Raw genomic sequence first — 62,586 nt, 5'->3', positions numbered from 1 at the left:
ATGAACTCATTCATTATGGTTTTTTGGCTACACTAAACATTTCAACACAATATTCATAAAAGCTTTCATATCACAATTCTAGCTAAACATCCTAAAAACATAAGGTTTGTCATTATGGGGTTTTTATCATCAAAACTCATTGCATTAATCCCCAAATTTCTCCTTTTTAACTCATTAGGGTTCCTTTCTAAAAATCCCCAAATACACAAAATTCCCAAATTTCATAGTCAAGAACCCTAATTTCTTAATTCAATTATGTAGGAGAATTCTTACCTCTTGTAGACTGTAACACCCCACCTTACCACAACACAATATTGGTATATTCATAAGTCTTTGAAGTTTTTTGTTGGTTAGAAACTATGTATTGGTAATTTGAATGGAAAACTTAGATTAATGGTGTTATTTTTGTTTGACCCAACCCGATTAAGTGTATTGCATGGACATAATATAATACCTGGAACATAGCGATGACATAAAAAAAAAATTTTTTGGCCCCCACCGATGAAAACTTTAAGATCCACCACTGGTGGCAACTTGGTACATCGATCCCTTTTTTTTTATTCATGTAAGGTTGGAAGCGTTAATCTTTATTTGGTGGTGACATATGTGGAAAGCAAAAACTAGTAAACTTCACGACGACTCTAACGAGAGTAGCATGGATATGATATCTTTAACTCGATTGTGTCGACTTTTCTTTTTACATCACTGTGACAAGAAATGCAGATTGACTGGGGATGCTTGGATCGAGAATCTGCTAGTTTGTTGATTTCGATCTTTTTGTTATGGTCTTATCTTCGAACTTGTACTGGGTTGCAACAAAAACATTACGAAGTGAAAAGCGTTGGTTCGGCCTTTGTTGATGAGTTTTTTTCTTATGTCTATATTTATCCATAATTAGTATTATTTTTTTAACCATTTTACAACCTTTGCAGTTTAAGTTTCGAGTTAGGTACAGATTGTGTAAATATTTGTATTTCGAAAATGCAGACTTTGATCACTAGTATCTTACTAGTCAATTCACTTTATATTAATAGGATTAGTCGACAGTCATAAAGGCTGCCAATAATTTGTATAATTTTTTTTTTTTTATAGATTGTATTAAAAAACTTTCCTTTAATCTTATGACATAAGTATAACTGTGTTATGCACTTTAGTAACAACAAGACCATATTACTAAAATTAGCAAGATTCGTATTAATAACTAACTATTTCGAAACTTACAAAACCTAAACAGACCGATGTGCAATCAATTCAAGTTGTTTTATAGGTTTATCTCCTTCACAATTGGAAGCATAAGTATGTAACCACTAACCATTGATGTTCCAACTTTAGTAAAAGTTAAAGTTATATATAAATAAAAGGGTGAAAGGCTGCAGATTTTGGGCTAATAAAAGTTGGGGTTCAAAAAATTGTTTGGGCCATGTTAAATTCTGTATTCAATTCTTTTTCGTCCTATGAAAATGAAAGTGAATTACGACTTTTGGTTTGTGGTCCTTGCAAAAAGTTAATGCCATATTTTGCCATTTTGCTCAGATTAATCATTTGCAACAATTTCGAGAAACTCCTTTTAAGTTTTAATCAATCAATGAATATATGGTACAATCAATGAAAGTGAGCTAGGACTGTTGTTTGTCAAATATGTTAGCTAGTATGTAAAACAAGATTAACAAAACACAAGAAGTGCTTTCGATTTATTATTATGGACTAAAACCAAAGAATTAAAAGGTAAAGCAGATCATGTGCATCGCATACAAATAAAATTAAACAAATTTCTTGACAACCAATTTGTTTCCCGTGATTTTTATATATATTTTTTTTGCAATTTATACACAATATATATATGTAACACCAAAACCATTTTACAGTAGTTCAACACCAAAACAATACTTAAACAAGAAACCCGAACAAAACCATAATTCAATTTTACAGTAAGCTCAGTTATAAACTTATAATTACATTTTACTTGATGAAACTTTCATCCCTAACAAAATAAAAATGCGATTCTATCAGAGCCAAAAATTGCTTCAAATTTTCTTCCTTTGTTTTTTTTTTCCTAATTATCTATTTGTATTTAGAAAGTGACTTATAGATCTCATAAAGCCTTTACTTTTCTATTTCGAAGTACTTTTTATAGCTTGACGCCGACACTTTTATCCTCAAAACTAAAATTGATCTAACCTATCACTGGGCCTGGGTTTAAAACACATTGGGCCTGGGTTGGTAATTATTTTGGTCCATTACGTACATGGTTCATGGTTGTGTATCTATGATCTATCTATTTTTATGGATTACTTGCACTATGTATTTTGACACAACTTTATCAAAATAGTAATATCCAGATAGAACCAAGTTCATTGAAGGTAGTATGTTTTTGTTGATTCTAAGAATGAATCATGTGAAGTTGGTTATATTGTTGAAAAGGCTATCATGAAATGATTATTGGTTTAGGGTTCAATGCACATAAAAGATCACTTGCCAAATGTCAGTTTTCAAAAATTCGAACAAACCACAAAACTCGAACAAAAATTTTGTGGAAAATCTTAAAATTTATGACCAGCTAAATAGATCTTTCGTGGTAATATATTGTATATTGAGCATAACCGTTTGCAGCAATTTTTGTTTTTGTCCTACCAAATTAAAACGTAACTCCCAAGTACCAAGCTACCTTTATCAAAACTTTTGTGAGCTAACATCGTTCTAGATTCGAATTATGACATACTCGTATATCAATATTTTATTATTTTCGGCTCATCTCGTTTTTTCATTTTGCAATATGTTAAACTCACACGAGTCAAGCGGATTATAAGCTCAAGTTATAGAAATAAATAAAAAATATTTTTCAAGTTTTATTTGACAAAATATCTTGATACACCATGGTATAGAAGGATACGTTAACACGTGTTTGAATCATAATATTATGTAACTAGATTAAACTTGCACGTTTTGCTTGACTGACTGAGAACGTAAACTAAAATTAACTGATAATTACATTATTATTCATAGTTTATGATAGTATAAAAAATAGTCAATTTACAACTGATGCAAATAATAAAATTATAATTTATAAATATATATAATACTTGATAAATGTTATATAAATCGATTGTTTTTTAAACGTGTTTTCATTGGTATAATTTTCATCAAGTTTTATATAACAAAAATATATATATATTTAAGGTCAAAGTTTATAAATAAAGACTAGTATGTTAAACTCACACGAGTCAAGCGGATTATAAGCTCAAAGTTGTAGAAATAAATAAAAGTTATTTTTCAAGTTTTATAAAGACAAAATATCTTGATACACCATGGTATAGAAGGATACGTTAACACGTGTTTGCATCATAATATTATGTAATTTCAACGTATCATAAAGAGTCCAGATTTTTTTTTTTTCTTTTTGGCGTGACGAATCCTATTTAAAATCTTTTTTCTTATCTTACAATGTATATAAATGACAAGAGGTCAATGTTATATTAATTAAATATAATAATATAAATACTGGAAACGATTTACTTATAACAAACATACTAAATCATAACCAACCACGGTCCACAATCTATGATTTCAAAATATAGCAAACTGAACCGGCGATTAGTAGCTTGGCCGGACGGTATAAGACGGCTCAAACCTGTTTCTTGAAAAAACAAGGGTAAGCGTGTGGGTAATGTTGTTTCTTTTGTTCTACCTTTCCGGTATAAGTAGATTCGCCTTATTACTCCGTATAACGTAAGTGGTAAATAAGCCAATCTTTTAGAGACTGAAGCTTCAACACATTGTATCGCTAACTCATCGTCGTGGTAGTACCACTAAACTAACAAATAGAATAAAGACCGGCAAGCAGTAGCCATATGTGTAGACTAGGCAAATGGAACGATCTAAGCGATAACCCATAATGCATTTAAGCATTTATGTTTTGCAACTTCTCAGGAGAGAAAAAGCAAATCATAAACAGAACAGGCAAAAAAGTTGGGAGTGAGGTTTAACTTACACGTTGATGCATACTCAGAATCATGCCAACTATGTCATATTTGTTCAACTTCAATCGAATTAGTACATACAGCGAAAGGTGTATAAGTTTCAAACTACATGGGATAACATAAAGTATACTATGAAACATGTATAACCTTCAAAGCAAATAGGGGGGGAGGGTATGGCTGATCTATATAAGACCAGTAAGAGGACTAGAGGTTCCAGATAGGGGGGGAGGGTATGGCTAATCTATATAAGACCAGTAAGAGGACTAGAGGTTCTCTTGAGCTAGAAGATCTTGAAGAAACTTAAAGCTGTAGGAACTTCTACACTAAGACTCGGAAGGAGTACTTAGTAGCTCGGTAGGAGCTAACCAGCTCGGAAGGAGCTAACCATCAGAGCTAACCAGCTCTGATGGTGTATTATTATCTGGGTTCATAACTGGGTTTAGATACTTTCTGCAATACTTACTGAGATTTCCAAGCTCGTACCAAATCGCGACTTACTACGGCCACCTGCCTCACTGCGCACACAACAAGCTTTCTACCGACTCAATAAGAATCCGGCGTATCGGACCAGTCTGATAAAACCCTTGTAAGACTGTTTTTCTGATCCGAGAGATCAGCAACTAAGGCTGCAGACGCAGAGCATACTGTACCAATCTTAGAAAGGGATACCAGGAGCGATGTTAGGGCTCTGATACCAGATAGGGGTGGAGGTATGGCTGATCTATATAAGACCAGTAAGAGGACTAGAGGTTCTCTTGAGCTAGAAGATCTTGAAGAAACTTAAAGCTGTAGGAACTTCTACACTAAGACTCGGAAGGAGTACTTAGTAGCTCGGTAGGAGCTAACCAGCTCGGAAGGAGCTATGCAACACTAAGACTCGGAAGGAGTTCTTAATAGCTCGGAAGGAGCTTTGCAAGACTAAGGCTCAAAGGAGCTCTTAGGAACCAAGAGAGAATTATAGAACTAGAGAGAGAAGTATAGAAAGAAGTGTTTATTTCTTTTCTGGGATGATTTACATGAGATGGGGGAGGCTTCCTTTTATAGGTAAAAGAAAGGACTCCATGACAATAAACAATAATATAAAAATCTAGACATAAATATCTAGATGGAATATTTCTAGGATATTCTTTAATCACTTTAAGAGTGATTAAGACCTTATTTAATTATTAAACACACCAAAGACACATTTAACACTTAAAACACATTTAGAACCTTATTTAGACAATATTAAATAAACGACACACATTATTAAACTTCTTTCTGCAGATTAAGTATCTTGACGTCGGACTGCCATTGTTGACCTTTAAACTTCATCACTTGTTGTAGCTGGGACTTGGAAATAGTGCACTTTGGTGAATATTGGAAGCTTATTGAGATAATATGTATAGGCTTGATCCCATTCACGCACTTGCGAATGTTTATGAATATCTTTGGTCCCATTCAGAATCTTTGGGTCTTTTTATGCAACATCAAACTTGTTTGCTTCTGCCAACACCTTGCGGGTTCTTATCCATGATTCATAGTGATTTTGTCTGTAAAATGAATCTCCTGGAGTCATATCCATCCATCCTTGAATGAACTCATCTGGGCTGCATCGTTGGGTGGTCTTATGGTATTTAGGCTTGTAAAGAGTAAGGATACAGTGTTTCCTAGGGGCTCTTTGTAATGCATAAATCCATTCATCTATCGGGAGAAACAACTGTAGAAGACGGTAGATGTTGAGTTCATTTTTGTTCAATTCACCCAATTTGCAACTCACCAGGTAGGTTACAAGTTTTTGGGAGTTAAAGGCGAAGGCTGTGCAGAACTCTTCAGTGAAGTACCAAAGGAAACTTAAAGCTTCATCTGGCAGGGCATCCAGTTTTTTGATACGTAGAGTGCTTAAGTATGGGTGGTCTGGGTGGAAATGAAGGCCATATAAGGGTCTGCCACATGTTTTTATGGTGATGGTGAGAAAATTCTTCCAGGATAAGAGGGATGGGTCATTTATGTTGTTCTTCTTGACCACTTCTGTAATCTCTTCTGGGACGCCCTCTTCTTTTAGTTGCTGATGAAGCGGCTTGGTTGGTTTGGATGTACTCATTGTAGTTTGTGGATGGCGCTTCATGCCTTTGTACTTGCTATTATAACTATCATTATCAGGGTTATTCATGTACCTGTGCTGAACAGTAAATGTCCATTGGCTCTTCGAGAAGGGCGGCATCTTTTGTCCAATCAGGGGACTGTTGAGAGTATGGGCGTTTTGTCTGTTATCGCCTTTGGAAATCTTTGCAGGTGCAATCATGCCTTTGGGTCCATTATCAATCACCCGTAGGACCTCATTTGTGAGTTGTCTTCTGACAGATTCTCTCCACTTGTTTGGGGGGTCCCTTTTTTGGCTGTTTGCAATTTTGTTGTCAAGGAACAGTGATGCCTCTTGGGGAAAAGATAGGGGCGGGCGTTCTTCTTGTTTAACGAGCGCTAATTGTGCCATGTAGATAGGTCTAGGACCTATTTCTGAGTTGGTTGACTCGTCCGTGTCTGACTCGTCTTTGTTGTATCGGATTGAGCAGATCGTCTTTTCTCCAGGATTATCATCTAAGGAATACAAGGACTCTAGATCTGAAACATCAACTGGCTGAATCTTGTTGATTGCTTCAATCAATGCTTGGGTCTTCCTTTTTTCTTTGCAATCTCTAGCAAAATGTCCCTTTTTATTGCAGACATAACATCGATCAGTGTTTCTTCCTCTGTATTCTTTCTTGCTAAGGAATTTCCAATCCTTTTTGTCTTTCTTTTTCTCACTTGAGTAGTAATTACTAAACTTCTTTATGATAGGGGACCTCTTTGAAAGACGGGAGCAGCTACATGATGATTCATCTTTGCATTTGATTTTCAAATGCCTTTCATCACAAGCAGATCCAAGACTCTTTCCAGTTCTCTCAAATTCAACCAAAAATTTCTTTTGGTTACATAGCTTAGATAAAGCATTCTTTATGAGTTGGAAGAGTTCACCCAGGGTGACATTGGCGACTGTCTTGTTTTTTTCCAATGCTCTATATGCTTCATTTGCAAGAGATTCTGGGAAGGAGTTTAGAAAAACTTGTTTTAGGTTCACATCATCTATGCCGTTTAAGCAGTAGAACCTTTCTGACATTCTATTGTAGTGTTTCTCCAAGTCTCTTAGTTGGAACGAACAACACTTCATTTTTAGAAATTCTTCTCTGGCTCGGACAGTGTGTTGTGTCGGGTCTCCAATGAACTCTAATATAATAAAGTTCATAAAAACTTCTGCAGATTATGCAGAAAGTAGCTGATGGGCTCTGTAATCACCAAGATTCATATACCAGTCTCTGAGCCTGCCTTGGCATCTGGTTAAGAACCTTTTGATGACTATGTCTATGTTGTAATACTGGAGTTCAGCTGTACACCAAGTCAACATTTCAATACTTCTTTCTTTCCATTTTGATGGTGGAATGTCATCAAAAGTGAACTGTATTTTTGAATCGTTGCTCGGATGCCTGCGCATATTTTCAGCATTTTCATTTTGGGTTGTTTCAGACATAGCGTCATCTACTTCAGAGTAAAAAGCGTTCTTTTCTGTGGCTTCTTCTGGTTCTGCCATGAACAGATGTTCAAAAGCAGTTGTTGGTGGTAGGTCTTCATAAGAGCCATTATCAGAGCAAGAGTCTGTTTCATCATCAGCATCTGGCGAAATAACAGGAGCTATCATTTTCAGTGGTTTTTTATCTTCCCGGCATAAGTTATAAAGGAAAGATGAGATGGGGTTCTCTTTTCCCTTAGGCAAGGAAACTGGGGCCTTGGAAGAGGCTATCATCATGCTGTCATCAATCACTTGCTCTTTTATGTTGCTTGATGATGATGGCTGGTTGACATAGCTGGGAGGGTTCTGTGTCACGGAGGCCTTTCTGACTCTCTGTTTGATCTGGGTTTGTTTTTTTGACCATAGTTTCATTGATGGAGACGGCGTTGCAAACAGTGATGTTGACAACGGTTGCGGATCAAAAACTGGTCTGACAAATGGGGTAGTTGACATCCTCCATGGATCATCAGCAAGAGTCTCAATTCTTTGCTGTTTGTGTTGTCTTTCCAGATCAGTTAGTTGTGCTTTAAGGAACTTCATCTCTTCTTCTTTTTTGACAAGATGCTTAGGTCTATGGGAGAATGGAATATCCTTTACCATCTCAAAGAGTTCACCATGGACTTCAAGAATCTTGGACTTAAGATCATAAATGATCCCTTCTAAGCCTTGTACTCTTGTTAGTATTGCTTGCTATTCTTCTGAGGCTGTTTGTTGTTGGGTAATTATCGTTTGAAGGGCCTTGTTCTGAGCAACCGCATCTTCACTTTGCCAGTTTAGTGTGGCTTCAGCAGGAGAGATGTTGTTTGTGACACCATTGGGACCAACAATATTTGGTGTTTGGACTTTCCAGCTGTGTTTGGTTTTCTGTTGGGGATTTTCAAAAGAGGATAATGGGGGGAATTCTGTTTGGTACTCTGAGGACGTTGAGGATGGGGTAATGACGAAACATTCTTTCCAAGTATAATCTGGTCGGATCTCGGGTTCTGTGGGTGATGAAGGTTTAGGTGGTAATTCTTCATATGATACAAAAAAGTCAAACTTTCCAGACGGTTCACCAAGAAGACCAACAGTAGGGTCTCCAGCTTCATACCTCTTCTTTAAAGACGTTTGTGATCCTTTTTTCTTTCTCTTGGGAATGTCTTCATCGTATTTTACTTGATCTGCCTCATCTAAGCATACCTTGCAGTTACACACATCATAAGGGAATTGTTTATCAGTACTGGGCACTTCGACCAGTTGGATCATATTTATCGAGGAAATACATCCCGTCGATCTTGAGTTGCAAACTTGGCTTCAACAAGACCATCATTATGTCGGACAAAATCTGGAGTTGTTGTAGTTTGGATCGGTGCCGCTTGATGGATCTGTTCATAATTAGTGATCCATTTTTCTGGGAGTAGCTTTAGGAGCTCTTCCCTGGATAACTTCTTAGGAACGTACGTGCATGTTGGTGTGGCGTTGGAATCCACATCTATGAGCAATGCATCACCAGAGTTGTCTTGGCCAGGTACCATGATATCCAAACAGTGGTTTTGGACTCTGTATGCAATCTGATAATGAAAAGTGGCTTGAAAGGTATTAACCTGTGGGGTTCCACCAATTTGAATTTGAGCTTTTAAGGCTGTCATCAATGATGGGTCATTAAGTGGCATATTGAAGTTGGGGTAAAAGGTCACGAAGACTGTTCCAGCATTCAAGGTTGTTTGGATTGTACCAATACATGCGTGTTGGTATTCTTTGAATCTAGTATCAACCAAAGCTATGCGGGAGAACGCTGGTAGACCTTTTCTACCGTGAAAGGTAAGCGCAAGCTTTACAGCACCGAAGTGGATGTGGGTGTAACCATGGTTAAGACTAATCCTTGGTAGATCTGGGGGTAGTTCTATGGTTACAAGGTGTTCAGAGGTTGTTGCAGGAAGTTGATGTGAACAGAAGTTAGATGTTTGAATTATCAATTATCTCTCTGGCACCTGAGTTTACCGATGGGTTAATGATGTTTCTAACTCTTGTTGTAAAGTTAGTATGTGGTTTAGAGAAAACGGTGTAAGGATTAACAACTGGGACTTTTGTGATTGGAATTCTTGAATCATTAGCTATGTATGAGACATCATACGGCTGATTATTTCTGTGAGAAAAGGAGCGGCGGAAACTAGAAAAAGAAGATGAGCGAGATAGGCGATTATCTGGGTTCATAACTGGGTTTAGATACTTTCTACAATACTTACTGAGATTTCCAAGCTCGTACCAAATCACGACTTACTACGGCCACCTGCCTCACTGTGCACACAACAAGCTTTCTACCGACTCAATAAGAATCTGGCGTATCGGACCAGTCTGATAAAACCCTTGTAAGACTGTTTTTCTGATGCGAGAGATCAGCAACTAAGGCTGCAAACACAGAGGATACTGTACCAATCTTAGAAAGGGATACCAGGAGCGATGTTAGGGCTCTGATACCAGATAGGGGACATTACATGCACCACAAAATGTTTACAAGTACAAGAAAAAAAACCATGTTGTATGAAAAATCACAAGCCATTGAAAGCGAAAAAGAAGCAGAACCTGTACTCACAAGCAGCAAATAAACAAAGAATGCCACTAACATACTAACGACCACAATCCGGTCTCCCAGATCCAAACTCAAAATCATATTCACAGGTAAAATACGACCGATATGTGTTGGGTTTTCTGTGATGTATTTAGAAAACAATCTTTAACAACAATGTATATGTAAAAGCTAGCTAATCATTCACATAAGAAAAGGACAAAAAGTGAAGAACAATCGTTTCTGTAATTACAATAAAGCTCGGGAACTTTTATGAAAACCTTGGTTTCGGCATGGGATAGTTGTGTTGATGTGAATGTTGATGTTGATGATGATGAGGCCCGAGTTTCTGAATCCAATGGCGAAGCCCCTTTTTATTATCTAACGAAGCCGGGTGTTGTAATAGGTTCAAGTTTCCATCACGAGCAACTGAACTTTCAAATTCTTCTAATACCTTCACGACTTGCCAGAATTCCGGCCTTTTTTCAGGATACGTAGACCAACATTGCTCTATTAATGCTCTCATTGCCGGTGGACAGTTAGCCGGAATAGGTGGTCTTAGATTCTGAAAAGCACCAACAAAACATATGGAATCATGGGTTTAGAGAAGACAAGATTTGGACATAAACGTCAAGAAACTTATGGTAGAAAGTAGAAACAAGTGGGCATATATAGCAGATGTTCGTTTATTGTGTCTTAAAATTGCTTCTCTGATGATTAATGGTTCTATTACATTTGATACAGATTTAACAAGCGATTAATACTGATTTCCCTACTAATGAAGGTAAAGATAGTGACCTAATTAATCATTCTTTTAACTTAACCTGATGCACTTTTTCCATTTCAAGACACATCTAATTTTCAGAATAGTCTTTTTTAGACATTTTATTTATTAATTTCTTAGTTGATCAAAACTAGTTACAACCAAACAAAACTAGTTACAACCAAAATCAAAGCTCCTCTGTTGTAACGGTTATTATTACAACAGATTATATGATTCTAAACATTTAAAGTCAAGCAATAAAGGTATAAAACACGTGAAAATTAAATGCAAAATATTACAATCTAGAGATGACAAACAATTGAGTCGATTTTGGTAATATTTTCTCTCTAGCTGGTTGAATGGGTTAAGTATATAAGATAGGTCAGAAGACATCCGAAATGTATTTAATGAAACCTTTTCAATCGTTTTATTTTCAATCGTTGTAATAGTATAGTTTTAGTAATCATAAAATATTGCTAAAAAAATTCAAACAAATGAAACCTAATTCGAGAAAGTGGCAAAAAGTACCCTCCTCACCCACAACCCAACTCTCCCGGCTCACCCCATTTCATTTTGAAACCCCTATTACAGATGAAACAGGTACAAATAGCATTTATAAAGCAATGAAACGAAAAAGCACTAACAAAAAACATATACCTTATGAACTACAGCAAATGCAGCTTGAATAGGGGTCATATCTTTGTACGGAATAGTCCCAGCCACCATCTCCCATAGAATCAGCCCAAATCCATATACGTCAACCTTCCGACCATATGATTTTCGTTTAATCATCTCAGGTGCCATCCAACGGTACGTTCCGGGATCGTCTGCCAAGAAATCACAATACGCCTCTTCGCAGCCAATCCCAAAATCAGCGATTTTGAGTTGGAAATCTTTGTTTAATAGAATATTTTCAGGCTTGAGGTCCCTATGAATAACGCCTTGCGAATGAATGTATTCCATTCCACGAGCAATATCTAAAGACATCTTAATAAGTGTCTCTAATGGGAGATATTCTTTCTCTTTTCCAGTATTATCCTCAAGTTTATGCAAGTATGCCCTCAATGAACCTTCAGAAAGGTACTCAGTAATAATACAGAAAACCGATGGTTGTCTCCAAGCCGCAACAAACTGCCGCACATAAAATATCAAAGAAAATTAAAAGTTAATTGACAAACCTACAAAAATATGTCATAATGAAGTGATGTTGCACCTTTGGAAAAATCAGAGATGAAAATTGAAAAGTAGCAAATATGTTAGAGCCAAAACGATGTCATTGGTCAACAACGTATGTAGCTCTCATATATTAGTTTTCTATTCCTAGCATGCAAATGCGCAACACAGCGGGACCAATCATTTCGTACTTAGTAAAAAATTATGATCAACGTGACTCATTGCATGTATGTTTAAATTTATTAATGGATGTGTTAAAGCATTAATATTTGTTTGAATTGAATGTTTTGAAGGTGAGTAATTGAGATTATAAGCTATCGGGTTTTTGAAAGATGTATAGTTGTGATGGATTAAGGAATGAATAAAACATTAATATTAACTTAACAAGCTTTTGGAGTACGGGGGTGTCTAGATATACGTTTTTACATTAATTAGTGCAACTAGGGGACTTGCACCAGAAAATCAGTTGCTTAAAGTTAATGATGGCGTGATAACTAACATATATTCTAATAATAATTTCATCGCTTATCTAAATCTGCCTATTTTGAATACAGAAAGATTCTTTATTCTGATCATCTAAGTAACTAGGGGAAAAATTTGATCAAAAGATAAAGTAAAATTACCTTATTACTTCTTACTTATTTTTAAGCCTTACCAAGAGACATTGCTCCAATATCATTTGTATATATTTATATCAAGGTCCTTCATATTGGTAAAAGTGTAAGTTCTTTGTGAAATAATCAAAACTAACCAAACACTCGAGCAACATGAGCACATTCAAACACCCGCTGATAACATCAAAACAAATATCCGTGAGACAACAAAAAAATAAGGATCGAAAGAAACATGTTTACCTTAATCACATTTTGATGGTGGAGACGACACAAAAGATTAACTTCTCTTGCAAACTGATTTTCGAGTCGAACTCCTAGTTCTTCATTATCGTCATCATCTGGAACCCTAATTATCTTTACAGCGACAGCTTCACCCTTGTAAATTCCATGGTAAAGTTGACTATTAGCACCATGAGCAAATCTATGGCCGAGAAAAAGCTGCGAACGATCAACCATGTGATCATCAATCGTTTCAATCGAAATAACTTTCCCTCCACCATGATCAAACAACTTTGACCACGAATAATCCCTTTTCATCTTCTTCTTATCAGTAATCTTCATCGAATTAAAGTGTTTAAGAGGACTATTACCATTAGGGGGAGACCTCATATCAACAGCCGTCATATTTCTTTGAAACATCTTTTTCCCTTTATACCCTTTCTCTGTTTCTACCCTTTGCGGATGTGGAGTCGAGAATCGTTTTGTGTTAGACCTTGCTTCCTTAAAGGTGTCAGGAACGGTGGTTTTGGGCGGTGGGGTTACCGTTCTATACTTATTTGTAACAGGATTTGCTTGGATTCTAGGACTACCAATGTCGGTTTTAGGCTCTACAATAGCTTTTGTAGGCCTAGTTTTTATACCCGAAAGTCGAATTGGTTCAACATCTGTTAAAAATGAGGCTAATCTTGCAGAATCCAATCTGTGACAAACCGTATGCGAAAATTTTGTTCTTCTGATCCAAGAATTAGCCTCATCATTCATCTTTTTACCCTCTAAATACAACTATCCTACTACGAATTCTATTCGGTTTTCAATTTCATCAAGAACACACCTTTATAAACAAGATAACTCCATAAACTCAAATAACCCCTGAATCATACATACCAACAAAATAATTCTTATAAAAAAACTTATAACTTAATTAAAAGCTTCAAAAGCAAAGTGGATTTTACCTATATATACAAGCAGATCTTGATAAAACACATCATGCCATCAAAAAATGAAGACTTTTTAAAATCAAAAGTCAAATACCACCTTCCTTCAAAGAGCCTGGAACAACCACCAAAAAATTATTAATGAATAAACAAACAATTTTAATCAATACAAATTAAATAAAGCTTATGATGTCATTTTAATTAAATATAAATATATCAAATAAACAGTCATGATTGACAAAGATGGATACAATTATTTGTACACAAAAACATTAAATTAATTACCAACAGAAACTATAAAAATAAAAACCTTACCTGAACAGTACTATAATTCTATGTCTTCAATATAATTTATCACCTAAAAATCCAAAATTATAAATTTTTTTAATAAAAGTAAAAAAAAACTTCTGGGTAATTAAATTAAATAAAAACCCATCTCAAAACATTGATTTTCTTGGTTTGGATATAAAAAGAAACAAAAAAAAAAAAGAAAGACAAAATGCAAGAACATAAAAACAAAGATATTTGTTTTCTTGGGGTGTTTTAATGTTTGTAATGTGAATGGAAAGAAAGAAATTTTAATTATAATAATAAACAAAAAAAAAGGAAAAGAAAAGGAACCCACAAAAAAAGATTTGATTTTTATTTAAATGATAATAATAAACAAAGGAGTGGTGGTATATTATACGGATCTTTTATATAATGGTGGTGGGGCCACCGTGGGGGTAGGCGGTGGACGGTGGTTGTTATGGTGGTAGTGGTGGTGGTGATAGGTGTGTGGGACCTGATAATTGTTTGTTTTGGTTTACAAAGTCAAAGAAAAGGAAATTATCAAAGTGATGGGTCTAATAATTCTTTAATTAAAGGGGGGAAAAAGGAGAATAATGTATGTATACAATTTAATTTAATATTTTATATTTTATATAATAGAGATAGAGACTTGTATATGTAGAATAAAAAAGAGGGAATGCGACCATCACAATCATAGAATTGGGGTACGGAACAACAAAAGTGTAAGCCAGGAAGAAAAAGCTATTCTAGTTGTATCTTGCTTTCATTCTTTGTTTTGCTTATTTTGTCATTTAACCCCTTTAATTACAAGAATGACAAAATAGGGCTTAAGTGTGTGAAATTTGTAGTTATCTTTTAAGATTATTCTTGAGGTTTTTACTATCATTTTTCACCACCACTTTTCATTAACCTTCACCTAAAGATTCAATAACCCATGATGTTCACTCTATATCTAATCAAAATAAATAAATAAAAAAAAATACATAAACAATACAGAATCTAAAATGGACTTTACATTTTACTCTTATTTAGTAAACATACTTACCTTTTTTAGTCTTCACTTATCTTATCACCTATCTTTTTAACCTTTACCTATTTCACCTTCTTTTTTCAAATGCTTCTTTCACCTACCTTCATAAATGATCTAATAATAGAGTTAAATGCAAAAATGATCTTTTTGGGTTAGTGAATTGTGCATGAGTGGTTCTTCGACAAGATTTTATTATCACATGAGGGGCGCATGTGCCATATAATGGATGCTAGATGAATCTGATAAATTAAGACTAAGGTCGTTTTTGGTTAGACACATATGAAATTAAAATTGAATTCCATTCTGTATCACGTTTGGTTGTCGAAAAAATGATGGAATTTCATTTTATTGGAATGTAAACACTCTTTCATTTAATGAAATCTCCATTTTTGGATTATAGGATGGAATTTGATTCCTTTCCTCTCATGAATTTTCAAAAAAAATATATATTCTATCAAATTTCTTTCTTTAACAATCTAATTTCTTTGATAGATTTTATTTTTACAATACATTTTGTGAATCAAATATACAATAAAGGTTTCAGAACTTATACACACTAAAAAGCTTGAAAAGAAACTACGCATGCAAAAATCATTAAACCAAATATACTATTCTTGCAATTAACTCTTTATTATATAAAAAGACAATGGTTTTGATTTCTAAGTTAAAATTTTTATACATTCTTTTATATAAATTTTAGAACTTTTAAATCAGCAAGTTTATTATCATGCTTAATAAATAAAAATATATTACTTAATCATAAATATTATAATAACAATTTCTCATTTCCATCCTCAAACTTTCCAATAACAATTTTATTTATTTGTGTGTTAGAGATTTAAAAGTCAGTCACCGTTACATTTTATCCCATATACAGATGAGAGGGGATTCCTTCAAGTTATCCTAACATAACTAGTCATCTTTGAATCTTGACTTTTAATTTTCATTCAAGGTTCAACATTTTCCCAACTTGCCTTAAATTGAGGAAATAACTTGAAGAAATCATTTCCCTATACTGATCGATATTTATGAAATTTATTGTTGTTAGATTCGATTTAGACCGACACTTTACAAAACAAGAAGCATATCCACCATCATGCATTAAACGAGTACATTTCGAGCACCACTTGAAGTCTTGAACCATCAAGTAATGTTACGTTCTAAATTTGCATTGAATTATATTGTATCTGATATTTCTGTTTGGTTATTAAAATGGTGTTTAATGGTCTGATAACAAGATATTTTCTCATGTATATGGTTTGCCCAAAATGGCAAAAATGTATATGGTTTGTCCGCTTTTTGAAGAGTTGTTAACGACCTTTTTAGTTAAAAATTTGGTTAGTTCTAAACGACAATTTGGTTTATTGATGCTCATTAATGAAGATATCGACATAAAAACATTTATGGTTACATGTCTAAGGTACAAGCTAATCAAAACCTGATGTGTTGAATAATGGACCAACAGAAAATTTCAAAACCTGCACCGACTTTTAAAGTTTGATATTTAATTCATTAATTGATATTAATTTTTTTTTTTTTTTTTTTTTTTTTTGCCAATTGTAGAAAATGCAATTTTGTATGTAGGGCAGTAGGGATGTACAATGAGGTTTTGATTTATTTTATTGTTATTTACTTTCTTTTCAGAATTATGTTAATTGCAAAAGAATTTTGTTAATCAATAGTAATAAACTTATTATAGTATCTTTAAAAAAAATATTGGTTTTTTTTTTCCAGAAAAATGATGACAATATAGCCTTTTATGATTTGATACAAGAAGAAAATCATTAAGGTCGCGTTTGGTTCGTAGATTCTGATGGACTTTGATGGAATTAGAATTTAATTCCATTTCTTAGTGCGTTTGATTGCTCAATGATGAAAGAATATAATTCCGTTGGAATGTCAACATTCCTTCATTTGATGGAATCTCCATTCCATGGGGATGAGGGAAGGAATCTCATTCCGTCTCTCACTTAAATCTTAAAAAAATAAAAAACATTCCGTCAAATTTCATTCCATCAGATTTCAATTCCTTCAACAAATTCCATTCCTTTTAAAAATATTCTTTTAACCAAACGCACCTTAAGTCTTTAAAGCTGCTTTCTATGGTTTATCTTAATGAAATTATGTTTTGATTTCATTTTAAAACTGATACTTTTTTAACAAAAACCGTTTTTACTAATACTTGATGTCCATTTACCCATCATATCCAATGGATATGGATGACATATAGTACTAAGCTTAAATGAGTATGTTTGTAGATGTAGATGCGGATATGACTCCATCCAATCCACATCTCTATTTCGGACTCAACTTAAACATAACTCAAATGAACAATAAGCTGTTTTACTAGTTTAAACATTATGTAATTAAATGCGTTTGTATAAGGAGATGATAAACTAACATAAATTTTATCAGTACACAACAAATATTGTATAGTATAATTGTACTAGTGCTCAGACCCGTCTAATGGACGGATAGTCTCAAAATATATTAATCAACGCTAAAATATTGATTCCAGTTTATTTTTATTTTTTTTTTCAACTTTAGTTAAATAAAAACCAATATCACAACTCAATACGAAAGATAAAGAAGAAACATATGAAAATTAACTCCATATAAATATTGATTTCGGTTTACTCTTTTTTCCCCAATTTTAGTAAAATGAAACCAATATCACAAAAAACTTATGAAAATTAACTTCATATAAATATTGATTCCAGCTTACCCATTTTTTTGTTCAACTTTAGTTAAATAAAAAATTTACATTTTTTTAATATCTAAACTTACTACAAACACAAACAATAACTTTAAACTAAACAATTTAGAGTTAAGCTCAACAAGGAGAAATGTTAGACTAAACAATTTAAAAGAAAAAACCATAATTAACCTATAATGGATAACAAAGTAAATTAAAAGAGATAATAATAACAATAACATAAAAATTAAATGTTAAATAATACTAATATATATATATATATATATATATATATAAAATTTAAAAGAATTTGTTTTTTAGAAAAATATTATCATAATGATTAGCTTCTTTACATGAGATATTATCTCAATTAGCCTCCAATATAGCTTTAGCATGAACAGTATATAAATCCATTGGTTTCGGCACACTGAAGATTTCATCATATTATTATTCAAGATTAAGGTTAAGATTTCTGAGGAGTTTGGTACGATAATGAAAAAGGGAAAAGTAATAAAAAAAAAATAGAGGATTAATTAGAAGAGAGAATTAGGCTTAAGGATGGAGATTAGGGTGTCAAAGTCTAACCCAACCATCTCTTTTAGTTATATTATTATATTATAGATTGTATAACTATATAATGCAATAATTATTATGGATAAATAAAATTAACTCTCATGATTTTATCATTTCCTTTTATTACAATAAGTCTAGGAGTTGACTCGTATCATCATATCGTAATTCAGTCGTTGTTATATACGAGTAACTTTTATATTTTTTGAAACCAATGTGTATTTATGAAATAAAATTGTGTTTTTGGATCTAATCTGTTAGTTTTATATCTTTAGGACTTTTTAGTCTCTATGTCTACACTATAGGGGTTGAATATGAACAAATCTATTAACTTAAGCGTGGTTGGTTGTGGAATCAAATACGGTAAAATGATACGGTACGCACGGATCTTATTGTGTCTTTGTACCTACATTATGTGTTGTATGGTGGGAAGACGACGGCAAGTAGGTTTCATTGATTCTTATTGTGAGGCGAATGTAGAGGATATAAGTGATTAATTAATTTGCTTAGTAAGATTCCACATTATCAAAGATAATTTTATGCTAGTAGGTGGGTTTTACGTATGCGGTGAGAGTTCAATCCTCATTAATTCATTTTATGAGAGGTTTTATCTTGAATGCCTATCCAATGAAAACGTAATAAGTTCTGGTAAATACAATCGACTAACTTCAATAGACTACCTCCTTTAATGGCAATTTGGCAAGAAGCGCCATCTATTTGACATATGTTTTATAAATATAAATAAATAATCTGGGTATGCACTACATCAAATTAATCAATTTTACACCCTTTATTATACACAAATTTAAAAAGTACGTAAAATATTATTGGATTGTTCACGCTTATAAATGTGTACAAAATGTTTACATCAATAAGTGCATAAAAATTTATAAGCTTTATATTTAAAAAAGGAAGTGATATTCATACAACATGTTTTAGCCATCTACAACAAAGATACAATATTTATTTCACAGTGTACAACTGTATTATGCATGAATAGTTGTAGATGGTTAAAGTGTGGTGTAGAAATATCACTTTCCATTTAAAAATGTGAAAAAGAATGTTCACACTAATAAGTGTGTACAAATTCTATATTTTATGCACTTATAAGTGTGCAGATCATTTCTTCGCATGTGATTTTTTCGCACTTGTATAAAAATCACCCGCAAAAAAAATGATTTTTATAGTGCGAAGATATCATCCGTGAAGAAATGATCTTTACATTTAATAAGCGCGCGCGTACAAATCTAATATTGTAAACACTTATTAGTGTGTAAAAATTTTCTTCGCACTTTTAATATGAAACTTGTAACTTTTTTTTACACTTTTTGTGTAAATTATATGTACACATTTTTAAGTGCGAACAACTTAGCAAATTTTTCATTTTTTTAAAAAGTGATGCGTATAAACGATAAATTTTTTGTAGTGAGGGCATGTTTTAAAAATTAAGCAACATGTTTTTATTTCAACGTCTTCTTATAAGTAATGCCATTTACCTTTTTATATATCCAATAATCCACATATGTTAGATGTGCATGTTACATGCATGTGGATATAGCTACTAGCTCCTATTTAGGCTTTGCTATATCTTTACATAAGACTAATAAAATTTTAAAAAATGTATATATAATATAACTAATGAGTACAGTAATATTAAACCGCCTGTTGACTTGTTGCTAACTAGGTACGAGCTCATATAATTTTATAATAAATAATTTAGCAATTAGAAAACAATTTCCCTTGAAGTACGAATATAGTTATTTGTGAAATTCTTGTAAGGTAAAATATAGCACGTGACGATTCCGGGGAATAGTTGTTACATCTATTAGTGAAAGGCGTCTATTAAGAAGACATTTACAAGAAAAAATGTCTTATCTTCTAAAATATTTACTATCATATTTACTTCAATTACATGTACATTATAATATAGCAAACGTCGCCACCACCACCAATAGTCGCCACAAGTCACCTTCACCGGCAAACCGCAGTTGTCACTACCGCCGCTGCAACCGGGGGATACTGTTGTTAGTATTAATGAAGTTCTTATAGACAACCCGTGTTGATACACAAGGTTTAACTGGCATGCTCCTTATTTTCTAATATGTCTTCACTACCACCTTTACATCAATTACATTTACATTAATATACAACACTCGATGTCATCGCCACCACAAATAGTCGTCGCCAAAGCCGCTCATTGTCGTCGCCATCAGACCACACTTGTTGTCGTCGCTGCAACACATGGATTCTGTGTTAGCATTATTGAAATGTATATCGACAACATGTGTTGATACACAAAGATCAAATCTAGTTATAAATTTAAACAAAAAGTCAAAAACTCATATGATATATAATTGAATAGTAAAAGTTTATTCGTAAAGTAAAAACTGCTTATGTATTATTACAATTATAAAATTATAAATTAATATTTTTGCGGTGAGTTCTTGTTGACGGTTTAGTTTATCAAAAATGTATAAAACTAATGAAACAAACCATAATATATTAAAATTTTTATGTTTCAAGTTATTTAAAGTTCTCTCTTTTTAATAAATTTGTATTGGAAAATGAAAGATGGATACAAATAAAGAATTTATGTAAAAAAAAAACATAAATTTGTATTGGAAAATGAAAGATGGATACAAATAAAGAATTTATGTCGAAAAAAAAATATAAATTTGTATTGGAAAATGAAAGATGGATACAAATACAGAATTTATGTCTAAAAAAAACAAATTATGATTATTTAGAGGGAATTAGGCAAAATATTATAAAAGACAAAAACTTTGTATGAATTTGGAACATGCCTATGAGATTTATTTGTGGTGAATTATTATTAACCGATATATGTCATAATATATTGTGGTAAGAAATTATTATTATATATGTCTTTTAAATATACATGTTTAGTGTAATCTAATGATATAAATAATAACATATTTTTTAATAGTTTTGTGAATATATAGACCAAATATCTATTGTTTATTATAAAAAACAAACAAAAATTCCATTGAATCAAGTGGTTTTTGTTTGACATTAAAAAAAAATTGTAGGTTTTAATCATGTTTTTTAAAAATAACATATCAAATAATGACATACCACAAAGACAAAATTAATTCGAATTTTTTGTATGTACATTTGCACATGCAGGATGAAAGTAATTCGAGCAAAACAATGCAGGATATATAATTTTTTTATAATTTAAGAATTTGATAAAACTATTTTAATTAAATTCTTACATTCTGTAATTTCATTCAAACCAAATACAATTTTTCTATGAAAAGTGTGACGGTAAGAATTTGTTACTTAAAGAAAGATTGACTTTCTTTGATATGGTATTACTGCCATATTTGTTGCGATATTAATTTGATATGATATATCCGTTTCTTACAATATCTATTTAATGTTTAATGTTTGTAAAAGGTAAATAAACATTAGGTTAGTTCAAGTGACTTGTGTTTGGAATTAGAAGATAAAAGGTCATGGGTTTTTTTTTTTTTTTGAAAAGCAAACTTTTATTCACATAAACCCCGGCAAATCGCCGGCGGTATAATTACACAAGCTATACAATATTAAATTTACATCAATTCTCCCACGTTATGCTACAATTCTTTGTACGATTCCTATACCACAAAAACCCAAATGACTTAATGTCTTGAATGATTCCGTTCTCGTTGCGATTGCCCCTTGCAAATTTGATCTTGTTCCTCGCTTTCCAGATACTCCAACAGCTTATCATTATAATTCCTTTTATCACTTCCTTTTCTTTCCTAGCTTTCCCTTTAATGTCATGAAATTCAATCAAGTCCTTAATCGAAAAAATGAAAAATGGAGGAGTCTTGCACCAATTACCAATGTGATGCCAAACCCTAAAGGTCATGGGTTCTAATCATGCCTACGTGGCATGATGATTTGTCAAATTCTAGTTGATGATTAACGTATGAACGCCATGTAGGAAAAAGATGACGTGGCAAGCAAAGAAACATGCCACATATGCGCTTTGAGATAGAGAATTATATATATATATATATATATATAGATAGAGATTTATAAATTAATTTGAGATAGGGAATTATATATATATATAGAGATAAAGATTTATAAATTAATTTATGTATATAGATGTTTTTAGTAATTAGTTAATGATCCATCCAATGCATTGAACATGAGAAGTAAATTTACAAAGCAAAAAGAGTGTCGGATTAATTATGTTTGTTTCATATATATTTTATTAGTGTAACTCCTGATAACCTGATGAAATCCTCTCAAGATAACGTATTTGCTATATAATCAAATTGTATTTTGTTGATTATATATCGAAGTAATAAACAACCTAATACTCGCTTGTGGTGTTATCTACGTGTGTACTCGCACAAAGTTTAGTATACTATCGAATGAAAAGGTTAACTTTTGATTTCGTATTAGAGGTGTATTTTATTTTAGGGATTAACTCGCACAAAATATTATGTTTGTACGTCAAATTATCTTTAGCCGGAGCTTTTGTTAGTGTAACATGTTTAAGTATCGATCTGGAGTGCTTGTAGGTTGCGAAAGTCAACAAAGACAAAAAAAAAAAAAAATGCAAATTAATTTCAAAAGGTGAAATATAATTATTACCTAAAATTATTTAGATAAATATTCACATAAACTCAAATTAACTAGTTTTAAAAACAATATCAAATAGCTTATGGAAACTACAGAATACAAACTAATAATTTTGTTGATACCCAAATAAAGTTTATATATATATATATATAGCTTGTGTCATAAGCTCAACCTCCATATGCTCTAAAGCTGCACACAAGATAATACTCGTAACTTACACGGTTTATGTAACGTGTGTCCAAAGTATATGTTAAAACGATTAATTAAACTCAAGCGTTTGTTAATTAATTTGATATGATGGAAACAATTAATGGATCATATATTGCATTTGATCCATTACACCTTATCCATGTTGTTGTGGATATTAACAACGATGGACCATTATATTGTTCGGTGCAAATGGCTAGAGAGAAGGCTGGACCAATTTAATAGGAGCCACCCCACCAAGGAGGTATATTAATCCATGAGGATTGTACGAAGAAACCAGTTATTATTATTTAATATTTTAAAAATCAAAATTGAATAGGCTGAAATATATCTTCAACTTATATTAAAATTAAGAATTAAAGTATTACAAGTTTAATGTTTTCCAGATGCATTTATTGTATATATGGCGTTGTTTGACTATACGGCCATACGGGTATCATTGACAACCCTAAAAATGTTATACTTGCGACCACCAATATCATAAGAAAAAATTAACGGGTTGATAATGATATTAACAATGTTCTATTAGATAGTGCATGTATATTAGACTATATGGTATGAGACAATCCATGGTAGAGACATCTTTCGACATGTGGAACCATGTCAGCATACTAGACGTCTTGCAAAAATGTGGGTGCCGGCTGATGCAACTCTAATGGGCGGGGGTCTTTTAACAAGTGGCAAAGCATAAATGGTTAATCTTTTATGGGAAAATGAAAAAGAGGAGAGAAAGGAAGAAGGCGTTCAATGGTTGGTCAATGTTCATTGCGTTCTCTAGGCGTTTCGGGACGGAAAGGGGGAAGATGCCTTGTACCAAATAGTCTTATAAAACTAGATTTAAATCCCATGTTTACACATTACACATTGTTGCGATGATAAACAACGTTAACATGTTAAAAATTGTTTTTGCGTGTTTGATATATTTCATGTCGATACATCTTTAGACTTTAGAACTTTTCGTTTTTAAATAAATACGATTTAACAAGTTGAGTTGAAGTCAAAATTAATAAATCGTATAATATCGAAAACTTTACCTTTTAATAAACTAAGTTTTTATTTGGTCGTTTGAAAAACTAAAGCATCTCATTGGTTAACTAATTGAATTTTAAACCAATTATCTTTTATTAATATCAAAATTTGTATCCACAATCTATATTATCATTATATAAAATCAAATGTTAAAATGTAACCATGCGAATATACGAAAGTACTCTTCCTTTATTTCAATTCAAATGCATTCCTATTTAAACTATTTTCACATTCTCACTTCAATTGAATATCTAGTTATATTGTTAATACATGTATTTTTTTGTTAATGTTGGCTGATATTGAAGATACGGTATCATCGTGGTATCTCGCTTAATTAATTGTTCACTGATACTGTTTTTGGTAATCACGAAATCGAACGCATTGTCAATGGTATCCGTTGCAACGCGCGGGTACCATGCTAGTTTTTCTTCAAAAAAGATCGGGGATGGATATTATTCATTGAAGATTGAAAATGGTAATTTTCATCTACTTGTAACACAGGCGTAGCTTTTTTTACTCAAATTTCGATGATGAGAATTTGAATCAGTAGACATGTAAGAAATTATTACCCTTGTTTTTTTTTTTTGAACATCCTAACAAATATCACAACCTTTTCGTCATACGAGGTCTTATGATCTCGCACAGAGACTCCAAAATTCATTTGCCAGTCCGTGAAAAGTTGCAATTTGTTATCAAACAATTGAAATAAATATGACATGTAGTATTGGTATGAAACATTGAACCAAGAAATTTACAACATCATGGTAATGCTAGTACAAAGATCTACTAACCGAATCGTTTACGGCTCAGAGGTCTGAAGGTCCTTAACACTTTGACACTATACTTTGGCATTACATATGGAACGATGGAAGACGGTTGGCGTTATTGTTTCAGGAAAATGATTTCATAGGCAATCATAAGTGAATATGAAGATAAAACGCATATACCACGCGTTAGTCTAGATAGTAATCCGTTTTATTAGCCTATATTATGCATATATATCAGACAGTGACTATAGCAAAGACTATAGCAAAAAGTACATAGGTGCTTAACTGCTTATCCTCATTACCTCATAGTGAATCCGAACATAATTATCAAGTTGTTGATTTTTAAGTTACGCAAAAGCAATTTTAATGTATGAATCACCAAAAGATGTATATTATTATGACATAATATTCCTGCAAATTGTGATATACTCCATGTTCATGGACCAAAATCCTTAAAAGTAATTTCAAAATTTTCTAGTAATTTTACATTTGCATTGAGCAAAGAAAAACAAGAGAGTATACAAATTGCCGAAAGGTTGACATTTTACCTCACCTCACTGTTCAGCTCGATTTCCTCATGATACATAAACATCATATTCATCACCACCGTCATAATCATAATTATAATTGTCACTATAGCTGCAAGACTCTTGTTCGTAATCTTCCTTGAAGACCGTAATGGACTCTTCCTTTTCATGTTCTTTACCATTAACATAGTGAAATTTTGTTGGAATTTGCTGCACAAAAGGTTAAAAATCTATGAATAAAGGGGTAATCACATTACACAATATTGTTTCTCTATTGTACGAAAGTTATAGCAATTTCTACTTTGGAATCCCCTATTAACATATATGCAATGTTTGACTTGAACGAATTAGACTATTAGTTAAACGTCTAAAATGCTGTTCAGTGACAACAAAATGGGATTACTTACCTACTCTTTTAGTACCTAAGTTCATAGTTTTTTTTTCTACCCATACAACCCCAATAAAATTCTATTTTATATGAAAAAATTGAGATTGCAACGTCTAAAACAGCGTATTAGAAGAAAGTGAAGAGATGAAGCAAAGGAAACATTGGTTACCTGATCACCAAAGAGTGAGTCCTGCATGTCATAATTAACTTTTGAACTTAATTTCTGCATTAGAAATGAAACCAACAACTATTTAGATAATGATAAAATTGACAAAACTAGAGAGGCAATTAATAGCCACAAAACAACGAAATCTAATCGTCTGAAACCATTCTTATATAAGAACATAATGATGAATTAAATCTGCAATATCGTATACAGGGCATGATGAAAAGTAATTATGCATTTTGATTGGAGGTAGGTGTATTTTCCTAATATAAGAACAACATCACATAGCATACTCACGTTCAGAGCAGTTTTAACTATTTTCAAACATGGAATCGTAGAATGGCTACAAGAATACAGCAAGGTTATTGTGACAAACCTTCTTCATTGGCAATTGACTAGTGCTAACAGACATTGGGCTTTTTGCATCCACTGCTAACTTCCTCTTATCTTTCTGGTTAACAAAAACAAGGAGAAGAAAAGAATTAGATAAACTGTAAGAAAGATCATGTAACCATGTATCTATTAAATAGCAACATCATATGAGTTCAAATGGAAGAAAAAAACATTATTTAAGGGGTTCATACACAATGCTATTGACAACTAATAATGTTATCATTATTTTCAGGTATTGTAAGATATTGTATTCACTTCGGCTAATAAAGGTGAACATGAACTATTACCTTGACTACAGAAGGTATAGCATACAAAAAATGAGATTACATAGATTGACCATGATGCTTTGAATACGTAAATATATTGACAAAACACAAGGACCCGATTCTAACTTCTAAGTCCAAACATCACATGCCAGCAGATGTGATGAGCCTTGGTAGAAAGAAGAGCTGGCTTAGTACATATCTATAAACACTTTTTTTCAAACAATTTCTAATTGAATCGTCTCTATATGCGGGATAAAAAGATGCTACATAAGTTATTGTGACAAACCTTCTTTGTAAACAACTGACCTGCACCTGCAGCAGTTTGGACAGGCTTGAGGCGTCTAGTAAACAAATCCAGCTTTCTGTTATCATTCTGGGTCACAGAAAAAGTAAAAAATTGGAGCTATCGTAAATAAGCATAACTTAGCGCCAAAGAGTCATGTATGAGTAAACAAAATTCAGAAAAACATACCCTTCTTGCCACATCTCTTAAGAAAGTATCTTTCTGATTATATGTATCTTCAAATAATACTCTCCCACAATCAACACAATGTCTGAAAGTATTATAAGGAAATAAAATCATAAAGGGTTCATCACCTTAACCATAATTAGAAACAGAGAAATGACGAATCACAGAAAAAAGGAAAAATCGAGGATTCTGGTCAATACTACTTACATGGTGCCGGTAGTCTTCTCATGAGATGTCCCACCTTTCCTTGCACAATGAGAGCACCAAATCATCTCTCTTCCCTGTAATGTGTAAATTTTTTTGAATAGATGTCATATTGTTAGTAATATCAAATCTTAATCAAGAACTAGATGCAATGGTTGACTTTCTTATGTTCTATTATTGTAACTTTACACCTAAAATGTTTTAAAGTACAAACCTTATGAAATCTTGTATCATGTGAAACTTCATTGATCCTATTCTTGTGAATTAGCTCTTTAGTTGCGATATTCCCTGCAACATAGCAAAAATATAGTTATACAATATAGTAATTGTGCATAATCACAAATTGTGGAAAAAAGTATTCAACGTAGAGCCGAATACTAGTACTAAGGGATAAAAAAAACAGATTTTTTTGATGGTAGAATAGAAGGTCTATATTTGTTTTGAAGCAAAGTCCTATCATAAATTTCGACTGCCATGACTGATTTTACAATTTTAAGTAGAAATTTACAAAAAAGAAGCAGAGCTCAATGAAGTAAACTAGAGTAAATGGCATACACGCAAAGTGTAAGAGACTTAAAGAAAAAGAGCACTGAATAAGAATCATCACGTACCTTTCCGATGTGACTCCAAATAAGCACCTTCAAATAAAATTTTTCCACAATCAATACACGATCTGGTGTTAAAACATGAGGGGGTCAGCAGATGATATATAACACTAAACACGCATACAATTTGCAGATAAAGGCCAAAAAGGTAAATTATGTCAATAAAAGTACTTACGTCGTGTTGCTGGTGTAATCATGAACTGTGTCACAATTTTTTCCACAATGAGAGCACCAAATCATCTCTCTTACAGGATTTCTCTGTTAACAAGAATTAAGAAAAAATCAGAATTTTCAGACAAAGAATAAATGCTAAAACAGACATTGTGAAAACGTTATGTAAGCAGCTTTTAAGAATGTTAACCCATATTAAATCGTTTGTGATAAATTTACCATTGTGTCCGTTTCTTCGCAGTGCAGACGGGTCTTTTCCTCTGCAAATTGCAAAAATGAGTTTTCTATTATTATATACATGTTGACAAGCAAAGAGATATCTGCCAATTAATTACATATATACGCGAGAATCTGCACATTTAGTGCACATGTAACTATTCATCCAATGGATTATATGATTATGCATTCATGGTACTGGTACCGCCTTAATGAGGTTGTTCAAAAACGTTGTATATGCTTATATAACCAGTTGTGTAACTGTGTAAGAACTACACACATGGCATTATCCCCAAAAATAATGTACATACATTATTAATTAATTTAGCACAAAGAATTAGGATTACAACCACTTAAGAAGACTAATCCATAGTGCCAGTCATATTATTAAGAAAAACTAAAATGGTGAGATTCGGCGAGAAAATGAAATCTACTAGTGACTCCAGGCCTACGGTTTGACTACTCATCGACTACAAGCATCATACCAAGATGTACCCTTTGAATACAAAGCTAAATGGTAAAAGGCTACTTTTTCAACCTCATGACAGAAATCGTCTTAAAAAACAAACCTTTGGCAAAACTTAATCAACTCTATGCCAATTCTAACTCATCAAATAATACCTTAAGAAGCATCAATCAAAATATATATGAATACCAAATAACACTATGGCAAACACACTAACTACATAAGTACTAAGATATAATTACATATCATCATATACTAAGAAAGTAAGAAACTATCTTAATTAAGATTATCAAGGATTCAAAAACCAAAAACTGACTAAATTCCCAAACCAAACCAAACCTTAACTGGGAACTAGCTACACATTAATTAATACATATTTTATAGCCAAACTTAGTTTCTTGAACCAAATTCTTATGAGTTCAAAACAATCTTGTTTTTTGTGTTTTTATTTTTGTTTTGCCCTGTTTTCTTCTACATTAAAAAAAAGCACAAATTTCATAATTATCACATATATATATATACCATTATTCTATACAAACTTAATTTCTTGAACCAAATTCTTAAGAGTTCAAAACAATCTTGTTTTTTTGTGTTTTTCTTTTTGTTTTGCCCTGTTTTCTACATTAAAAAAAGCAAAAAATTCTTATTTATAACATATACATATACATTATTCTATATTGTCTGATCAAACACCTTAAACCCCAGAAAATCCCAATAATTAATTAGTCAAAATAATACACATACATTGATCAAAAAATCTTGATAAAAAGAAATTAAATTAATAAAAGATAAAGATTCTTGACCATCGGAAAACTTGTCGGAAAAAAGATTAAAGATTTTGGGCTTAGTTACAACTATAAGTAAGAATGAATGAATAAAGATTTGTTTAAAGTTACAAAGAAAGTATATTTGATAATGGGGTGGTTTTAAAATAAAAAGAAAGATTACCGGCATTAACGATGATGAACGGCGGCGGTCGGAAAAGCAAAGAAGATGAGGGTGGCAGTGGCAGAAAACAGACTTTATTATGTAATGATGGCGTCACTACTTTCTTGGGCTATAAGTATGGGCCGGATGTATATATAAGTTTGAAATACTTGGAGCCTACGTTGTAAGACTTGGGGCCTACGTTGGTTTAACTAACATTACTTCGAGTTTTGACTTTTAACTTTTAAGTATGAAAGATCCTATAAAGATATTGTTAACTTTATAGGTTAAAGTTGATGATTTTGACATTTGGATTAAAATCAAGGGTCAAGATTCAAATATCAACTTTGAATCTTAACTTTTGATTTTAATCCAAATGTCAAGTTTCTCTCAACTTCACCTATGAAGTTAACAATAACTTTAGAGGATCTTAATCCCTTATTGAGACATCGGGGGTGTTTGATTGAGCCTATTTGGAAACATATTTGGAGATGTTTAATTAAGCAGTGTTTGTGGTTTAATTTATGCCCTTTTGGTTTGCTGAAATCTTTTAGATGGTTTGGTGGAATCCTTGTTTGATTGAGCAAATGAAACATATTGAAATTTAAACTTTTTCCAACCAATCTCATAAAACAAAAAATTTGAAATTCCTTCTAAATATCTAAGGTTGTAAACGAACTGAATTAACACGAACCAGACCTTGTTCATGTTCGTGCGTTTAACTTAACAAACGGTTCATGAAAAAGACAAATGAACATAGTGTTGTGTTCACGAACGGATAAACAAAGATGATGGTTTGTTCATGTTAGTTCGTTTGTGTTCATGAAATTAATAAACGAACACTAATGAACGAACATTAATAAACGAAATAGTATCGCTACACAATTATTATCCCCTGATAATATACATTATTTTCATTTTCATTTAGCTTGATTGATGATATGCATTAGATATAAATAAATGTGGTGATTCTTTTTAAAATACACTGAACCTCATCAAATTTTTGCATGTACAATAACATGTGGAATTCCCCAAAAGACAGTTGAAACCCTTGGAACATAGAGATATTATTAAGTGGTTGATAATCACTTGGACACTAGTCTGGCAGGGAGATTAGTGAGTACCAAATGGTATATGGGATCAGAGGGTTTCCATCCAATTACTCTTTTTTGTGTCTTAATAGTGTACAATACATCAAACATCGAATCACAATTGTATTTAAACGCAACACAAAGAAACCTTTGTAAACATCAACTCACAATTGTATTTAAACATCGACTCACATTTGTATTTAAACATCGACTCACCTTTGTAAACTTTTGAAGGGTTCAGAATCCCCCCGCCCTTAAAAGTTCCGTTTTGGATAGATCCTATGTTAATCATTGTTAAATGTAGGGTCTGCTTTTGTGCGCACTTGCTACTATCTGGCCTGTGGTTGAAACTCTTAAATATATGATATTGTTCCACTATGATTTGGAAATTTTTCGTATATGAGTAGCGAGAACTTGCTACTATCCGGCCTGTGGTTGAAACTCTTAAATGATATTGTTCCACTATGATTTGGAAAATTTTCATATATGAGTAGCGAAAACTTTTTTACATATTCAAATCATAGACTTACGATAGTATCGAACATAGAATACGATGATTTATAGATTGAAAACCTACTTAGGTTGAAACTCTTGAATGATATTGTCCCAATATGATTTGGAAACTTTGCAAATTTTAAGAGCGAGAACTTTCTTACATATTCCAATCATGGAGTTACGATGGTAACATTTGGATAAGAGAAACCCGCTTCCGTTTTTTCCCCTATTTGAACCTAAATTGGTCAGTTCAGTGACGGATTAAGATTAGGGCACAATCACTACAACTCCTGATAAATCAGTGCGAACCTAACAAACTCTTAGCGAGTCTAAGGTGGCATTGATTGTGTGATGAATATGATATGATTGATTCTTGATTGACTGTAAGCATTGAATGCGATTGAATTGAAGGTGTGTATTAACAGGCATTGAATTGAGCTTGTATAGAAAGTACATTTGGAAAGGTGACAAACACTTTCGAGGATTCTAATGTTTTCAGTTTCTTTTTCTTTGTAAAGACTGTAGCTTGACATGTATTGATTATCCATATGAATATTTATGTTTATATGTCATATGTATAATTTATGTACAAGGTTACCTTTGTTCTCATGCCTGCCAAGATGTTATATTTTACTAAGCTATAAAATATGATATGTACTCGAGCAAAGGATGTCATAGCTCATGCCATATGCTATTCAAGCAAGGCATGTCATAGCTCATGCCATGTGTTATTCTAGCAAGGCATGTCATAGCTCATGCTATTCTAGCAAGGCATGCCTTGCTATTCTACCAAGGCATGTCATAGCTCATGTTATTCTAGCAAGGCATGTCATAGCTCATGCCATGTGCTATTCTAGCAAGGCATGTCATAGCTCATGCCATGTGCTATTCTAGCAAGACATGTCATAGCTCATGCCATATGCTATTCTAGCAAGACATGTCATAGCTCATGCCATGTGTTATTCTAGCAAGGCATGTCATAGCTCATGCCATGTGCTATTCTAGCAAGGCATGTCATAGCTTATGCCATGTGCTATTCTAGCAAGGCATGTTATAGCTCATGCCATGTGCTAATCTAGCAAGGCATGTCATAGCTCATGCCATGTGCTATTCTAGCAAGGCATGTCATAGCTCATGCCATGTGCTATTCTAGCAAGGCATGAGCATGAGAATCATTACTAGAGAAAGTATGAGCATAAGGTCATAACTCGGGCATCATCTATTACTCGAGCATCATCCACTACTCGAGTATCCCCTCGCGACACTTCCTTGTTCGAGCAAACCTCAAGCGAACTCATTACTAGAGCAACATAACTCGAGCCATACCCTTGAGGGGTTATTTTGGCTGATTAAGCAAGGTTCGAGTACTATTACATAACTCGAGACATCTTTTGTAACTCGAGCTTTTTGAGAATACCCTCTTAGGGGTTTCGAGAGATTAATTTACTTGCTATTATCCACTCGTCTTATTGTCGTGGATATCTATACACGATCATCCCCTTTTCTAGCCATCTAACCATAGTATTTAACTTTTGGTCTTTCTTTAACATGTGTGTAACATAACCACAATTATGGGTGTGTAAACGGTAGACTATGTGTTAGATATTATATTGTATCAAGTTCGAGATAAATCATAACTTTTGATAGTATAAACTAATCTAGTAACTTCTGATTGTATAATCCACAAAAAACCATAACTTTTGATTGTAAATGGTCAAACGATGTATATATATCAAAATCGTTTTTGAACAAAAAATATTTTATATTTTTATAGAAATCAATTTATTGTAGAAAAGTTTAGCCGGTGGATAACCAAATAATTTCACAAAATGAATGGGCTAGCCCATTTAGTAAGCAAGTTCTGAAAAGGAGGTGAAATGATATGTGGGCAGTGGGCTTTTAAGTTTGGAACAAGAAATGAAATTTAAATGGGCTAGCCATTTATAATAAATTTTGCATCTTTAAGACTTTAACCTCTTTCATTTGGTCCCCATTTGTTGAGGCGAGCGGCTTCGCTTCGACCCATTTTGTAAAATAGTCAATCGCAACCACCAGGAATCTTTTCTTGTTCTGCGCTTCGGGGATTGGTCCTACAAGGTTGATTCCCCATTGTATGAAGGGCCAAGCCGAGATAACCGAGGTCACATCATTCTTTGGTTGTCTCGGGACATTGGCTCGCAGCTGACACGCCTCGCAATTCTTCAGTAACGCTGTGGAGTCTTGGTGCATAGCTGGCCAAAAATATCCCAGCCTCATGGCCTTCGTCGCGACAGACCTTGCTCCTGAATGGGCTCCGCAGATTCCCTCGTGTATTTCTCTGATTATCATCTCCGCTTGTTTAGGCCCTACACAACGAAGCCATGGCGTGACGAAGCCTTTCTTGTATAATTTTTTGTCTAGGAGCTTGTATTGTGGAGCTTTAACTCTAATTTTCTGGGCTTCGTCTTTATCGGCCGGGAGTATTCCGCTTAGCAAGAATTCGTAGATGGGGGTCATCCAATTTTTTCCTTCTTCCCCCACGAGGTCCGAGATCTATTTTTCTTCTATTGACCTTTCCTTCAGGACTTCCACCAGTTCTTGTTTTCCCAAATGTCCAAATGTGAGCGAAGCTAACTTACTCAAGGCATCTGCTTTTTTGTTCTGGTTTCTTTGGATGTGTTCTATCTCAAAATGACTGAAGCATTCTATCAATTCCCGCACCTTTTGTAGGTATAACTTTGTTGTTCCTTGCTTTGCATCGTATTCCCCTTTCACTTGACACGCCACTAATTGGGAGTCAACGTATGGATGGATATTGCGGATTTTCATGTCTCTGGCCATTCGCAACCCTGCCAGCAATGCTTTGTATTCGACCTCGTTGTTGGTTACTTCGAATTCAAACCTCAGCACATAGGTGAATTCTTTGTCCTCTGGGATAAATAACATGAGGCCCACCCCGTAGCCGTCCGAACTGGCGGCCCCGTTAGTGTACAACTTCCAGGTGTCATATTCGACGCTTTCCATCACCTCTAATGATACAGAATGCATCATGGAGTTCTTTCCCTCATGGACTTCGGTAATGAAGTCAGCCAGCACCTGTCCTTTAACAGCATTCCTCGCTCTAAATTCTATGTCATGTTCTCCCAACTCGATGGCCCACTTAGCTAACCGTCCTGATTTTTCCGGTTTCACCAGTATTTGTTTTATCGGTTTATCGGACAGAACAACGATAGGGTGCGCCTGGAAGTATCTTCGTAACCTACGTGTTGCGTGAACTAATGCCAGGGTAAGCTTCTCTAGCTCTGGGTAGTTGGCTTCTACACCTTGTAGAACCCTGCTCACGAAATAGATCGGGACTTGATGTCTATCCCTTTTCGCCACTAGTACTGCACTTACACATTCAGTCGGTGCTGCTAGATACACGAAGAGAGTTTCTTTTGACCTCGGGGCTGTAAGTGTTGGCAGATCTGCGATATATTCTTTCATTTGTTCTAGCGCTCTGTTTGCTTCGTCCGTCCACTTAAAGTCCTTGTTGCTGGCGCAGCCCTTAAGTATCTTAAAGAAGGGGAGCTGCCTGTCTGCGCCTCTGGAAAGAAAGCGACTGAGTGCGGCGAGTTTGCTGTTTAAGCTTTGGGCTTCCTTAATTGTTTTCGGCACCGGGATCTGCTTTAATTTATTTATCTTCGAGGGGTTTGCATGGATCCCTTTGTTACTGATGTAATATCCTAAAAACTTGCCTTCTTCTACACCGAAGGAGCATTTTTTAGGGTTCAGCTTCATGTTTATCCTGCGGAGGTTTCCGAAGGTCTCGAGTACATCTTCTATGAGGCTTTCCTCGTCTCTGCTTTTGACGACCATATCGTCCACATATGCTTCTAGGTTCCTCCCTATTTGTGTTACGAAGGCTTTATCGACCAATCGTTGATACGTTGCCCCTGCGTTCTTCAAACCAAACGACATCTTTTTATAACAGTAGGTCCCCCTGCTCGCCATTTGTATTTGGTGGTACCCTTTATATGCATCCAGGAAGCACTTTAGTCTATGTTCCGTCAGCGACTCCACCTTCCAATCAATTTCCGGCAAGGATAACAGTCTTTGTGGCAAGCCTTGTTCATGTTCATGAAATCGACACACATTCGCCATCCCCCGTCCCCTTTTCTCACCATTACGGGATTAGCGATCCATATTGGGTAGGTGGACTCCCTTATTATGTCGGCTCGTAACAGCTCCTCTACCTCCTTTCTGGCAGCTTCGTCTCTGTCCGCGGAGAGGCTGCGTTTTTTCTGGTGGACTGGTTCTACATGTTTTCGCTCGTTCAGGCGGTGCTCCGTCACGAAGGGCTTGCCTTCTAACGTGAGGATCCGAGGTACTCTGGTCATATCTTCGTATTCCCAGGCGAAAATGTCCATGTTCGCCTGCAGCAGCTTTCGGAACTTGTGTTTGCATTCATCGGAAAGGTGCACACCAATAGAGATTGTTTGGTCGGGGTAATCAGGGTTGATCATAACTTTCATCGTATTTTCCTCTTCTTGCGTATCCTTCAGGGCGGGCGGACTCCCGTCATCGCCCCTTTTCACGTCATTGACTTGTTTAGCTGCCTCGTAGGTTGAAGGGATTGTTCCTATCCCTGTCTCGGATTGGAACTTTATAAGCCTGTGAATTACTGAGGGCACTATCTCCAGCTTTTGCATTGCGGTTCTCCCCAGGAGAATATTATAGGGTGATGGGGAGCGTACAATCGAAAGATCCAGGGTCTCAGTTCTTTCATGTATTCCGTCGCTGATGGTGATGTCCAAGTCGATTTCCCCCAACGGCCATGCGTGCTCTCCCGAGAAGCCAATTAATGGGCCCCGGGGTCTATTTTTTGGGCCAACAGGGCGCTTGGGAGTTTGAGGAAGCAGTGCTCAAAGATTATGTCGCACTCACTTCCGCTATCCGAGTAGACCCTTCTCACTTCGATGTTGAACAGCGTGGTTTGAATAATGAGACGGTTGTTGGATGGTTTATCCTTTCCTAAGGGAGGGAAGTAAAAACCTTCTGTCTCGATCCGACGCGGATCTAGGGGACTGGTGGTTCCTTGGCTGATCGCCAGGGCTGCCCTCCTGTCCTTCAGGGGTCTGCTTTTGTTCTTTTTCACCATTTCCTGCGGTGGGAGTGCACAAAGATATTTGTCGTGGGTTCTAGATTCCGGTTCGGGTCCCACGGATGGCGCCAAATGTTTGTGCACCAAACCGAGATTAGGTTTAGAAAGGGGGATGATGGGTGTTTTTGGTTATTTGTTGGCGATTCCCCGAAGATAGAGTGAATCTCTTTACGCCAATTGTATGTGTAGTTGCGTTGTTTTGATGAGTTTGGATCTGATTATATTGCGTGTATATATATGGTGCCTTCGTGAGGTCTCTTTTTATAGGGACGATCTTGGCTTGGAAAATAAGCCAAGATTTAGGGTTTTCTTAAAAGAATAACTTCCATAGTTGATAGCCCTCTTGATAAGAACAAATCCCGATTTTGTAGGAAAACAACTCTTATCCTCTTTTATCTTTTATACGACCTTTGTTACGTACAACCTTCATGATGCGCTTCGTACTTCAAGTAGGGTGTGTCATCATCAGCGTCTTCTATATTTGTCACCATCGTAAGTCTATGATTGGAATGTGTAAAAATGTTCTTGCTACTCAAAGTTACCAAATCATAGTGGCACAATATAATTTAAAAATGGTCAAAACCAAAAATGATGACAAGCATACATAACAATCTTCTCATTTGATCTCTCTCCTATATATACATATATTCATATATACATATATTATATAGATTTAAATTTAAAAAAGTATTTACATTTAAACTATTTTTTTAAAGCATAGACTGTATAGATGATTAGGTATTAATATATGTAAACGAGAAATTATTCATGAACATAAGCGAACGACTGTTCACGAACATAAATATGCGAGCTTTCACGAAGAGATTATCGAACGTTCCCGAACATAAATGCACGAACGAGAGCTTTGTTCATGTTGAGTTTCAACTGAAGCAGTTTTCCAGTCTATAAATTAGTGTCTTTTATAGTCATCAACACAATTTAAAAAATTTATCCCATGCATCCTCATGACTCCCTCACGCAAAATTATAACACAATGAACCTAGTCTATGTTTGTTTTGTTGTAGTCATCTTTTTCTTCAATATTCCATGTTCGGGTGGAACATGGTCATTGCTCAACTCAAATATCTGGGTTTCCGCTATGCATATGCAGCTACTCCCGAACGACCATGTCCTCATATACGACCGAACGAGCTTTAGGACTTCCAACGTGTCCATTCCGATTGAAAAGTGTCCCCCCAATTCCACTGATTGCTCGGCCCATTCGGTCGAGTATGTGGTTATATTCAATATAGATCCTATCGAGTTATCCATGGTGCATAATAAAAGTATTTTTAAGGATACATTTTCATACATGGCACGACCTTGTACATACATAATGATCATACATATTCTCCTTCATAATTGGTCTTTGGAAAAGAACCAAATTGTCCCGCTTAAATTATTGGTGCGCGGTATATGTACCCATACCACCACATCGCACCAAATTGGGTCCAAAATGATGACTGGGCATTTATATGGGTTTTATTCCCATCAATTTATTAATTAATTATAACCATCAACTAATGACATATTTACAGCACTTGTCAACTTGATGAGAAAGTATTCCAGTCTTAGGAGGAGAGAATAATATATAAAGACTGGTAACACAAGAAATTTCTTGAATGCATCACCAATATCAAATCTTTGACCCTAAAAGTGGTCACATATGAAGTCCAAAATATTATAACTTATTAGATGCATTCACATATACAAATAGAGTGACAAAGTCACTTATACCAGCATCAAATGCACCTGCTCAAATTAAACGTGGGAGGCCAATCGATTCCAGAAACAAGAACCCACGAAAAGAAATGAGCAAATACATAGTTGTGAAATTCTCAACATTAATGAAACCTCTATAAAGGTAAATATTCTAAGGACATACATGATATCAGAGGAAAACATAGTCCTTGATGAAATAACGGTTTCAAAATGAAAAATGATATCTCAATACATATTAGTGCACTTTGGAACTGGACAACACATGCATGTTGACAATATATATTTTAATATGCTATAGAAACAAACGTAAGAAATACGTATATAAAACTCTAGATATATGCAAGCACAAAGATGATTGGCCCAAAATGACAAGAAGCCATAAAATTCGCTCAGAAAGCGAAGTATCTTTCGGACCTATAGGTTGCACACCCATAACGTCGAACCAGTAGGTTATAAAAGGGTGATTGAATTAAAAAAGAATGAGATTATATAAGACACGATTAGTTGCACAAAGTTTCTCTCAAATCCTGAGTTATGAGGAAACATATTCTCCCGTAATTTATGCAACAATAAAAAGATTTTAATCGATCTTACAATCTCTGAAGGACTTCATATGAAACTAATTGATGCCGTTACTATATATTTAAGCGGGAATGTTGAAAATAACATCCATATAAAAATCTGGTTTAATATAGTAAAAATCGACCCATTGAATATCTCATAAACGTACGCCTATACTTGAGATATACATATAAGTGTGTCTTGGACGTGCGTAGGTTCATGCTTTGATTCAGTTCGAACATGTCTTCTTAATCGGCAGTAGTATGGCTGTTTTGGGTGTGAGTTGAAACATGAAAGAGGTATTCGGCCTAGAACTGAATATGTTTTAACATGATTGGATCCCATAAAGAAATACAAGAAGCATGCAAGATCGAATCAATCAAGTAGACCCGAAGACCATTTATGACAACAATGCTGGTTACATAGATTTGATCAGAGAAGAGTACATCAAGAATGATAGACTAAAGCACATTTCACCAAGATTCTTCTCAACATATGATCTACAAAAAGGAAGAAGAAATATTCATGCAACAAATCGAGTCAAGTGTGAACTTGGATGACCTATATACAAAGTTCTCACCTTGAAGTAGTTTCGCGTTGTTGTCACACAAGATCGGGCTTCGACTATTGAAGACGTTTGCTCAATTCATGGGGAGTATTACACGCGTTGCGCTCTTTTTCCCTTAACTAAGTTTTATCCCACTGGGTTTTCTTAGTAAGGTTTTTAATGAGGCAACATAACAACTTGTGTATAATGTATAGTGATATATATTTGAGGGGGAATGTTATATATTTTACCCTTAGCTTATTCCTTAAGCTTAGTGAACATTATATAAGGGTTAAACCCTATTAGTTGGTTGTACACACAATATTAAGATATACGATTATCACATATGTGCCTCTTTCTTTCTCCATTTTCTTATCTTTATCTTTGTGTTGTTGTTTGTTGATCCAAGATCAAACTATTTTCTAACAACAATTATGTCCTTTTTTCCATAAAGGTTGATTAGTTAATAAGGATAAATTAGTAATTATACTCATAAATTAAAAGGTTTCCAACCAAATCCTTCCAAAAATGGGAGGAAAGTTTTTACATTAAAATGGCCTTAGTTTTCTTTTCTTCCCTTTTCTTTTCTTTTGAAAAAGAAACTCAAGAATGCAAAATAGATGAATTTTCTTATCCTTTCCTATCATATCCTTTAAAAAAAACTTGAGAATGGAGTGTAAAGGCACGTTTAATTTTGGAAAATGTATTTTAATTTTTAATCTTTTAATTTTTTAAAAGATGGAACGAGTTTTTTATCTCTAGAAACCAATGAAAAAATTGAAAACACATTCAAAACTAACATGTTATTGTCATTTTTTATATTAAAAAACATGTTCTAATATATTTGGTTAAGTGGTACGTCGGGGATAGGTGGGGGCAGGGGCAAGAGGTGACGGGAGGCGAGGACGGGGGTGTAGGGGGAGATTGAATATAATTTGAGGTTTTTTAAATTTAAAAAATAGAAAATGAAAAGTGAATAATAATAATAATAATAATAATAATAATAATAATAATAATAATAATAATAATAATAATAATAATAATAATAATAATAATAAATATTTTCTAGTTTCTAATGGAAAAGTAGGAAACAATGCTTTCTGTTTTCTTGAAAAACATTTTTGGAAAGTTATAATTTGATTTTCCATGTTTTCTTAGAAAACAGAAATGGAAAACAGGGGTACTTTTTTCAACTAAACACGTCCTAAAAATTAAAAAAAAAATTAGGAACTTTTTAAATCAAGCTCAATCATTGATTATTCTTTACATGATGATTGTTGTTGTTCAATATTTTATACCATTTCCCACGTGATTTTAGGACCAATTATTCGTTGTTTTTATAGTTTTATATCCAACTTTCGATGCTTTGAGGTTATTGGAGATTTTCCTACAGCTACTTATTATGCTCTAGATTGAAGGCATCCTAATCCTACAGTCTTCCATGGTTGTTGCTTCTTTCATCTCCTACTTCCCATTGTACCCCCTTGGAACCACATCCCACGCATGGAGAAACTCTTCCAGGTCTTGAAAATTTGTGCTAAGTTGCTCAATTCGTTGCTCAGTATTCCTAATTCTCCAGTCCGCTTCTGTCGCCCTTCTTTCCTCTGCAATCCTCCTGCTCCTCAACATCTCCACATCACTCATGCTACGCATTAGGTGTTCATTGGTAGCCGTCAGATTGTTCGAAAGCTCGACTTCCCTATTCATCAAATTGTTTGTTGCCTGCTGATAGAACCCAGCCTGTGATCCATAGTATTGGTTCGAACCTCCAAGGTGTGCACCTTATTAGCGACCTGCTGCAGTTCCCCATATCCCGTCATCGCCATCATTCCCAACTACATATGGTCCATCTGTCGCTCCTGCTCATGAGCCATTGCCACAAGAAGGGGCACTGTATGGTGTGGCTGTTCTTGGGTGTTGGACGATTCGCCATTGTTGGAGGTAGGGGCTGGAAGGTTAAGAGCGGTTCGCCATTCACTTATGTACCTTGGGATTTTTGTACTCCAATCCTTGTTAGTCTGTTTCCATTCCATTGGCTGCATCAGGGGAGGAGTTTGATAGCCTGGGTTCTCTTCAGCGGGCCAGAAATAAGACCCGTTTGGGAACGGTTCGGGTAATTGGTCTTGCACAACCTCCTTGTGACGCGGATGGATCACACTCATTCGTGCTGTGTGGGTGACCCGGGTTCTTGCCCCTGAAGGAACAGGAGGTAATGGCATCACCTCGGGTACCATTGCAGGTTCATCTCCCGGGAACTCTTCTGGGTCATACTCCTCTTCATCGAGTTCCACCATGACTTCTCCTTGCGGCTGTCCTGAATGGTGTGATTCGGCATCCGAATGGTTCATTGCTATGGGGTTCGTTTGGTGTTGTTCGTCGGAATCAGTTAGTATGACGTAAGGATTCATTACTGTAAGAAAGATGTTTGTCAAGAATTACATCAATTTAGTAAATAATCACGTTATAGTTCATATTCAAGTTACGTTAATTCTTATATGAGAGATGATACAGGCTCCTTCCATAAAATAGTTAGGCAATTCGATGTGTCATTGATGTATGTTGTGACTTAGATTAGACACAATATTCAGAGTAGTTAAGGTACATTTTACATGTCCATGACATGTTCTAATACTCTCCTAAAAAAATATTTCATCAACATTGAATTATAAAGTGACCATATATCTAATAAAAAAAACATGAGAATTGATTTATTACCGATCTCGTTTAACAACTACTATCTTGTAACCAAAATAGCAGTTCATCATGAGTTCAAGAATATATATATATATATATATATATTGTAGTAGTAACAACATCACGAAACTATACCTATATCGAAACAAATATCTTTTAGTACTATTTTATAAGTGTTAAATTTCTATACTTAACTATATTTTTGTAAAATTACTACAAATTGAACTCATCAGAGTGTTTATATTATGCTTATTTTATTTTGGTAGTTTAATTAGTATCTACCCATTAAAGACACATCCTAATTCCTATCAAGCGTTTTTCTTAAGAGCATCTACATGAAGTCATCTTATTAGGAAGTTTCGTTATAGTTTAGGTCTACTAATGCAATCTAACCAATTAATTCTTAGACCCCACCAGTGCAACCTAATTCTCTATAACAACCTGCCTTTGATACCTTCTGTCACACCCCGCCAAATCATTTTGGCGAATTATGACTAAAGCAAAATCATAACACAAATTGTACAAAAAACGACCACTAAATGTGTCGTTTTTTTATTTTTATTTATTACACACAATATTATTGTCTTTAGAACATAACTTCTACAATAATATTAACTTCAAATTACATAGGAGCTTATTTTAATTAACTAGTGCCAGACTCTTGAACGATCCATACGAGTTCCCTACTTTGCTCCATGAAAATCCAACATACTAGTTACCTGAGAAATACATGCTAAAACGTCAACATAAAGTTGGTGAGTCATAGGTTTATCATATCAACATAGTTTATGGATCACAAGGTTTTCATAATATATAATACTGTGGCACTGAGTTCCCAATACCGAAGCTTAACGATGATACAATTACCCCATGCATAGTACTTTCATCCTCAAGTACTATGGATCAAATATAATGCACCCGTTTGATCATGCCAATCAAGTTAGCGCTACTAACCCGGGTGGGGGTGTCAACCCAATAGATCTATTCACAAATATTCGCGCTTAAGTCCATAATTGACGGTAGTGAAATAGGGGATTTAATAGGATGAGAAACAACTCAGGTAATATATAGTAACAAATTACTTGCGTCCAATCTTAAAACAAGTAAAAAGAATACATGTATTCTCACCCCAAAATGAAATATTTAATAAGGGGCTATGAACTCACCTTAGGTCGATAATGCGGTAATGATATCCGAGCGTCCTAAATAAATTATGAGATTTTTATTAATTAAAGATCGTTAAGAAATTAAATATTTTTTTTTTAGCCTCAAGCCATAATGTCTAACACCTTAGTCAGTTACTAATATGAAATCAGTTTATTTAATTGAGGAAAAAGTTTCTCAATTTGTGTGTATATTAATGTACAATTTGTGCTCGTTATAGCATTATGTAGAATTCGTTACAACACGACTTGAATCCATGTTTTCAGTATAGCAAAAACTACAAAGTCTAATTATCAATCTTTCACTATAAGTTCAGTCATGATAGATACATCTTATATATATATGGACATTTATAAGAACAATTACTTGTGCTCTGTTCACTATCATCTCGTCATTGTAGTAACTGGGATTTGGCTTCTTTAACAGCATACGTACATATCACAGTGTAGTTAAATTTTGCTCATAATCATAACATTTTCATGCAACTTGTACATATATGTATATATTTATATATCTATGTACAAAAATTTTAGATTATATGTATCAACCTTAATTACTCAAGGAAGCTTCTAAATTTACTTATGTTTCTACTCATATTTATGTTTTCATCAATAAGCATCTAGTCCAATATTTGTGATTTTTAAATATTCAAAAGCTGCAAAATTTCATGTACATATGGACTCCAATATGCTAGTTTCTAAAGTCATCACAAGTATACTCTATCCTTATTACCAATACTCATTTTGGTTTTATAATTTTTGATATTAATAAACTACAACAACAATGTTAAGGAGTAAAAAGGTTGATGCTTGATTATATATGTTTAGATTAGAGAAGGTCTTGGCTTGCTTATATGACCAACCTAAGATCATGTGAAGCATACTCACAAGGTTAATGTTAATTAGCATTTCATGTTTATAGTCTATTGTTCCTAAAGTTCATTCATGGTGTAGACGGGCGATATCGCGGTATGAGTTTTTAGAACCATTACATCGATGTAGGTCAAAAGACTTACAGTTACGGGAACCGAGAAGTGTGGGAAAGAAATCTAAGACTGAATGAGCTTTTGGATCGTGGTGACCGAGAACGTACTATGGATGAACAAAGGAAACGAGTTCGTGTTTAATGACATACTACAATGAAAACAGAACAGAATGTGAAAGACTAAGAACGTGGGTGTACTTACAATACTAGCGAGTTTCGAAATCTACAACCAAGTGGAAAAAGAGCCTACTTCATTCTAGCATAATTTCGTAAACATGGTGGTGATTTAGTAGCATTTTGTGTTGTAATATATCTGGTTTCTCAACAGTGGGAAAGCAGAATGTAAATGAAGTTTGTAAGTACTTCCAATGACAAGAAAAAGGTTGGTGTTTTTGGATGTACATTAAGGGGGCTATTTATAAAAGTAAATGGTGGTCTTTGGTGCACAAGTTTGATCCAGCATAAGATAGGTGGTTGTCATCTTTTGCTTGTCTCCTCTATCTTAATCACTAATTCCCTAGTTACTAGATTGTGTCATACTACCTCTATCTAGACTATGCTGATGGACTATAACTATCACAAAAAAAGAAAGGTCTTAGTTACCTATAATTGGGAAACCTTCATGAAGTTTGCCTATCTTATTTGTTCCCTTCCACATGTACGGTTGTGAAGATGAGGAGAAATATTGGTGTCATGTCTTTTGTTTATAGCTCATAAATGTCATTTGTCTCAACACCCTTGTTCCCTCATGAGGGTTAGATACTTACACAAAAATGGAAGAATCTATATCTCCAACGATGGAGGAGCTTGGTTGTAAACTAGTCAAAAGTGTATATTCTTTCTTTTCTCCATCTCGTTTCTTAACCAAGTAATTGAGGAGTTGTTGTTGTTTTATGTACCACTAGTTTACAAATATAGTGAGGTAGAAAGATGAGAGTAAGTGTTTGTATTAAACTAGATAGAACCTTGTATATAGTCATAAAAGTTTCTTGACTAGTTTCTTCATTTGGATATCATATTAAAGTAAATTTCCTTGACTTATTTTATGACATTTTGTGAGTATTTTACTATGTTCAAGACCATATGGTCGATTTGGATAACAAGGAAAATGGACTTTGCATTCTTAATAGAAAGGCATATAAACACACACACATATATATATAAACATGAGAAATTGCAAATCACAATTAAGTATAATTTACTAAATGATTTTTATATTAAATGTTGACCTAGAACTTTGAGGGTTGCTACAATTAGTGTTTTCAGGTTGAAATATGATTAGACGAATGAATTAGTTGATTTTAATGACATATGGAAGAAGCAGGAGAAGGATTCGGTCGAAATCAAGTGAAAGACGAAGAAAACGAATTATGGAGTGTGTAACTCCCGTTAGTGAAGTAACGGCCGTTAGGATGAAAAATCCTGAAATCCCCGAAACATGCAGTTAAGCATATAACGGCCGTGAGTTTTTAACAGGCCAGTAACGGCAGTTACTGGGCTAACGCCCGTTAGACGGAAGGCAGAGGAGTAACGGCTGTGACTCCATTAACGACCGTTATACGCGATATTCATACATATACTTTGTTAGGGTTCTGAATTATGGACGAATTGGCTTATTTTTCTTGAGTTTCTCATTGTTATTAGCACTTTGGAACAAATGAGTTGTTAGGGTTTTTCAGCTTTTCAGCTTTGGATTGTAATCATTATTGCTACCGGGTATTCTTCAATCTTTTGGTATAATATGATTTCTTCTCTATTTGTTTGTTCTTGTGTTTTAATTATGAGTAGCTAAATCTCTTGCACCCGCTTGGGTAGTAGGCATGTCATAGGTTCATTTTAATGTTACTTGCAAGTGTTGAACAAGAATTTTATGTTTAATCGAAGATCCAAATTTATTTGGGTTTAAATATTTTTTTTATCTTTTATATTAATTAATTGATATTGTAATTAGAAGTTCAAGAGAAATTTATGTCATTGTCAATTGGTTTATGAAACGGTTAATCGGTCTATAATTAACCTAAAGTCGTTGTAGTTCGGGAGAAATTAGCGATAAAGATTTTAAACAATTAAATCCATTTTGAATGTGTAATCACTTATGATAGAGGGATCTGATTAGGCGAATAAGCAGTTCGGGAGAAAGCTTTCAAAAGATTAAATCATAAAATCAACTTAGGTTCTTAATGCTTAACCGTTTAGAGTAGAAATTAAGTGCGGGAGCAATAATTATATTTTGAGTAGTTAAAGTTTCAAGTATAACGGGAGTTCATCTTGTCTACCTTTTAAGTTGTTTAATAAATGCAAGTAATGTTTAGACCCGATGATTGGCATGTGAGCTGATCCAAGTAGGTGTCCTTTTAATTATTATTGTCATATAAAATCATTTTTACTATCGTTTGAGGACGATCCCTGCCCCGGTTACACCGGATTTAATTATTTTATTCTAGTTTAATTTTGCAACGTGGCAATTCGGCCACAAACTGTAACAATCGTGACTTTTGACTATTCGACTCTGTGTACATTTTGACTAAGCATTAGTAATCAATAAATGTTCTAGTACAATTTAAGGTTTAATTGGATGCAATGTGTTCATATGGGTCAATTTATTATTCAAGTTGAGAATTATGTGCTAGTCGAGATAATTAATAGGTGTAATCGATTTTTTTACTTAAATGACATTCAAGCTAACTAGTAAAATGTAAATGGATCCTACCTATGGGTTGTGCCCAAACCATGACCCACCCAAGTTAACCCATCTCTTCTCTCTCTTATTTACTTACAAACACACACACACACACTCAAGCTCTCAATCTCTCTCTAATTTAATTCACAAATTTAATGGGGTTCAAGTAGAATCATAACAAAATCATCATCCTCATCATCATTCTAGCATCATATCAAAAATTTAAGGTTTCAAGTGCAAGAAAAAGCTCCATTTAGGTCAAATTCGGGTTTGGTTGCTTGTGGAAGTTTTGGTAAGTGATTTCTAGCCCAAGTTCCTTATTTCAAGTTGTTAAGCATGTCTCTTAATTAAATCTAAGTGTCGTTGGTCGAATTCGGGTCAAAATCGATTTGGGTTCAAAGCTAGGGTTTCATTAGGGTTTATGATGGTCAAGAACTATTTTGAGCAAATATGGGTGTTAATAAGTGTGTTTTTGATGTGGGTTTTGTCTATTTATGTTCAAAAATCGATTTAAAAGTATCCTTAATCAACAAGAAGTCAAAAATCGAAATATGGGTGTTCTTGGGTTGTTTATGGCCGAATTTAAGCAAAGATTTGTGTTAGTGGATCAAGTTTTGAAATGGATTGTGTTGGTTGAAGTTAAAACATGTTATGTATGTCAAACATTTAGTTTATGAACTGCTAATTAGAGCCTTGTGTCAAGATTTTGAGTTGAAATGGGTTTTGGATCGATCTTGGAAAAATCTGCAGGCCATAACGCCCGTTAGGGATCTTAATGGCCGTTAGTCATTTGCCCCCCCGTAACGGCTGCCCCTGTAACGGCCGTTAGTCTTGTTAATGGCCGTTAGTATCTGAAGGGCGTGTAATGGCCGTTAGTATCTGAAGGGCGTGTAATGGCCGTTAGTACCTGAAGGGCGTGATGGCCGTTACTTTTGGTAACTCCCGTTAAGGACTAATTTTTATAACATTTTGAAAGGTTTATAACTTTTGATCCGTAAGTCCAATCGAGCCATATGACCTATCGTTAGAATCGTGTGAGAGTCTAGTTTCTTGTGGTAACAATCATTTGGGTCGAATCTTTCTTCAGTTTAAAAATGTCGAGCCAAAGTGTCTTGTTCTTACTCGGGAAGATTATTGTAGTGTCTGTGGGTTAGCGACTTGACTTGAACCACTAGACCAACTTGTCCTAGGGATTAGGTATGATATTGATGACATTATGTTATACATTGATAGGTCGGGAACGTTTGGTGAACAATTGATGTTGTAGCTCATTCTAACCTTAACATTTGCAAGGCAAATGTGAGTTTTCGTAGCTTCCCTTACTCTTTTAAGAGTTGGGCTGAAAAGTGTACTTCGTGCATGATGACAATTTGTAAATTACATGTTGTGTGAAGGTTTTGATGACGTGCAATTATGTGTTTTCGTTGTATGGTTACTTGTTTATGTATGATGAGTTTGTTTAGGATAGTTGGGTATATATGGAGGATGATAATGCCTTTAAAAGGTTGGAGATGTGGTGGAAAGACTGTGGGTGACCCTATATATAAACATCAAAGGCCTTTCAAAAGTAGTATCATACGAAATATATACACACCACGTTTGGTTATGTGTGGACAATGATGGTCATGGATGATCAATTTATGTGCAATGAATGCAAATGAGGGTCTTGATGACAATACAAATGGGCACTTTTAGTGCTTGATGACATTATACGGGTACGATACGTACTTGATGACAATTATGGATGACATGAGAACAATTGAGGGACATTGTGTGCAAGTGTGAGATCATTGGTCATGTTAAATACTTAATTGATGTCTAAATTCTTGTTCTTTATGTTTGTGTATGTGATGGATGGCATTAGTACGTGTTCTTGTTCCTTCTTTCCTACGAACTCACCAACCTAGTGTTGACATTGTTTAGTACACTTTTCAGGTAACCAAGATAACCCAAGAGCTTGATTGCATTGCTAGAAGTTGGACTATGACCATGGATCCGTGATTCATTTCCCATTGATAGGACTCGCTTAGGATCATGAGCCATCTTTTGATATCATTTTTGTAAAACTCTTGATGGTTGTATGCTCCTTGTGCTTTTGTAACTTGTAAACTAAATGTTGGGTTCACGGAATCCTTTTATTTTCATATAGTCTCGTTATACGATAAATCCATCTTGTGTCATGCTTTTCGGTGCATTTCGAGCCTAGCTCGGGGTGTTACACAAACCCCCCTCTTTCTGAATCACTTTATTTTTACAATTGCTTACAAAGTCCTTGTGTTCGACCTCGGTTTACCAAGTAAACTATATTGCATACGAACGGGTACACTGCCCACAAGTGTGTAGTAGACAGTAGCTAGGTATTTCGTGATTATAAATTTTAAACTATATTGCATACAAACGGGTACACATCAATTGTTTTTTTTTTTAGTTATTTAGGTGTAATTTTGGATTTTACAATGTATAGAGACGTATATTATCATCTGTTATACAATTATGTAGAGACATAAATTCTATGATCACATATGTATGAATAGTGTTATGAGCATATATATACAAGTTGATCACATATATGCAACTATTTTGTAAATAAATGTTTTCATGAGATATGTGGTAATCAAATGTATATAAATAGTCATATGAACATTTGTAAACAATTATATACTTATATGAACATGTTTAAATAAGGTTTCTGCAAATTCTTTTGTGGGGGATGAAAATATAAGGTTGTCGGGTATGTAAGATTAGGTGTGGAACACTCACATATTATTTTTTTAATCCATAAAAATCATGGGAGCTCATGCATTTATTTATTAAACAAGAAATAATAAAATATTAATATGGGAGGGGTTTCACACTTAAACTTAGGTATCGGACAACCTTATATTCCTTTTTCCTATATATATAAATAAATAAAAGATTGTGATGAAGTCATTATTATTAAAGAAAAATCTACTTGGGATTATTAAAACTTTTTTATTAATTATTTGTTTTTATATAATTAATTTGTAACATCATATTTGAAATTATGGTTTTCTATTCCGTATTAAGTATCTTCATTTTTAAAGATTTTGGTTTGTTGTATTCATTTTACAAATGAGTTACACGCTTTCTTTTTAAGTTTTATATGTTTTTTTTATTATTGTATTACATGACATATATAAATATTTTTCGATAAATTAAAATAAAATTTTATTTGATCTGCTCGCGTAATACTCAGGTTATTAAGCTAGTGTATAATTAAAATATTAAAGTGGGACATATTGTATTTTGGAACCTTGACTCCAAATAGGCATTGCATCGTCTGTTATGGGCAAATTTGGCAAATTTTAGCATTACATTTTTGCCCTTTAGTAACCTAATAAGCAAAGGTTATAAGGAGAAAAGATAAAATAAAAAAACTTATTTTAAAAAAATTGAAATAATAATTTTATAGAAGTTTATATAAAACTTAAAAATTATTTTTCATAACTATATCATTAATGTAATTACTTTTCATAATTATGAAATGTAAGAATTACTCTTAATACTGTAATTAATTAGGTATCTCTTTTACCATCACAACAATGAAACTATACGTTGCATTTCAATTAGCAAATTAAATGCATTAAGTGTTATGCGTTAACTTTGTCTTATATGAAGTGGTATAACAGATATTCGTACCGAGAAATGATATGGAGACTTAATATAGAGGCCTAAACTTTTGCTTAGTGCCACCTGTATTTTTATTTTTGGGGGTCCATTAATTATTTTGTTTTGTGACTATAATACCCTTAATGTTTATTATTAAATTATTGAACTAATCAAATACATATCTTAGACTTCATATTCTAATACTTCGACGCCACAGTAAGTCTTTCTGCATAAATCTTTTACACTAATTTATTTTTATTAACCCTAATTTATATTTTAATTGTGAATTTGTTATGAGATTTAGGCATGCTTTTCATAATCTATTGTATGTTGGTGTATTTTATTGATTATTTTTTGTTTCCGCTAAAAAATCTATTATCCTCTTATTTCTTTTTAGGAATATATGAACATTATATTCATGTAATTCTCTTATTGCCTTGTTTGTGAACATCCATGTAATTCTCTTAAAAGACGTAGGGCTCTACATCAAATAATCTGTACATCAATTTGAATATATTATATAATGCATGCTTATCATATATTATACCATAGATATAATATCTAATTTTTTAACACCAGCAGTTGCAATTTTTAATTTAAATGACTTGTATTGATAAATGTCAATTCTCAAGTTATTTTCCATAAAATTTTTTTAATATATCTATCGTAACTTTATTTTCTTTTTGTGCACAACAAATTGTTTTAAGTTATGATGTTGAATAATCTACATGACGTTGAACTTTTACATATTCAAGAGAGTTCGAAAGTTACCCAGAATATTCACGAGGAAGTGGAGACATTTTGTTTTTTTTCCTGATAATAATTTTAGTACTCAATGCTTAGACCAATTTTAATATGAGTTTTTTTTTGATATATGACTGAGTTTGTTTTATTGTTTGCGAGATAATAAATTATTTTCATTATATAGTTTTCATGATTGACATGGTGTCATGTTCTACATAATGATATATATGCATTAAGGGTGAGCAAAAATCGAACCGGAAAACCAAAAACAAAAAAAAACCCGAAAAAACCGAACCAAAAAAACCGAAAACCGAACGAAATCAATTGGTTTGGTTTTTGTTTTCTAAAAACCGAACGGATCGGTTCGGGTTTCGGTTTCATATGCCAAAACACCGATCAAAAACCGAACCGAACCGAATCAATTATATATTAATTATTTAATATTTATATCATGTTACATTTATATTTATTACTTATAATTTGTAAATATGTTAATATACTTAAACTTTTTGTCTTTTTAGTATACAAATCTATATAAATTGTATGTTTTAGATGAAAACGTACAAGAAAATCAATTCGTTTTATAAAAGTTATATCAATTTTAACACCTAAAAAATATAATTAGTCGATAAAAAACATCTTTATATTTTAATTTCTATATCATAATTTATTTTTGTTAATAACTGAAAATTAAATTTATAACATAATAAACAAAAAATTTTTTTTTTTTAAATTATAATAAAAACCGAAACCGATCCAAACCGAACCAAAAATCCGACAAACCGAACCGAACAAAAACCGAATCCAATGGATTGGGTTTTCTAAAAACCGAATGGATCGGTTATGGTTTCGGTTTTAGTACCAAACCGATCCATACTCACCCCTAATATGCATGGTAGTGTATTTAAATATAAATATGAATATGCATCTATAAGAGACTTATATTTGTGTTTTTGTATGTTTTGTAAGCCGTGAGATTAAAAATCAATGAAACATATTAAATTAAATGGATTGAGATACAAAGAAGAAAGGAAAATGTCATGTACATTAATATTAGGGGTAAAATGGGAAATAATATTTAGATTTTAGAGTAATAAGTAAAATATACACATGGCAATATTCTATTGGTTAGGCTAATTATTAGGTTTGTTTATTAGGCCTCCCAATCATTTTTTATTCGTACCATAATAATTAATAAATTTACTACAATTACGTATTATATATTTATACATTATGTAGTTGTACACGGTGATATATCTCTCTATATAATTAAGAGATGATATATTTTTGATTATGTGGCAATTATGAAATCATGTCATGTAGGATTTTTCTAGGTGTCATACTTACATTAAATTCATAATTTTAAGCACACTTTAAAAAAATACACTTTAGCTTAATCATTATTAAAGCACAATTTAAAAATTATACTTTAGCCTAATCATCATGATTAATTAAGTAATAATACAAAAAAGTTAAAAATAAAATAAGACGACAAAGTGTATAAGACGACAAAGTATATCTTAATGGAAGCAAAGTATATCTTAATGGAATGGATGGACAAAATTCTTATGTTATATTCATGTATATCGGCTAAAGTCATGGATGAATTTCTTCTAGATTTTTTATTTATGTTTATAATAATTGTATTACATTAAGGTTATAGTATGTATATATTCAGAATTGGCTAAACAATGTTTTCCTAATTTAGTTTTAATTTTAATTTTATTTCATGTATATCTCTTAAAACTTAATGGATGGATTTCTTTTTCACAATAATATACAATTTTTTATGATTTATAAATGGGAAATTCTAATTTGACAAACAAATTACAAACAAAATTATACAAACTCACTTGTCATATGAGATGCACCAATTAAATTAATTTATTTTTTTCTTTTTTACATATTTGACGTAGTTATTACCATTTAGGTGGAGTGATAGAGACTCTTGTCTCTTGCAGTATAGATCAAGGTTCAATGATTGACAATGGTGTAATTTAGTAGTGTATTATATTTGCCGTTTAAAAAAAATAAACACATTTGACGTATATCATATATTTATAAACTATAATTTTATTATTTGAATCAATTGTAATCGGACATATTTTAATATTATGAATAATTATGTAACTATCTGTAATTGTATTTTTTTTACTTATGTAATCAGTTAGTCCCGCACAACGTGTGAGTTTAATATAGTTTATTATATTCTATGATTCATTATATTTTCTTGAACAAATAGTTTGAACAAAAATTTCAACATCCTCATGGAGTCTCTTATCTTAAGATTTGCATTCTTAACCATATTGCTAATAGCCCCAGGCACAAACTTGAATCTCCATATTTATAACATGTAAATTAATATAAAGCAAAATATCTCTATCTAATAATATTGTTTATTGTTTATTTTGCAGCATTAGCGATATCCCCAGTGCAAACGCCTCTACAAGGAAGTATACAAGTACAAGACCGCGATTATTGTAAGGTATTATGTGGATCAGAAAATGCATTTTGTAATTTGTGCGGTAAGTGTGTTTGTGAGCCGGAAACCCACCATTGCGCATGCCGTTTAGCAATAGAAGATCCTTGTTATCATCACAGTGCGAGAATGATGATATCTGCAAAAAAAATTGGTGTCACGGTGTATATAATGAATACATGCTTATTGCGATGCAGGTGTGTGCATATATGCAAGCCATGTTTTTTCAGTGAATGATATCTAAATTGCTTGATCATCATGGTTTAATTACTTGTTGAGAGTAAAATAAGCTGTTTAGTTTTTTTTATTGAGAAATAATATAGTTAATTTATTTATCAAATATATGTTTTACAAATCAATATCACTTTCCCTTATATTAGGGGGTGTTTGACCTAGCTTATTAATGAGGGATTATTGTTTTTTTAGCTTATATTTCACAAGATAAGTCATTTGGATGTTTGGCCTAGCTTATTGAACATAAGCGTTTGGGCTTATATAAGCTAGTTTTGATAAGCTTCTCCAACAATGATTTTCTAACACAAGCCATTGAAATAGGTAATAAATTAAGTAAGTTAATCCAAACACTATCAAAAGAGCTTGTAAACTTATAAAATATAAACATAAACAACTTATAAAATAAAAACATAAGCATAAAAATATAAGCTAGGCCAAATACCCTAGAAAGAATAATTTTTAAGAAGTATTTGCATTTGTTTGCTATAGATTCTCTAGTATATTGTGTTTTCCATATCATGACGTCACAATAAAAAATGGCCAACGTATGACGATCATTCATTTCTTAATGTTCATATTTCATTATCTATATATTAGCTATGAAATGTAAGATACTATATATTCTTATTGTCCTATTATATTTTTTTAGTTGTATATTTTTTCAATAAACATCGACAGGTTGATTCGTTGACTATGTTTATGTATTTACATGCATTCTCATAAATGTAGAATAAGTTTCAAATATACAATTAATATATAATCCGGATAAGCTTGACAGCCAAATAGAGTATATATATATAAAGATTATTTTTGGTATCAAACTAATCAAAAGATTTGATGACTTTTGCAAAAATTAGGTACCAAGGCTATCATAACACTTGATTGTTCATCAACCAATATAGAGAAATAAGGCTAATAGTGAATAAAGACTTAACTATTATATATTGCAATCGATATAATAGTGATGCTCCAAACACCGGACGCCAGAAGATTAACATAGCAAAAACGACCAAGGTATCAACTTGATTTGAAACATTTATTCAGAAGTCCGTACTATCCATAAGTGGGGAAACAAAAATTTATGGCTTCTATTAACTTGACAATTGTGATTATATGCAGTACAACATAAAATATTTATTCAACGTAATGTACAATTTATTGACGAATAAACATATCAACATGTCAAGCTGACTAGGTAGATGGATACAATCACATTCACAATTTCACATCATATTATTATCATCATATTAATAAAATAAGCTAAACACAACTTTGAATTTTCTTCCATTAGTTGCCTCCAGCCTAACAAGAATCCAAATTGTCAATTGTGTTCAAACGCTAACTTTTTAGTTAATATGAGATGTTTGACTATGCAATAGAGTACTAATATTTCTAATTATCTATAAAATATTTTATCTAATTCTAATGAATGATCAGAGAAGCTAATATATATTATGCAAATATACTTTCACTGGCTCTAGAATTATGTAAATAAAATTAAATCTCAAGAAATTGTTTAACTTATATGTATATCTACATTTACATGTTTCAAAACTGCACACAATAGGAAAAAAAAAAATTACAAAATGAACCCATTAAGAATGTTACTAGAAAAAAATAGAGAAAAAATCCCCTTTCTGTCCATTGTATTACAAGTAAAAACTTTGCCTCATTTCCAGATTCAACCTTCCTCAAGTCCCTGAAATTCAGGCAAAACCCAAATCACACAACCATCCAAAAACCGTTCGTTGCAGGTGTTGTATATCTATACATTAATTACAAACTTATTATCTACCCTCTACAATATCAGACAAGGAAAGTGACAGAGAAGAAGAGATCCCATTTCTGACCTCCCCAAATGTTGGATGTGATGAATAAAATGATGATGATCCTGAAGTTAATGTTTGAGCATATTTTGACCATAAATCTTGAGATTTCATACTTTCTAACAAGTAAACTTCCATATCTTCCCTTTCCACTTCATCCACTTCATTCTTGTTTTTCCCTTCTAATGCCTTAACCACTTGTCTCATTGTTGGCCTCAACTTTCCGTCCGGATGGGCGCATAATAGTCCTAAATGTAGCACCATTTCGACGTCATCCTGATCAAGACCGCCCTTAGTCTTTAGTCTCTCGTCTAAGGCATCAACAAGGTTGCCTTTTTGCATCAAATCGGTTACCCAATTGAGTAAAGGGAGACTCCCTTCTGTTATTGGTCTTTTTCCACATATAACTTCAAGAACTAGAATCCCAAAACTAAAAACATCAGTTTGTGTCGAGGCTCGCCCTGTTCTGATCACCTCGGGTGCTAGGTACCCTGCAGTTCCTACCACCCGGGTCGTGGTAGCCACTTGACCATGTTGGTGCATACGGGCTAACCCAAAATCACCCAACTTTGCATTCATATCTCTGTCAAGTAACACATTGCTTGATTTGATATCTCTATGTAAAACCTTGGATTCCCATCCTTCATGTAAATAGAAAATCCCATTTGCAACATCTTTCAAGATTCTCATTCTATCGTCGAAATTCAAGATTTTCATATCGTCATTGCAATCAAATATCAATTTGTCCAAACTTCCATTTTCCATATAATCATAAACCAAGATCAAACTACCCTTTTCTTTCTTACACCATCCTCTCAATCCAACCAAATTCTTATGCTTTAACCTTCCAAGACTCGAAACCTCAGCTAAAAACTCACGAACGCCATCATTATTATCGTGATTGATCCTCTTTACCGCAACCTCCATACCTCCAACAACGCCTTTATAAACCTTTCCATTGCCACCAATCCCAATCACATTTTCATCACTAAAATTCTTAGTAGCCAACTCAATCTCTTGAAAAGGAATCCTATGAGGCCAATACTCCAATTCCCAATCCTCCATATCCGCCTTTTCCTTCGCTAACCTTCTCTTTCTCTTAATCAAAACAAGCCCAATAAACCCCAAACCCAACACAAAAAACAAAACTCCTAAAGTCAACCCAACAACAAAACCTGTCGACTTATAAACCGGCTCACTAGGAAGCACAAAGGAAGGCAAACCATCAATAACCAAACCATCACTTAACGAAAAATTCGAGTTACTAAAACTCCAACTCAAAATCCTATGAGTTTGAGTCAATGCACCAGTAGCAGCAGTAAATCCAACATACATTTCATCTTCAAAAACATCAGAAAGATTCAAATTTACTTTCATTAAACTCCTTTTAGGCTTTTTCACACCAACAGGAGCCATACTAACATTAAGTTCAAAATCTTTATAATCAACCCATACTTGATAATTCCTACCATTATTAAGCTTTAAATCCCTAAACAAACCATTATTATTATCATCATAATAACCAGCTTTAGTTGCATTAACAGAAGTTAAGGAATTAACATCAATACCAACATGATTATCATTAATATCTCTAAACTCTTCATTAGCAAAACAATCAAACTCAATACCAAAAACATGATTACTAGAATTACCATCAACTGGTCTACTAAAAAGACCAAGATTCTGTGCTGCAGCTGTGTTCTGTATCCCAACAACAGGTGTAAACAAAAACACAATTCCATGTCCAGGATTAACATTTCTTGAAGGTGCCATGGAAAAAAGGAAAGAAGTTGAAAAGGGTAAGATGGAATTTGATGATGAAGAAGTGTTTTTTGTTTGGATTTTTTGTGGGTATAAAGCTCTGCCAATTTGGACTGGAGTTGAGTTGGTTAAAGTTAAGATATTGGATTGAATAGTTGCATTTCCATATAGATTTATTGAAGTTGTGTTGAATGAGTTTATAATGAAATCTATGGCTACTGATTGTGTGGAATTGTGTAGGAATATGATTATTAAGATTATTATGGTTGTGAAAGAAAGATGGAAAATTTGGTGTTTGTTTTGGGTGTTTTTCATGGTAATTGAGAGATTATGGAAACTTATGGAAAGGAAAAGAAAGATGGAGATGGTGGCTTTTTGGCCTCTTAAGAGAGGAAGAGATTTGAAGTAATATGGAAGAAAGAAAGATCATGCGAGAAAGGGCTTAAATATGTGTTTAGTTTGATGTTAACTTATGAATTTTACTTGTTTTATTTTTATAAATTTCAATGAAGGAAAATAATATGATGTTGTTAGGCATTTAAGTTGGAAGAAAGAAAGATCATGCGAGAAAGGGCTTAAATATGTGTTTAGTTTGATGTTAACTTATGAATTTTACTTGTTTTATTTTTATAAATTTCAATGAGGGAAAATAATATGATGTTGTTAGGCATTTAAGTTGGGTGAAATACATTTTACATACCTTTTATTAAACCATGAAAATCTTGGGGCTAAAACATTTATTCAAAATAATAAAAAATTAGTATGTAAGAGGTTTTTCATCCAGATTGGATGTTTAACATGTTCATTCTCACTTTTCCATTTTAATTTTTAACTTTCGATCTGCTAGATGTTTTTTTTTCAAACATAATCTGCTAGATGTTAGTATTAGAATTTTAAATACATATTTGAGCTTAATAAATTAGTTACAGTATATTTATTATTTGGTTTGAGAATTAAATATTATATTCAATTTAAATAGTTTAATGGATAATAAATAATACTACTACTTTATTGAGTCAAAGTTTGAAAATTTGCGTGTATAATTGTATATGCATATAACTTAGACAACTTCTTTCTTGTTGCTTTCCTCCTTTAAAACAAGGTGAAAATTGTTCATCTTGTTTCCTTTATAGGATGACTTCCGTACAGACGATTGTTTTTAAAGAAGCATTAAATTTCTATCGAACAAATTAAACTTACAAATCCTCACATATATGTAAAAAAAAAATATTAATCCTCTTAGTTAATCTTTCTAAAAATCATCTTAATTATGTGGTCATGACATTTAGTGTAATAAAATGATGAGATTAAAAAAGAAAATGAGTGAATACAGTGTCTTAATTTAAAGTTTTAAAAAACTTATTAGACTATTTATTAGAAGAAGTACCAGGGGCACAGTAAGGAAGAGAAATATGCTATCAGAAAGATCATAATGATTAGCTGTTGGAGTATTTGGAAAGCAAGGAACGATATCAAGTTCGAAAAGGGAAAAAGAATTGTTATAAAGATTCTTCAAAACATCAAAACGCTTGATTTTTTATGATATAATACAATGTCAAATAACAAAAATATCAATTGGGATGATTGGTGTAATTTTATCTTTGTGTAAATGACTAAATTCTTATAAATATTTACCAGCATTGATTTGTCGAGGTGTGTGTTAATAGAAATTTTACATTTCAAAAATAAGAAAATTTAAAAAAAATTAGATGAAGTTATCATTTTTCTTAAATGTTATATCAATCTCTTATATATAAATAAAAGAGAATTGTTTGTAGAAAATTGTTTTTAAAAATATCTTATGTGGTAAACTCACAATCTTTCTTACAAATGTTTTTAGAAATTATGACATTATATTTAAAATTATAATTTTAGCAACATTTTAGTTTTTTAAAAAATTAATCAATCTTAACACTATCTTAGTTACTTCATTAATTTTTCATATAGTTTTATAATTTACGTTCAAGTCTTGATGAAACTTTTATAAATATAGACATTTTCTATTTATCTCCAAGTAAAAAGAATATTTTGAAGTTTAAAATATATAACTACATAATTTTTTTTCTATATGCTAAGTTGCTAACCATTTTATATAAAAAAAAAAAAGAAAAAATAGTTTGATTTATAAAGTTTAAATTTAAAAAGTTATCATCAAATATATTTATATTTGTTGTTTAAATACACCAAATATATTTTGATACACACAAGATTAAAGGTAGCCATATGCATTTTGTTTATCAAAATAGAAAATGTTGTAAATTATCACATAGATATTTCAGAATATACTTAATCCATTTCGTCACAACTTCAACAACGATAGTACGTTTTTAAAAAGTTTTATTAATATGCTCGGGTTAAACCCGGGTTAATTAGCTAGTATAAATAGTATAATGGATACCAAATAATATTACTACTTTATTGAGTCAAAGTTTGACAATTTGCGTGTATCCATATAACTTAGACAACTTCCTCCTGTTGTCTTTCTCCTTTAAAGGATGACTTCCGTACAAACGATTTTTTTTTCAAAGGAGAATTAAATTACTATCGAACAGATTAAACCTACAAATCCTCACGTAACTAGTACTTATACCCGTATATGATGTATGGATTTCTTGAAAAAAATATGTTTATTCTTTAAATTTCGTTCTTTTTTATTAAAGATGCGACTTAATAAGCTTTTGACGATTTTTTTAATCCAAATAAAAGAAAAATAACGTTAACATAAAAAAAGATTAAAAAAAAAATACTTATTAATTAACAAAAATGATGTTTCATATCATTATAATAACAACCATACACACAAATAGAAAATTGTTACATAATATGATATGTAAACACAATACAAACAATATTACATTTGTTCACACTTTTAGGTGAGTGTGAACAAATTAAAAATTTTGTCACGCTTTTTAGTGTGTAGAAATATATTGAATTAAAAGTGATGAAAATTTTTACACACTAAAAAGTGTGTAGAAATAAAAGTTCACACTTTATAGTGTGAACTTTCATAATTATTTTGTCACGTCTCATTTGTTCACGGTAACCTTTTTAGTTACCGTGGACAAATGAGGTGTAACAAAATAATTATTAAAGTCCACATTAAAAAGTGTGAACTTTTGCTTCTACACACTTTTTAGTGTGGAGAAATTTCCACACACTTTTAATTCAATATATTTCTACACACTAAAAAGCGTGACAAAATTTTTAATTTGTTTATACTCACCTAAAAGTGTGAACAAATACAATATGATTTGTAGTGAAAATATATAAAATAGCACAAATTTGGATATATAAACCGTTAAAGAAAAATAGTAGATAAAGATATAAAAAAAATTAATATTATAAACCCAGAAGAAACATGTATATTTTTACACCTTAATAAAGATGATATGAATAAAATGAAATAAACGAATATTAAAGTTTAAATGTGAAAATTGATTTATAACAGATCAAAAAATAAAAATAACAACAACAAAAAAAAGCAAAGCATTTAGGCATGTGGTAAGAATCAAAACAAACTAAGATTTTATACGAACTCAAATCAAAAATTTTATTTTAAATTAAAACTAGCTAATAATCTCGGGTTTAACCCGGGCAATAAATAAAATTTTAAAATAAAAAAGGTTAAAAGATTATATGTAGTTTTTGTAATTGATATATCATAACTTGGTTTGGAGATATTAAGTTGGCTAACATAATATATATGTATGAGTATTTATTGCATTAACAAAACATAAAAAAGAAATTCACAATCAAAAAGTAAGAATTTAAAATAAACATTTAGTATGCTAATTATTTATCTTTAAATATATTACAATATTAAATATGACATATGACATCATATATAAAATAAAACTTTTTTGAAAAAAAATATAGACTTGCTATATAATACTTTTTCAAAAAATAGTTTTAGAAGACAATTTTTCTTTATTATATATAAAGAAGATATAATATATTTGGTAACTTAGAGATAAATTTAAATTATATATTAATATATTAATAAGAAAACAGATAAATACTAAATAATTAAATTAAAAAAATAATGTCTACAAATTAAAAAGGACACTTGTCGCGTAAGGATTATGTCAAGTGTCGTTTAAACAATATTACAATCCTGTTTTAGTTTATTGATAGATGCGCAATTGCGCATAGATAAATTTTTTTTCTTTTAATATATAAATAAATAGAAAGGATGTTTGCGTCATATACGACGATAACGGTGTGATGGTGACGACGATTGAATGTGATAGTGACAACGTGATAGTGGCGACGATTGAATGTGATGGTGACAACACCTGAATGTGACAGTGACGGCGGAGAGTAATTGAAGCGATAGTGTGATTATATTTTGGTACATGTTAATTCATTATGGTTATTTTTGGTACACCATGTAACGTTTGTTAGTTGCTAGGTGTGATTGTGTGAAGTGTGTTGATTATGTTACATGGCATTAGAGAGATTGGTTCATGAATGAGATTTCGAGAGGAATAAAATAAAATGCTTAATATAAAAATATAGATAACACACATATGTAATTGATAGGAAAAGATATATGCTTTTAAAATATTGGTCTACTGCTCTTCTTAACAATCGCAACTGGACACTTGCTAAATCAAATGATGAAATTTTGAGTGTGAATTACGCTTATTATGTATTAATGTTGTTAGAAAGATTATTAGACTATTTATTAGAAAGATTATTAAACTACAAGTATTTATTAGAAAGATAAATATAAAATTAATAAAATAAGGTGGAATCAAAATAACTTTTCAATAAATACATATATATATAAATTTTTATCGTATGTTTAGCTTGCTTGGTACAAGTTCATATAAAAAAAGTCCAATGCTCAAATATAAATTTTAGTAATATTTTAACTTTTCAAGTAGAAGAAAAGTAAGAATACACTTAGTGAAACATATTATTATATAAAAAAAAAACTCACACTTAAACACTATAATAATACAATAATAGTTCTATAAATTAATACTGATAAGCTTATTAAAATTAATAATGTGTCCGGTTCCAAATTGAGACCATATACACATCAATGA

At 32.7% G+C, this 62,586-nt stretch overlaps 3 protein-coding genes across 3 annotated transcripts; all 3 read right to left on the bottom strand.

Annotated features, from left to right (window-relative positions):
• Positions 1-10,191: 10,191 nt before the first annotated feature.
• On the bottom strand, positions 10,192-14,247 carry LOC122596380 (serine/threonine/tyrosine-protein kinase HT1). Its single transcript, XM_043768945.1, has 5 exons — positions 14,125-14,247; positions 13,828-13,924; positions 12,896-13,744; positions 11,526-11,999; positions 10,192-10,670 (listed from the first exon to the last, which is right to left on the bottom strand). Exons 3-5 carry the CDS (start codon positions 13,634-13,636, stop codon positions 10,377-10,379), a joined length of 1,509 nt encoding a protein of 502 aa, XP_043624880.1. The 5' UTR covers positions 13,637-13,744; positions 13,828-13,924; positions 14,125-14,247; the 3' UTR covers positions 10,192-10,376.
• An 11,194-nt stretch (positions 14,248-25,441) lies between these two features.
• Positions 25,442-29,906, bottom strand: LOC122598310. Its single transcript, XM_043770902.1, has 11 exons — positions 29,820-29,906; positions 28,409-28,449; positions 28,194-28,276; positions 28,025-28,086; positions 27,628-27,701; positions 27,417-27,490; positions 27,213-27,294; positions 27,027-27,113; positions 26,458-26,532; positions 26,085-26,138; positions 25,442-25,737 (listed from the first exon to the last, which is right to left on the bottom strand). Exons 2-11 carry the CDS (start codon positions 28,409-28,411, stop codon positions 25,576-25,578), a joined length of 756 nt encoding a protein of 251 aa, XP_043626837.1. The 5' UTR covers positions 28,412-28,449; positions 29,820-29,906; the 3' UTR covers positions 25,442-25,575.
• A 25,511-nt stretch (positions 29,907-55,417) lies between these two features.
• On the bottom strand, positions 55,418-57,944 carry LOC122595826 (L-type lectin-domain containing receptor kinase VII.1). Its single transcript, XM_043768277.1, has 2 exons — positions 55,796-57,944; positions 55,418-55,644 (listed from the first exon to the last, which is right to left on the bottom strand). Exons 1-2 carry the CDS (start codon positions 57,845-57,847, stop codon positions 55,627-55,629), a joined length of 2,070 nt encoding a protein of 689 aa, XP_043624212.1. The 5' UTR covers positions 57,848-57,944; the 3' UTR covers positions 55,418-55,626.
• Between the last annotated feature and the right edge of the window lie 4,642 nt (positions 57,945-62,586).

The sequence above is a fragment of the Erigeron canadensis genome, chromosome 4 (genome assembly GCF_010389155.1).
Source record: "Erigeron canadensis isolate Cc75 chromosome 4, C_canadensis_v1, whole genome shotgun sequence".
Lineage (NCBI taxonomy): Eukaryota > Viridiplantae > Streptophyta > Magnoliopsida > Asterales > Asteraceae > Erigeron > Erigeron canadensis.
The sequence above is the reverse complement of the archived record's forward strand: the minus strand, read 5'-3'. Positions and strand labels throughout refer to the sequence as shown.

Excerpts from the sequence above, each read along its gene's own strand:
- LOC122596380 (XM_043768945.1), bottom strand. The coding sequence starts at position 13,636 with ATGAATGATGAGGCTAATTCTTGGATCAGAAGAACAAAATTTTCGCAT. Across the intron at positions 12,000-12,895 it reads ACCATCAAAATGTGATTAAG|TTTGTTGCGGCTTGGAGACA; the intron begins GTAAACATGTTT and ends TATGTGCGGCAG. Across the intron at positions 10,671-11,525 it reads CATTTGCTGTAGTTCATAAG|AATCTAAGACCACCTATTCC; the intron begins GTATATGTTTTT and ends GGTGCTTTTCAG.
- LOC122598310 (XM_043770902.1), bottom strand. Across the intron at positions 27,295-27,416 it reads GAGAAGACTACCGGCACCAT|ACATTGTGTTGATTGTGGGA; the intron begins GTAAGTAGTATT and ends TAATACTTTCAG. Across the intron at positions 26,533-27,026 it reads GTCAGTTGTTTACAAAGAAG|AAAGATAAGAGGAAGTTAGC; the intron begins GTTTGTCACAAT and ends TTTGTTAACCAG.
- LOC122595826 (XM_043768277.1), bottom strand. The coding sequence starts at position 57,847 with ATGAAAAACACCCAAAACAAACACCAAATTTTCCATCTTTCTTTCACA.